Source organism: Populus alba, chromosome 19 (genome assembly GCF_005239225.2).
Source record: "Populus alba chromosome 19, ASM523922v2, whole genome shotgun sequence".
NCBI lineage: Eukaryota > Viridiplantae > Streptophyta > Magnoliopsida > Malpighiales > Salicaceae > Populus > Populus alba.
The window spans coordinates 9,295,828-9,367,916 of NC_133302.1; the positions used below are offsets into that span (position 1 = coordinate 9,295,828).

General features: G+C 32.1%; 4 protein-coding genes, 1 long non-coding RNA gene and 1 pseudogene across 11 annotated transcripts in view; 4 read left to right on the plus strand and 2 right to left on the minus strand.

Moving 5' to 3' along the window:
• The first annotated feature begins 16,779 nt into the window (after nt 1-16,779).
• Nucleotides 16,780-22,043, plus strand: LOC118056716 (uncharacterized). Of its 3 annotated transcripts, none has more exons than XM_035069027.2 (4): nt 16,780-17,007; nt 17,886-18,589; nt 20,689-20,729; nt 20,822-22,043. In XM_035069027.2, the coding sequence occupies exons 2-4, from the start codon at nt 18,364-18,366 to the stop codon at nt 21,812-21,814; spliced, it is 1,260 nt and encodes a 419-aa protein (XP_034924918.1). In that variant the 5' UTR covers nt 16,780-17,007; nt 17,886-18,363; the 3' UTR covers nt 21,815-22,043. The 3 variants fall into 3 exon arrangements, with proteins under 3 accessions (XP_034924918.1, XP_034924917.1, XP_034924916.1); XM_035069026.2 differs by having other exon boundaries at nt 16,781-17,007; nt 17,855-18,616; XM_035069025.2 differs by having other exon boundaries at nt 16,781-17,007; nt 17,886-18,616.
• A 5,962-nt stretch (nt 22,044-28,005) lies between these two features.
• LOC118056717 (uncharacterized) lies at nt 28,006-29,171 on the minus strand. Its single transcript, XR_004688841.2, has 2 exons — nt 28,578-29,171; nt 28,006-28,458 (listed from the first exon to the last, which is right to left on the minus strand). It is a non-coding gene; the product is annotated as an uncharacterized lncRNA (long non-coding RNA).
• A 3,136-nt stretch (nt 29,172-32,307) lies between these two features.
• Nucleotides 32,308-34,771, plus strand: LOC118056719 (E3 ubiquitin-protein ligase SIRP1-like; annotated as a pseudogene).
• A 566-nt stretch (nt 34,772-35,337) lies between these two features.
• LOC118056718 (pyruvate kinase, cytosolic isozyme) lies at nt 35,338-38,314 on the minus strand. Its single transcript, XM_035069028.2, has 3 exons — nt 37,771-38,314; nt 36,573-37,034; nt 35,338-36,321 (listed from the first exon to the last, which is right to left on the minus strand). Exons 1-3 carry the CDS (start codon nt 38,023-38,025, stop codon nt 35,509-35,511), a joined length of 1,530 nt encoding a protein of 509 aa, XP_034924919.1. The 5' UTR covers nt 38,026-38,314; the 3' UTR covers nt 35,338-35,508.
• A 15,817-nt stretch (nt 38,315-54,131) lies between these two features.
• On the plus strand, nt 54,132-56,778 carry LOC118056720 (myb-related protein 2). Of its 4 annotated transcripts, none has more exons than XM_035069030.2 (7): nt 54,132-54,285; nt 54,355-54,574; nt 54,660-54,736; nt 55,177-55,234; nt 55,346-55,430; nt 55,525-55,591; nt 55,826-56,778. In XM_035069030.2, the coding sequence occupies exons 2-7, from the start codon at nt 54,364-54,366 to the stop codon at nt 56,585-56,587; spliced, it is 1,260 nt and encodes a 419-aa protein (XP_034924921.1). In that variant the 5' UTR covers nt 54,132-54,285; nt 54,355-54,363; the 3' UTR covers nt 56,588-56,778. The 4 variants fall into 4 exon arrangements, with proteins under 4 accessions (XP_034924921.1, XP_034924922.1, XP_034924920.1 ...); XM_035069031.2 differs by having other exon boundaries at nt 55,180-55,234; nt 55,522-55,591; XM_035069029.2 differs by having other exon boundaries at nt 54,133-54,285; nt 55,522-55,591.
• A 9,425-nt stretch (nt 56,779-66,203) lies between these two features.
• LOC118056722 (uncharacterized) overlaps nt 66,204-72,089 on the plus strand; it is a 13,279-nt gene continuing 7,393 nt past the window's right edge. Inside the window, exons 1-9 of one of the 2 annotated variants that reach the window (XM_035069035.2) lie at nt 66,204-66,465; nt 67,021-67,152; nt 67,385-67,522; nt 69,571-69,621; nt 70,099-70,188; nt 70,273-70,419; nt 70,603-70,713; nt 70,959-71,024; nt 71,819-72,089. The exon at nt 71,819-72,089 is cut by the window's right edge and continues 470 nt beyond it. In XM_035069035.2, coding sequence (XP_034924926.1) covers nt 66,373-66,465; nt 67,021-67,152; nt 67,385-67,522; nt 69,571-69,621; nt 70,099-70,188; nt 70,273-70,419; nt 70,603-70,713; nt 70,959-71,024; nt 71,819-72,089 — 1,099 coding nt within the window. In that variant the 5' untranslated portion in view covers nt 66,204-66,372. The remainder of the gene's footprint in view (nt 66,466-67,020; nt 67,153-67,384; nt 67,523-69,570; nt 69,622-70,098; nt 70,189-70,272; nt 70,420-70,602; nt 70,714-70,958; nt 71,025-71,818) is intronic. The other variant, XM_035069034.2, reaches the window with a different exon arrangement.

Sequence of the window (72,089 nt, forward strand, 5' to 3'; positions counted from 1 at the left end):
AGAATCTTGGAGAGTAAGACCAAATTGATAGAATCTAGAATTACAGCTATTGAGAATGAGGTTGAAAGTAAGAGTCTGATGGATGTTGAATATGCAAAGTTGATGTGTTTGAACTCTAAGATTAGAAAATTGAGCAAGCATCTTGAATCTTTCTAGAGGAAAAAAAAAAGAAGAAAGAAATAATTGGTGCAAGTTGGGTGATAGAAATATTAGATTCTTTTAGCTCTCGGCTTCTTTAACCAACCAAAAAAACTTTATTGATACAAAAGTTACTGGTGGGAATGGTATTTCTAGCCCTTCAGAGATCAAATTTCAGGCTACGACTTTCATTTCCAACTAGTACAAAAAGTATTATTATTGATATATCATATGTAAAAGGGTATAAGGTTTAAGACATTAAGTAATGATTCTTCAACTTGGTTATATAAAGAGATCACTTTGAAGGAGGTGAAGGATGCAATATGGAGTTGTGATAGGTCTAAAGCTCTAAGACCTGATGGTCTTAATTTCAATTTTTTTATATATAAAAAAAAAACATGATTTGGAAAGGAGATCTTTTATTATATTATAGGAAATTGCATAATATAGGTTGTTATATAATTAGGAAAGGTTGATAGACTTACTCTTGTGTTTAGATCTTTGAAGGGCTTATGCTATAACAAGATAGGTTCACTCTTGTGTTTCAATTCAGCCTTGCTTCACCAATTGATACAATTGTTAAGCTCTGATTTCAAACTTCAGGATTTAAGCATTGTTCATTATTTTTTAAGGATTGAGGTCCATCCTACTAGTATGGGACTCATGTTATGACAAGTGTATACTTGACATCCTTCATCAAGCAGGTTAACGACACTATAGAGGTTCTCTGGCTTTAATATTTATTGCATGATCTACATATTACACTTACTTTTGTGCCTAAAATTTATGAGTGATAATTTGAGTATTACTTATTTGTTTGTAAATTCTATCTTTCATGCTTGTACTTAATATGTTGAGGTTGATTATCATTTTGTATGTGACAAAGTTGCTAAAAAAGATATTCAGATTCATTTTATCTCTTTCAAGGATTAGCTTGTCGATGTTCTTACTAAGCAATTTCCTACTACTACTTCTTTTACTAGTCTTCGGTTTAAGTTTCGTGTTGACCCTCCACTTACAGCTTAAAGGGATGTATTATAGAAAATTGCATAATATAGGTTGTATATAATTAGGAAAGGTTGATAGGCTCACTCTTGTGTTTAGATCTTTATAATAAATATTGTACATTGCCCTATATATATAAATAGAAAATGTTGGCTAATTAATTGGTTAAACCTCTTATTATTCTTAACTTACTGATTTTAGAATTTTTCAAGACTAATCAAAGCCGGGAATGATAATGCTTATATTACTTTATTTTCTAAGATCAAAAGTGCTTATATATTCATAGAGTTTAGGCCTATCAGTCTCATGAATGGTGTATTTAATATCATGGACAAGCTTTTATCTTTGAGGTTACTTTCATCTTAGAGAAACAAATTCTTGATTCTTCTCTTTTTAAATAACCGTTATGATTAGAAAATTTAAAACTATTGAGTAAGGTTATGAGAATGGTTTCATATGAATTCAATAATTCTTCAGATTTGGATTATGTATGCTTGCAATAGGGAGCGGGGAGAGCTTTAAACTTAAAGAAGAACGATTGATTTGAAATGTTGCATTGCTGGAAGAAAGTTAGAGAATAAGGATTAAAGAACACCACCACATGAGTAGCGGTGGCGGCGGCAGTGTGGCACCGCAAAACAGTTCATTATCGGGAATTGAAGGACTCGTGAATCAAGGCACTTTTAGCACTCAATACAAAATGGCAGGAGCTTGGGATGCCTTCGTCCACCAAGGTTTCCTTGGTTTGCCAAAAAGAGTACTGTGTCTCCCTTTTATTTTCAGATCCCTCTCTTTCTTATGTCACAGATAAGATGTATGGAGGCTGAACCGATGATTTAAAGCGGATTATAAGTATATTTATATGCAATAACTCGGTGTAGTTCATTGTAGACGATGCAAGAACAAGGAAATTGTTCCCTAGTTTTCTATAATTTGTTTTTATTATCTCTACTGACTAGCTAGCTCTTCTAGGAGGCCGTGTAGTTTAAAATTTATTGGATTTTGTTCTTGTTGTTCTCGGTCAGACCATTACAGACTTGTGATTTAGTGTTCTATGAATTTGCCTGGCTATTGCCCGAGAGTCAAGACAGCCTATGTTAACAGTTGCAATCATGCATGAAACAATCATCTCTTAATGATATAGCATTATCCTACAGTGGGTCTCGCAGCTTTTAGCATGAGATTTGTATTTTATTTTTATTATTAACAATGTCGGTGTACGAACCAGTTTACACGTATCTTAATTAATTTTAAAGATTCTAGAATTAACAACCATATAAATATGTGATATGTATTATTATTAACGAGTATCATATAGTAGAGCTTGCAAGAGCTCTACTAATATAGCAATACCAAGTTGAATTTTAGAAGATGAAGAAACAGTGAGGAACAAGCCAAGCTGTCAAAGAACCATTTCAATATAAAAACTTAAACTGTTAAGTGAAGTTTTAAAAAATAATTTATATTATTCTCTAACACATCTCATCAAGTGAAAGTCTTTTGGGTTTAAAATTTGCACAGACCTACATTACCTTGTGCTTAATTTTTATCAAATAAATGAGAATGGTGAGATTCGAACTCGTAACCGATTAGTCATTAAGGCTCTGATACCATGTTAAAGAAATATCTTAATCTAAAAGCTTCAACCATTAGGTAAGATCCTAAAAAATAATTTATACTATTTTTTAATACAAGCAGTCAAGTGAAAAAAAAAAAAAAAAAAAAAGGAGGAGATTTGTGAAAGAGAAACATGCATGCACATTGAAGCCAGGCACTGAACATGTTCTAGACAAACAAAACTTCTGGCTGTATTAAATTTGGACAAGAAGCCAAGGATCACCACCAGGCAAAGTTCAATGTTCGAACAAAACCTTTTGTTTAATTTATGATGTCGTAATATGTTATCAATTTAAGTGTTAGTTTGGTAATGTAATGCATAATGTTTTTTTTTTAAATAATTTAAAATACATCAAAATAATATTTTTTTAAAATTTTTTATTTTTTATATTAATATGTTAAAATTATTAAAAATATATATTAATTTGACACTAAAGTTGGGTTTGTTTATCTCATACATTTTATCTTATCTTAGTGGATTGTATTGCTTCTTTCGGTCTGTTTAGATAAAATTTGAGAACCCCACACCCAATCACCACTCATGATTGGAGCAAAAAGGTGGTTCCTCTTTTATGGATTTTGATTTTTAAATTATCACAATTTACCTAAGAATTTGATAAATTAGCGTGAGTAAAAAAAAAAACTAGAAAATAAATATAATTTTAACAAATATGTGATTAGGAATGGTAACTTTAACATAGACATGATTTGGAGCAATAACTTTAGTAAAAAAATCAAATTGAAAATTAACCCTAACTTTAACCCCAAATTGATCTCAAGTATAAATCTCAAATACCCTAACTCTAAACTATAATCCTAAATTTGAAAAAACAAATCTAAACAGTAACATTAATAATTGGCTTTACAGAAACACTAATTAGGAACCCTAAAAACAAAACTTAACTAAATATAATAAAATCTTTTGTTTTTTTTTTATTTTTTATCTTTTATTTTTTTTATTTTATCATTTAGTATGAAGTTTTTATTAAATCTTATCCTTTAATAATGGGTTGATAGCACACCTTAAACAAACCAAAAGATAAAAAAAAAAAAATGTTATAAAAGACAAAAAATCTTATTATATTTATTTTATTTTTTGGATTATTAATTAGTGCTTGCTTTTAGGATTAGTGATTAATGTTAGATTTTAGGGTTTGTTTTTTAGATTTAGGGTTAGGATATTGTTAGGGGTGATTATTTTTGGTTGGTTCGGTTTTTATAAAAAAAAAAAATAACCAAATCAAATTAAAAAAAAAAAACTGAAAACCGGTTCAAACCGACCAATTTCAGTTCGGTTTTTTTAGGAAAAAACCAGTTCAAACCGATTTGGCTCGGTTTTTTCCTGTTTTGCTCGGTTTTTTCGATTTAGCTTGGTTTTGGCTTGGTTTTTTTGTTTTAGGCTTATTAAATCGAAACCAAACCAAACTGGTCGGTTTTTTTAAAATTTTAATCAATTTAATCGATTTTTTTTCACGATTCGATTTTTTCTGTTGATATATATTATAATTGACGAGTATCGTATGGTAGAGCAACAGCTCTACTGATATAGCAATACCAAGTTGAATTTTGGAAGATGAAGAAGCGGTGAGGAACAGGCCAAGCAGACAAGCAAAAAAGGAGGAGATTTGTGAAAGGGAAACATGCATGCACATTGAAAGCCAGGCACTGAACATGTTCTAGACAAACAAAACTTCTGGATGTATTAAATTTGGACAAGGAGCCAAGAATCACCACCAGGCAAAGTTCAATGTTCGAACAAAACCTTTTGTTTAATTTATGATGTCATAATATGTTATTAATTTAAGTGTTTGTTTGGTAATGCATAATGTTTTTTTTTAAAAAAAAATTAATTTAAAACACATCAAAATAATATTTTTTTTTAGAATTTTTTATTTTTTATATTAACAATGTTAAAATTATTAAAAATATATATTAATTTGACACTAAAATTGGGTTTGTTTATCTCATACATTTTATCTTATCTTAGTGGATTGTATTGCTTAATTCTTTCGGTCCGTTTAGATAAAATTTGAGAACCCCATACCCAATCACCACTCATGATTGGAGCAAAATGGTGGTGCCTCTTTTATGGATTTGGATTTTTAAATTATCACAATTTACCTAAAAAATTGGTAAATTATCACGAGTATAAAAAATAAATAGAAAATAAATATAATTTTAACAAAATATATTATTAGGAATGGTAACTTTAACATATACGTGACTTGGAACAATAACTTTAGTAAAAAAAAATTAAATCGCAAACTAACCCTAACTTTAACCCCAAATTAACTATAAATCTCAAATACAATAACCCTAAACTATAATTATAAATTTCAAAAACAAATCTAAACAGTAACATTAATCATCAACATGTAAAGAAACACTAATTAGGAACCCTAAAAAACAAAACTTAACTAAATATAATAAAATCTTTTTTTTCTTTTTTCTATTTTTTCTTTTTTGTTTTTTTTCTTATTCTATCATTTAGTATGGAGCTTTTATTGAATCTTATCCTTTAATATTGAAATTGATAGCACACCCTAAACAAACCAAAAGATAAAAGAAAATGTTAAAAAAAATACAAAAGATCTTATTATATTTTATTTTATTTTTAGAATTATTAATTAGTGCTTTTAGGATTAGTGATTAATGTTAGACTTTAGGGTTTGTTTTTTAGATTTAGGGTTAGGATATTGTTTAGAGTTTGTATTTGAGGTTACAATTATAATTAGTTTGTAATTTGATTTTTTATTTATCAAAATTGCTATTTCCAATCATATCTTTGTTAAAATTATATTACTTTTCAAATATGTTTTTGGCCGTTTTATTTTGCAAAAATACTTTTAGGCATGTGTGATAAAAAGGAAACAAATGCCCTTTTATGTTCTTTTCATGAAAAAGGTCATGTGATTCACTTTCGTGACAAAATAGTAGTGGTCCCTCAAAACATTATGGGTGTGTTTGGTATTGTGGTTGCTGTTGTGGTTGTGGTTTTAAAAAAGTACTTTTATAAAAAGTACTTTAGTTGAGGTTGATTTGAAAAAATATATGTTTGGGTTAAAACTGTGGTTGAAATTGAGGTTGAACAAAAAGTAGTTTAATGTGTTTGGTTAAAAAAATGCTTTTTCAAATTGAGGTTATAAAATAATTAAAAAAATACTTTTAATTTAAATATTGTAGATTTAACTACTATTATTACATCATGAAATAAATAATATTAATATCAAATATTTTTTATTATTCTATTAAACTATATGCAATGTCATCACATATGAAATCTATCCAACAATAACTATATTTTTCATGGTTTCTTAAACACGCAACAACAAAAACTAAATTTTTTTGTTACGTCATCAAGTGATCTCCTTCTAATTTTTTGAATAAAACACAATTAAAATACAAATAAAAATTGATTTTTTTTAATTGGGTCGGACATGGCAAGAACATAATTGGAATTGTGATCAAATTTCACGAATGCTACGTCATCATGCTATATCCTTCTAATTTATGTAGTGTTATTAAATAATATTAAATACTAGCTTTTCAACTAAAACTCATTTTTAAAAAAAAAAAAATTACAATTTTATTATGTACAAAATTCATTCGACAAAAACTACAGTTTTCATGATTTAAAAAAAAAAACAAAAAAAATATTATTCACGTTCACATGAATAATACAAGTGAAATCACTTAATTTTTTTTGGTTTTTCAAAAAACAAAAAACCTAAACTCAACTTTTTTGTTTTTCGAAATTTAAAAAAAAAAAAAAAAAAAAAAAAAAAAAAAAAAAAAACACTGATTCACTTACACTGTACAGTGGAGCCATGCTCCACTGTTCCAGCTTTCTTCCATCAGGAGAAGCAGCATTTTTGCTGCTTCTCGTGAACCTCAGTTTTGTTTCAAATTTTCGTGGGCCCTGCCAATGAAAAGCAGGATTGTTTACTTACCAAACAGAATTCATGTGTGGCTGCGGGTGAACCTCACCCGCAGCCACATTACCAAACGGCGCCTATGTATGATAATTTCTGTAATGGACCTGAAGCTTATTTTGAACATGGACGGTGGACAATTGCATAACAACTTTTGAAGTTTAAAATAATAACTAAATTTTAAATTAAATTAAATGCAAATCCTTTCTACTTTATTTTAAAATTTAAATTCCTAGTTATTAGTGAAAACCGAATAATATAGGATTGTTTTAGATCAGATAAAAATCTTTAATTAAATTAATGTAGATTTTGGTTTGTCCGAGTTTTCTCGAATCTGCTCAAAAAATTTTAAAAAAAAAAATTCAACTAGATTTTGTTATTCTTATAATTCAATATTTTCCCATTCAATAAAATTTTCTTAATTTCATACTTTAATTTCCAAGTTTGTAACAATTTCATGGCATCAATTTTCATTTTGAGATATGAAAAAAAAAAACTTACATAAAAACACCTATGAATTTGATGTCATGAATTTCTTTTCTTTAGCAAGCCAATAGACCATAATATTAAAACACCAATTTGGAAGCGAAAATGGAGAGGAAGGATTAGTACACAAAATTAAGCTGATGAATGATGAGGAATTCTTATATAAATCTTCTTTTTTTCTCATTGTTTTTCAAAATGGGCTAGTTGGATTTTGAGATTAGTAAAAGATGTAATTAATTAAGAGCCCGTTTGGGGCTGAGGTCGAACCTGCTTTTGGACAAATTTTGAAATTTTTTTTTTTTTTTTTTTTGCTAAAATTGAGTACGGTTTGTACTTTTTGGATCGTTTTGATGTGCTGATATCAAAAATGATTTTTAAAAAATGAAAAAACATTATTGACATGCTTTTTGGCACGAAAAGCTATTTGAAAAGCAACAGCTACCACACTCCCAAACACCCAATAAGTCGTCAGTGTTGGGGAAAGTAAAGAAAAGGGAATAATGAAAATTTACTCCTAATTTAAGTATTAACTTGAACATGGTGCAATTGTATTTTTTAAAAAATTTAATTTTTTTATGTTTTATTAAAAATTAATATTTTTTATGTTTTAAATTGTTTTAATAAGTTAATCTATAAAATAATTTTAAAAATTAAAAAAATATTATTTTAATATAAAATATACTTTAAAAAATAACGCTCCACTCTTGGAAAAAAAAATCACATGTGAATGTCATTTCCCGTACCAAACCAAGTCCTCTCTGGCACAAAGATGATGCTTTGCCTTTTATCGATTTCTCTTGCACTCGATGGTAACATTCTTGTAATTTGCAATTTCAGGTTTTTTTTTTTTTTTTTCTTTGCACATGCCGAAGGAAGAGACAAAGATCACACCGTTCACCTTTCACTTTGTATCATATTAAAATATGGGGAAAAAAAAAATACTCAGCTTTATATATATTATCTGTTCGCTGAACTGAGAAATATATGTTATCTGTTCACTGAACTGAGAATTAATTAATATTTGAAAATGCAGTTTATTTTTCATTTAAAAATATATTAAAATAAGGTTTTTTTATATTTTTAATATCAATACATTAAAAAAATAAAAATAAAAACATTACTAAATAATAAAGAATTATCCTTTTTTTCTCTCTAGAATACACTAAGATGTTTTGTTGATTTAAGGTAAATCTTGATAATTAATCTCTTATTACACAAACCACGTAAAACAAAAAAATTCATGTTAAAAAAAAGTTCTATAGAAAATTACCTTGATCCAAAATATCTTTAATTGAGATTTAAAAAAATATGTAAATTAAAGACTTATAAAATTAAAGAAATAACATAATAAAATGAACACGATTACTTTTTTGTATTTGAATAATATTAACTTCATCAACTGTGCTCCCGGTCTTCAATTTAAATAGTTAATAAAAACCCTATCCATGTTTGAAAAATATTAAAGAAGCCTCCACTTTTACCCAAAATGTCATTAATTGTAATTCAGAAAAGATAATTAAGTTTAAAACTTATATAATTAGAGATAAAACATAAAACAAAATGGACATAATTACCTTCAGTACTTGAACTAGTTAGATGGTTTGCGCTACACCAGGCTCACCTTTAACTTCCAAAAACAATTAGGAGTAGAACTCAAGCCTAGGTCTTGGTAAGTTAGGTCCCAAACCTATTTGTGTCTTATTGTGGCCAAGACTCAAGGCTATTTTGAATTATATCCAACCTGACCCAAGTCTAGTCTTGAACCAGGCTGTGCAAAACCCAAAGTTATTTGGGTCGTGTACATAGCAGGACACCCAAGTTTATTTTTTGGTCCTACAACTAATAATTTTTATGTAATTTGTAATGAAAGTAAATGTAAAAATAAGTGTAATTTGATAAAATTATTATTACAATACATTTGGTAAAATTAGTAAATGATATAATATTTTCTTTCAAATTCATCAATTATTTTATTAATAATATTAATTACAATAAAAGATACTCTATAAATTTTACTGAAAATAATAATATTTATAATGCAAAGCATAATATTTTTAGCATTAATACTATTAATTATTATAAAAATAATATTATTTATAACTCCAAAAATAATAATATTTTTGAGATTAATACTATTAATTATACTAAAACAATATATTAAGAAAAAATATAATATTAATTATACCAAAAAAATAATATTAAGAGAACAAATAATAATAGTTTTGAGATCAACACTATTAATTAGACTAAAAAAATAATAATATTGTTAAAACCAATACTATCAATTATACCAAAAAAAATATATGAAGAAAAAATAGAATAATTCTTTTAATATTAATTATACTAAAAAAATAATATCAACAAAACAAACAATAATATTTTTACTATTATTACTCTAAAAATTAATTATACTAATAATAATATTTTTAATACTAATACTTGTAATTATACTAAAAGTGTAGGCAGCCCAAGCATTACATGGCGCTTGAGTTGCACCAAAAAGGAAGCAGACCAAGTGTCGGTGGTGTTGTGCTGCTTAAGCACCATATGGCGTTTCATGTGCCCACGGCCAGGACCTAATGCTATTTTGGGTCCTCCCCTGCCAAGTCCAAGGCTAGCCTTGGACCATGCCTGGCGGTGCCCAAGTCAAAGCGTCATCTGGCGCTTGAATTGTTATGCAGAGAAAGCATGCCAAGCACCACGTGGCACTTGGGTTGTCCGCCCTCATGAGGGAACCCAAGCACCACATGTCCCAGTGTGGTTTTTTTCATGGCCTACTTCCAAGTAGGATAGTTGTCACCATTAAGAAGGATGAAGACTAGGATGACACCTGGTGATCAGTGAAATAAAGGAAATACAGAGAGGATACATCTAGCATTGATTAAGATGTTAAAAAAAAGGCTTCTAGAGATGAGGTATTGGACATGGCTACAAGAAGAAACAAGTGATGTTGAAGAACACATACAGAGAAGTAAGCTCTGATACCATGAAAAGCAAAAGATTATGTTTTGTGTGTTTTGCATTCATGGTTACAACATGAATATAATACAAGGGAAATGAGACAAGATCCCAAGAATAAAGCCTAAAAATTTGCTAACTAAGAATAAAGCCTAAACATTTGTTTATAATAATTGGACAATGATTAATTTATAGAATGTGAATATATGGTGATAATAGTATGAATATCAAGAAATCCAACGCAAGGATACCCCTTGCCACTCTTATTTGTAATGACCAGTATCATCAATATCAGATTTAATTCTTTATTTTCCCTTAAGTTTTATTATGAATGCGCCACAACTTTATTAAAATTAAAAAAAAAAATAACAATTGTAAAGAATGGATTTCATTAATATACATATCTTTAACTCTTTTAAATCTATACTTGTTAGTATTAGGAAGATAAAAATCTCATCTTAGTTATTGATCAAATTAGACACTATATGGCTCTATTTGTTTGCTGGAAAGTAGTTTTCTTTTGGAAAGTGAATTCCGGGAAAAATAAATTTTGAGAAAGTATTTTCCGATGTTTAGTGTCGCACCCGACATCGCGGCGGCCCTAAAAAATAATTCTCTTGAATTATTGAAAAAAAGAACAGATTCTGGCATCCAGTTCTTTTAAGGAAAAATGTCTCGTTTGAGGAGTCACCACCTAGTATTATGGTCACTAGGAACCCTAACTGGTCAACAGAGATTCTATGGTTCGGGATTGGTTACGTAAAAGGGAAGATATTATCACCCCTTAAACGTTCTGCCTAAGGCAAACTGCATTGCTGGTTTTGTCTTAAATTGCTAAATATTTATTAATTTATGCTGTAATGATTTGTTTATAATATTCCTGACTCTGGCGGCAGTGAATATTTAACTACGGATATTTCCAACTCTGGCGTTGGTAAATATCACGTAGATATAAAATAAATTAGATTTAAATCAATATTTTTTTTATTCCCGACTCCGGCGCCAGTGAATAAACAAATACAATAAATTTATTTTCATGCGTGCACAATATCTTTTTTATTATTTTTCTAGCTAAATAAAATAAAATACAATAAAAGAACAGGTATAAATTTAAACCAGTATTTTTATTTCTGACTCTGGCGTTAGTGAATAAACCAATAAATTTATATTATTATTTTTATTTTATTCATGCATACATATTTTTATTTTTTATTTTTTTAAACCCTTTTTTTATTTTTTAAAATTTTTATGTTTTGGGCTGGGCCCGGCCCAGCCCAACACAATTTTTTTAGGCTGGGCCCAGCCGGTCCAGCCTGGTCACTGGCCCAAGCCAGTGACCCGGCTGGGCAAAGGCACGCACCACGCGTGCGTGCACTTGGGGAAAGCTAATTAATTTCACGGCCAGTCAAAGGATAATGCAAAGCGGGAAGAGATGAAGAAAACTTACCTGTGGTCTGCTGCTCCTGAAGGTGAAGACGAAGTCGAGGGCTGTTGGTGCTTGAACCACGCTTGGCAGGGCAGCCTTCTTCCCTTCCTTGCGCTCTCCTGGCCCTATTCCTGCTGCTAATGACCCGAGGTTGAAAGTGAAGGGCGGATGACCGAAACTGATCCAATGCGTGCGCCTTCTCTTTTTTATTTGCTTGTGTTTTGAGACCAAGGCAGTGCTAGAAACACTGATCACTGTTTTCTTCGATCTCCTTTTCTTCCTCCTTGCTTTCTTGTTTCTGATTTGCAGGGGACGATCGAGAAGACGGTGATGTCAATCGTTGGTTTTCTGGATTTTACGTTTACATTAGTCTCTGTTTTTGCTCTGGGTATTTTTCCTCTGTTTTCTGGGTTTCGTTTTCGGGTTCCCCTTTTTGTTCTTGACTCTGTATTTTTTTTTTTTTGGGTTGATTTCTGCCTTGGTTCCCCTGTTTTGCCCCCCCTTGGTGCTGGGTTTTCCTTCTGTTTTTCTGGGTTTATTACTTTGTTCAATCCCCCTGGGTATTTTGTTTTCGCCTCTTTTCTGGGTTCTTTTTTTCTTCCCTCCCGGTTCTGTGTTTCTCCCCCCTTTTCTTCGTTGTTTTCTCTGGTTTTATAGCCACAGAATTCCACCGTTACCAGGTAATTAATCGACTGTTATTGCAGGAGTAATGGTGGCGGCCGGCAGCTGAAACGTTGAAGAAGATGAACAGTGCTGTGTTCAATGGCCATTTGCATTTTGGTCCTTGGAATTCTGAAATCGTGCAATCAAGCCCCTGGATAAAATTTAAATTTGGACCCCTTTATTTCGGCGCTTTTCCAATGTAGTCCTTGGGTTTTAATTTCGAAATTTGAACCCCAAACCTTAATAGTTCTTCAATTAAGCCCCTGAATAAGTTAATTTAATTAAATCCAAAGTCCAATTAAGTCTAAAACTTATCCATTCTCTAATTAAACCCCTGATTGAATTCATAAAATTAATTACAAGCTTAATTAAGTCTCCAAACTTATCAATTCTTCAAATTAAACCCTTAACTGGATTAATTAAATTAATTCCAAGCTTAATTAAGTCTCAAAACTTATTAATTCTCCAATTAAATCCTTGATTGGATGAATTAACTTAATTTCAAGCTTAATTAAGTCTAAAAATTTATCAATTCTCCAGTTAAACCCTTAATTAGATTAAATAAATTAATTCCAAGCTTAATTAGATTAATTCTAAAGTTTAATTAAACTCCAAAAACTTCCAATCATATTGCCCTTAACCCAAATTTTAATTCATTCTTCATTTATTTCATTTTACTTCTTTTTTCATCATCATTATTATTTTTTCCTTAATTTTTTATCCTTTTCAATAAATAAAATAATAATCATAATAAAAATAAAAATAAATAAAAATGATCAAAAATTGGGTTATGACATTTGGTAATATAATGGAAAATAAGTTGGAAAACACTTTCCAGTGTTTGGTTATGCCATGGAAAATGAGCTGAAAAATAAAGTTATTAATATTTTATTTTTCTCAAGTTTATTAAAATAATGAGGAACAAATCTTACAAATTAAAAAGTTGAATGAGAATGAAATTGAAAAAAAATATAATTTCATAAATTATCTCAAATAAAATAAATAATAATCAAAAATAATAGAGATCAAATCTAAAAAAATTTTAAAAAAATGAAAGATGAAGAAATTAAAATAACAATAATCAATATTTCATAAATTATTTCAAATAAAATAAGTAACAATCAAAAGAATGAGGACCAAATTTGATAGATAAAAAATTTTCAATAAAAATATGATAAGGAAAAAGCAAATAACAATTATAAAAAATAATGACCAAAGTTAATATAAAAATAAAATTTTAAGAGATGAAATTGAAAAATAAATATTCAAAAACAAAATATATATAACAATCAAAAGTTTGAGGATCAAATTTGATATAATCAGCAAATAATGACATTTCTAAATTTTTCACAACTTCCGGAAAGTGTTTTCCCCCCAAATTTTTCAGGAAAACACTTTCTTGAAAACCAAGCTAAATTTTTCTTTTACTGGAAAGTGTTTTCCATTGATCAACTTTCCTACTGGCAAACAAACACAAGAAAGTTTGGAAAGTGATTTTCCGGAAACCACTTTCCGGAAAACAAACACAGCTAAAGGGAAAACACTTTCCTGAAAACCAAGTCAAATTTTTCTTTAACTGAAATTGACTGAAAAGTGTTTTCCATTGACCAACTTTTCTAATGACAAACAAACACAAGAAAATTTGGAAAATGGTTTCCCGGAAACTACTTTCCGGGAAACAAACATGGCCTAGGTTATCTCATTTTACTTTTCAATCAAATATTTAAGATATCTTCCAATTATATATATAGTCTTCTTAATTAATTTTCCCTCTTTATTTCAATTTCAATATTAAACACGATTGCGAACTTAACATTTTTTCTCAACCTTTGTATTTTTTTTTTAAGAATCCTTAAGGTTCTGACTAATATATCATATTAAGTTTCTAATTTATTCTTATATTTTTAATTGAACCAATTTTATCCTTAAACATATATTAAGTTTCTAATCTATATTTTTGGTATGATTTTTAGGCTAGTCCACTAAAATAACTCACATGATTTACACATGAAAAACACATGGTTTGGAATCTTCCTAGTTTGTTAGCTAGAGTTAGCATGGCGCTACTAACATGTTTTCTAGTATAAAAAAAAAATGTGTGGAGGTTTAACCTAATATGACTCAGTTAATTCGATAAGTTAAAAAAAACTTGGATGATCAAAAAAAAAAAAACTAAAAATAATAGATGTACATATAATCAAACACCAATAAAATAACAAGATATTTATTTGAGACTGTAATGAACTATATAAAGCAAATACAAAATAAAAATTAGGAAGACTGACTAAAAATAACCAAATATTTTCGAGATAAAATTAAAAAAAAAACTCAATTATTTTTTTTTAAAAAAAACTTTGACTAATGAAATTGAAAAAAAAATCTAAAGTACAAAAATAAAAAAGCTTGGGTGGTCTTAACAAAAAAGGCCAGGTGCATGGGCCCTCCATCCCAAGCCCACGCACCTGAGCCTTTTGTTTTTCTTTTTTAAAGAGGTGGATGGCACGTTGCTTGTTTTGCCCAGATCTCAACTACCTCTAGTCACCAAAAAGTCAAGCCAAAGGTATTTTACACCTACAAATCTATTTTTCAACAACAATTTGACTCTAAAATACCTAAAAACACTCTAAAGACTTAAACAAGCCTGTATATGCGTTTATCAAATAACTCCAAACATGATCTAAGAATAAAAAATCAACTCAAAATCCAAAAGCTTATTGAGGTCAACTCTAATTTGAAGGTGAAATATGTAAACCCCAAGATAAAAATATATATATATGAAATTAATGAGGGAAAAACTTATCACAACTAATTAAGAAAATATTTACCTTAGGGGGAGATAATAGATGGGAGAAAATAAAATAAAAGGTTTGTGTATGGGTTTTTAAAAATTGAATTATGAAAAATACCTGAAAAATAAAAAACATAAAAACACAAATTAAAACTAGATGAAATGAATAAATAGTGAAAGGATTATGGTGAAATGTAGTGTCATGAAATTCGATATACCCTAGTTCAAATTTAATGAAATAGGTATCACGATTAGATAAAAAAAAAAATATCCGAGAACATGAAATGCTTAAAGTCAAAACGTAGATGGGATACAACTAATTTGTTATCTTCAATATTTTATTGTTGGAGATATTACAAAATAACACTTCATTAAAACTCTTCTCATCAAATTGAACCCATTACACCAAGAACAACCATTTTGGTGATCGGAGGTGGTGTCAATCAATAACTTTCTCTCTCGTCTCTCAAACTAGGAATTAGAAAATAATGAAAATAAAGTTTGTACTGAAATTGAATTTTCTAAAACTAAAGGGATCAAAGATTTTTTAATTGGAAAGAAAGAGGACTAATTTAATTTTTTTTTCTTGCCAAGTATGAAATTACCACCTAATTTCTCTATTTTTTCACTTTAATCCTTGGTTTTTTAATAGTGTCATTTCTTAACAAATTGGAAGGAATTGGCCATCAATTTGGCTTAAAAGGACTCAATTGGGATAAAAAAATAGTTTGAGGACCAAAAGGAGAAAAAAATACACTACTCTAGTTCACTGTAAAATGCGAGAGAGTGAACATTGAATTACCTACACAAGTTAATATTTTGTTAATATTTAGGTATAAACTTATTATAACGTGCAATTCAGGTAATTAATTTCTATAAATTAGCCTGAAGATGAATAATAGACTATAAATTTAATGTATATTTTAATATAAAATTTGCTTAATTAAATATATAATGATAGATTAGAGAAATACTATATTATATAAACACAAATTAAACAATTAACCTTTATTTTTAGAAAGAAAATAGATTATATATGATATTATATGCATACACGTATAATTAGCTTTGCAGTTTTTTAAGATTAATTTAGTTGGCAATGATTTTACCTTTTTTATACTACACAATCACATACAAATCCAAGTTGTAAGGAGACAAATTCTAAGAGGTAGTTTAATTGATCAGATTTTAGGTTTGTTCTCTAATAGTTACGAGTTTAAGTCCTCTCAAGGCTACTAGAGGCTTATATGATCATTAACTTTAAGGTTTGTGAAATTAATCGAGACGCGTATAAGTTGTTTGGATATCTACGTTAATAAAAAAATAAAATTACAAGGAGACAACAAGAAATAATTTGTTATGAAGACATAAATTCAAATGCAAAGCCCTTTTTTATGCTTAATAATTTTTGTATTGAATAAAAAAGAGAGAGAGAGAGAGAGAGAGAGAGAAAAGAAGAAGAAGGAATGAGAGTCTGGCCAAATTAATAATAGGAGTTCAATAGTTTACTCATACGAAATGATACCAAAGGAATTTATGTGTCTGAGACAGTACAGAGATTCTTCTGATTCAACTCCTTTAGTCTTCCAACTGTATAAATTATATACACTCCATGACATCACGTGTCCGAAATCCAACCTTGTAATAGACAAGAATTTACAGGCGCTATTTTCTCAAAAAAAAAAAAAAAACCCACCCCACCAATATTAATTAATAATTATCATTAGTAAATAATCTTATGTACAAAGTATTTATATTTTATTTTATATAGTAGTAATCAACGAAGAAAAAAGATAGCATAGAAAGAGTGTTATGCCTATCCATTTCAAAGCTCCAACCTTTTGCTTTCCCTTTTGTCTCATTTCACCACAAAGTGAATATTTTATACGAACAACCTCATTGCTCTCCTATTATCAAAGACTCAAAACCCTTAGGGTTTCGTTTTTGTTTCTTCATTTCTTTCATCAAATTTTGTTTCTTTTCGGCATTTTGAGGTACTTTGTTTCTTGACCCTTGTTTTATTATATGTAAATGGTGTTCTTTTGTTTTGTTTTTTTTATTTTTTTTTCTTTTTCATTTTTGTTGGAAATTTGAAAAGGGTTGGTGGGCTTAATTTTTTTCTGGGTGTGCATTACTTATTTTCATGTTAATTGGGTTGTTTTAATTAATGCTTGATTTTGCGCTACTTTTTAAGCGTACAAATATCTTTTGGGGGGGGTCAAGTTTAGTTTTGGTTAGAATTAAATGCTTGGAAGATTTGATTTGATTTGTGCGAGGCTGTTATGGTGTCAGCTTCTCTATTATTATTACTTTTGCTGCAAATAGAAGGTAATTATTTAGGCACTATTTGTTAAGTGTGGTTGATGTAAAGCAATATCATTTTTGCTTATAAGCTGAAAATATGATTTTGTATTTTGGATTTAGTTATCATGGAATGGTTGTCATGGTGTCTTGTATTTTACTATGATTTTGTTTAGTGGCCTTTACAATGCATTATTTATAGATCAGGTTTTGTAGTCATTTACCCCTCTGAAGAGTATTTGAATGAAACCTGGAAAAACTAAAAAAATGTTTGCATGGCGTGAAAAGTTGAATTGACAAAAAATAAATTCAATATGAGGTGAAGTTTTTCGATGGGACTTTCAAATTAAGTTTGCATTTAAGTTAGTTCCAGAAATAAAGAAACCCAAGTCGTTCTTTGTTGATGTCATTGACTGTGTGCTACCAGTGGTTTTCTCTGGCTCAAGTAATATGCTTTTTATGATTCATTATTTTTTGATGATTATTTTGTAGAATATGTGTGATAATTATTTTGTTCTTGAACCTATTATATTGGTTCAGATGTTAAACTGGTGCAATTGGATAAATGCAGTGGAGAAGGGCAGGCTTCAGGTGGAGCTTGGTTTTGGAAAGGATCATATTTGTTCAGCAATTTGCTAAGCATGCTGAAGTTTTGAAGAATCGCCCTTGTATAATAAGTCGATTTAGAATGGAAATTTGATATGCCTCCTATGAAGGGTTCAGTATACTGGGTGGCTGCTGCCTTCAATGATTTCTGTCTTCATCGTATACTGTGATCCTTTTTTGCAACATTTAGAGATAGTTTTGCCATTATATCCAACTTAGTATCTAACTTTGGCCATGTGGACCTTCATTCGCCCATAAGTATATTTAACTGGATCACAAACAACCTTACTGTGCCAATAGAAATAGCTAACACGGGTGCGCTTTGTTGTGTGGCCGCTAGGCCACAGGGAGCGAAGTCACCTGCCACTGGTAGGGACTCTTCCAATAATCATGGCGAACCACATTGGCAAATTAACTCTAGTTTCTCGCCTCCTCCATTGAGGATGTGGGATTGCAGGTTACGGTCAGATGGTTTATCACATGGCTCTCGTGCAGTTCATGGTTCTTCAATGTCCTCAAATAGTAGGGGAAGCAGAAGCTGGGTAGGAAGTGAACAGTATACCAACCATCATCATTCTGTGTCTGATGGTGCACTCCCTTATTCTGACAGCCCACCTGATATTGTTCAGGAGCCTCGATGGACATCACCTATGCGAAAATTTAATCTTGGTGAGCGTGCTGCCTCTATTGCTGGAGGTAATCTTAATATAATCATTCTCTAATATTAGATTCATGGTGATCTGATTTTTTGTCTATTAATATACCTGTCATGACAAGGGCAAGTCCTGTTTAGAGGTTCTGTATATTGATGGAACTGTGTGATATGAGGTTTTTCTCTTGTTCCTTTTCATATATTTGTGTATGTGGTCAAGCTGTTTCTCACCTTTTCCATCATTTAAGGGATTCTTAAAATCACAATTGAAAGATTTTCTGACAGCTAAGAATAGGTAATTGTAATTTTAATTATTATATTTGGTGAATCAGGTATAAACTAACAGAATATCCTAATTACATAAAAGATCTGCATTGATTAGGTCATTTCTCATTTGAATGCCATTTGTTCTCGCGTGCTGAAAATGTGCTGAATGTTTTGTTTGTTTTCTGGAAAATTTATCAGAGGCTGTGTCCTGTCCAATTCTGTTTTTAGGTTACCTATCTTTTTCTGCAGGGTTTCCATTCTCTTGTTTGTCTTATTACTCATATTCTAAATCTAATATTCATCTCTATACATTGTCTTATTACACCATTTTGCATTTCTAATTTTATGTCCACAGCCTTATGAGTGACCGGCAACATGAGCTGCATATTAAAAATGTTTATGGATAATGGTGTCATTGTAATTTGATAGTTTGAACTGTAGTAGTTTCTAAAACTATTACTGCTCTGTGGGCTTTTTTTTATTATTATTCATGGGACAAAAAACTTAATAAAAAATGCCCATTTGATACTCCCATTTTGGAGAGGCAATGCTGAGAAAGGGCATAGTCAGGTTCTCAGCAAAGATTGACTATACTTCATATGACTTTTTCATAGTCAATTGACCATGTATGAGGTGACTTGGCAGCATGCCGGTCTGGACAGTTATACTTGTAATGATGGAGAAAAATCAACAATGTCTCTGAATGTCAAGGAGATTGCTGAGATCTAGAATGAATATTGGGTTGGAAACTATGTTGAGTAAGATGTTAGCATCCTGGACATGTTGCTGAAAATAATGCAAGATTATACAGAAAATGCACCTTAGAGTGGAAACCAGCAAAATATTGCAATCAGCATAATGAGAAATTGTTAATATCTATAAATCCACCAGCTTTGCAGTTTTCGTCCTCCTTGCAGTTCCTTTTCAAGCTAGTCATTGGTTAATGAATATTAAATATGCTTTTGAGCTTCATATGAACTCTCTTGCAATCTTTATGGTTCCCATCTTCCTTTTCTTTTGAGTATATTTTACTTTTTTCTCTTCTGATCATGATTTACAGTCAAGTAAATTATCACTTTTACTCAACTGAAAGAAAGAAGTGAAAAAAGAGGAACTCGAAATTTGTAGACAAGTTAATTAGCTCATGTACTAATTATACTTTACATAGAATGAAACAAGGCCTTCCTATCACCCTCCATTCTTTATGCTCAATATGGCAATCACAGTTGGTTGATAACTATCTCTAGTGCTTCATATATATTAAATATGTGCCTTTGCATAAGCCAAAAATGATGGACTGGAAATTTAGAATATTATGTAGTATTTTCATGAAAACAAAAACTTAAAGAAGCAAAATCCAAGATTATATTTTGCTGGTGGATTTAGATCACACAAGAGAATTTTCCTAAGGCTTCTTTTGTATGTAGTATCAGGCGATTGAAAATAATTAGGGGAAATTGTATATTAACTTCATTGATGGTGGATTTAGATCACACAAGAGAATTGTCATATAATACTTATTTTGCCTGTAAAATTAGGAATATGAAAAGTCTTCTTTTGTATGTAAAATCAGTAATTCATCTCTTCTTGGTGGATTTAAGATTGCACAAGATAAATGTTTCATTTAAGGCTTCTTTGGTATGTAAATCATCTATGCATGCATGTCTGCAAGCGCATGTTTTGTATTACTTGTAGCTTTTTGGTAGTTGTTTTTCAGTCCTATGTCACTCCAATTCTTAATAAAATCCAGCAGTATTGCATAACCTACTGGTTCTGTGCTAGATATCTGGATGAGTTTATTATTTACTGCTTTACGTGGTTGTCGTTTTAACATATTTTCAATTGCCAGGATCAAGATCCCAGCCCACTTGCCTTCCATGCTCCACTGAGGTGACTTTTATTGCTAGTCTTTGGGTTTCTTAGCACTGGCTGAAAAGGTTCTATTAAGTGACATTTCCTTCTCTGTTTTTTTCATGTTTCAGAGAAGATTTGCTGTTAGAGCAAGTGTGACATCCCCTGATTTTGGGTCTCCATCCTCACTTTCAGACTCCAGCCATTGGGAATCAACTAGCAAGCGGCCATATGCTTTCTCCAATCGCAACATTTCAACCCGACGCTTGTATATGTCAAAAACTGTCTACCCGCTAGTATTCCGCAACCCTGTGTCAGATTGTGAAACCTTTGGGGATGCAGATAACAGCAGTATTGGTAGGTTAACATCGCGTGAGGAACGGATATCACCATCTCATTGGCCCGATAACAGTTCAAGTGTTGAGTATAAGTTCCATAAAACCCTCACTGAACTTCAAAAGTTGGAGATTTCACCAGACCCCAGTGCAAGCTCTAGAAGAGAGGGTTTTAGATGGAGCAGTGCAAGCAGTTATGATCTGGGAATTGATGGAGAAAGGTTTGACATAGCAGAGCACATGGATATGGAGAGTCTGAGGTCACCTTGTGGTCCCATAGTGGAACAAAAGTGTGGAGTCTGTGGAAAACTTATGTGGCAAAAGTCCCCCTGGAGTTCACATCGAATCATGAGAGGTGGTGACATGCCAACTGCTGGGGTATTACCCTGTAGCCATGTTTTCCATGCTGAATGTTTGGAACAAGTCACTCCGAAGACCCAGATTCATGACCCTCCTTGCCCCTTGTGCTTGAAAACTATAGGATCAATTGAAGAGTCCCCACCAGTTTCAGAGCCCTTGCAGATGGCCCTAAGATCCGTACGGAGAAGCAGGGGGGTGGTGATATCTGAGGTCCAGGGTAGTCACAGTAATACGGAAGCCTCTCATCATATCAAGGACAGATTGAGGAGAAATTGGCCTCAGGCAGTGTTGCGACAGAATGACAATGGCTCTTCAATAACAAGTCGTCTTAGAAGGCACTTTATGTTCAAGGGGAAGTCTGGTAAAGAACTTCTCAACACCAAGGTGCTCCAGGGGATTGGTTCATCTTCTAGCCAAAAACCAGCTTGACACAAAAGGTCCATCGAGTAGCTTGTGTACTTAATTTACTTGCAATTAGATTTGAAGATTTAGATGTTTGATGAGTTATTCATGATGCCTTCTCAACGTGCTTGGGTTCATTTTTCATGACATTGGTAAGAACCCCTGCATGTTTTTGTTATTTATACATATGCCGTGGCAAATTGAAATATTGGGCCATCTCTTATCAGTTATGGCTATCCATGGAGGTCCTTTTATACCTTGATTTTCATTTTTCAAGTTATTATTAAGCAATGTTGCATACTGTTTTAGAGACTAGAGCATTTTAATTAGCATGGCCCCCCTACTGATGGAAGTCTCAAGTGTCATGGATCGCATTAGCATGCAATGATTTCGACAATCAAAATGAGCCGAGGACGGAGTCCGCTTGCATGGCTATGTTGGTGCTGAACTGGAGTGAAGTGCGAGCATCGGACACGGTAGCTCGTTGGTTGCTGCCTTGGGAATGTGCATGCAAGAGGTAAAAATCATTTAAATTGATCAATATTTGTGCCAAGGTTGCCAGTTACATCTATGGACAAATTTTTCCTTCAAGCAGGTGGGCTTGAACATATGGTGATGGTGCACATCTACTTCTTTTTTTCCCTTTTCTTCGTTTCTTCTTTTGTGTTGAGTGCTTATCTATTTCAATGCATGCCCCTTCAAAAGTATAGGAGCAAGCTGTCTTCAACTCTGAGTGGCTAATGCTACCAGTCTACAGGGAAACTCAGTGGGCTGTCCATGATTTGGACTAGTGGTTACTTTCTGGCTTCATGTAATCACGTGGTTCATAGGCGTCCTTGGAAGAACATATTTTGTAAACCATGATGAGAAGAGAATGCGTTTTGGGTAAAATGTGGGACAAATTCACGTCACAGCTATCATGGTGTCTCAAATGAGGTCCCTAGGCTTGCTTTACATCTTATTGTAGAGCTTGAATCAGGGACCATGAGAACCCTGACAATGTCCAAAAAATTCAAGTAACCTAGTATCTAAGTAGTCTAGAAATGGGATTCTCTTATTGGATAATTAGTTAATTAATTGGTTCAAAAAATATCATTCATTATTTTTAGCCAAGCTGATTGATAGCTTGTACTTGGTATTTGATAGGTTAAGGTAGCGTGTGACTAGTACTTGCAAAAAATCCTTTTTAATATAGATGAGGACTCTAATATTTAAGTATTTTTTTAAAGAGAGAAAATACAATAATATTCTAAAGAGAGATGCTCTAAAAATATATGTAATAGAGAATGAAGATTATGAACTTTTCTGTCTTGAAAGATTCATGGTGTTTTTATAGCCAATGAGTTTTGTTCTTTTGTGAAGATAAAAGGCTGGAATGTAACTTTATATTTATGACATTTTGAGTTGTATTCCACTCACTTTATCTAGCTAAAAGATGGAAAGACGAGCTATGATAGACTTTAACACATCTAATAGTGTTGATGGAGTATAAACTTGTTTAATTAATCATATTTGTTGAGAAATAATTCCTCTATTATTTTATGTAAAAAACTATAGAATTAGTGGTGTTAGACCCAATCATATCTTAGGTATAACTAGCATCAGACCAAGCACGTCTTCGCTAGGCGTGTTTGGTGTTGGCATATGTCAACCCAATGCTTTTGAGAATTTTAAAAAAATTATACCTACATGTTTTTCTTGATTAGTTTTTTTTTTTTTTTTTTATGTAAAGATATATAAAAAAAACAGAGAGTAAAAATCATCACTAAAACATTGTGACCCAAGACATTACATTGTCAATAAAACAATGTAATTATGCTTTTGCCTTCCTTTAAAAATAAAAATAAAAAACTTGTAATTGGGGTAAAATATTTTTTTAGTAAATTTATTAAGCATTAAAAAAATTAATTGAAGACAAATTGGTCCACATAATTTTTTGTTCTTTTTTTGCATGGGGAAATGACTTTGTTGATTTTAAAAGCAAAACAATGTATAACTTTGGTTTATGTTTTAAAATTATTTGTATAGTAAAATTACATAGATACCCTTAAAAGTAAAAAGTAAAAAAAAAACCCATTAAATAGCACAAGAGGGCTTTTTCATCTTTTTCTATTTTTAAAATAGTGAATTAATGGAATTGCCTTTAAAATAAAATAAAATATATAATTTTGGTTCCAAGGGCTTTTTTTTTTTCTTTTTCCTTAAGTTTTTTTTTTTTTTTTTTGTTATTTTTAGGTTTCCTTAGAGGTTGTTTGATGATTTAAAAAATTTTAATATTACTAGAAAAAGTTGTTGACGCGTGCACATGTTAGTGCATGATGACCCCCACGCCCTTCAGACAAAGCATGCGAGACCAACCAGTGACCAAAATCACCCACCTACGATAATGTTTGGAGTAGCGTGGTATCCTATTTGTATTGGTGAGGCGTAAGTTCATGGCAGATGTGTAGTTTGGCTCCAATGATCTTTTTTCTTGTCCTTTCTATTTTGTCTCTCCTGCCCTGAAATATCATGTCAGCTCTTCTAAGAATTGACTGTGTTCTCCAGTTTCTATTTCTATCAATTTTTGTCCTCTTGCTTTTGATTATTATTTATTTTGTTTTTACTATTTTATGAAATTTTTTTTTTTTTTTTTGCTTTCAATTTCATCTTTAGACATTTCATTTCATTTAGTTTTTATATCTAATTTGATCCTTATTTTTTTTATTGCTTTTTTTTTTGGTGTTTTATCCTTTCCTTGATTTTTTTTTTAATTTCATCCCTCATCATTTATGCTTGTAATTTTTTTTCAATTTTGGTTCTTGTTCCTTTTGATTGCTGTTTTTTTTTTTTTTTTTTTTTTTTTTATCATTTTCTTGATTTTTTTTCAATTTTATCCTTAAACATTTAATTTCATTTAATCTTTTTATCAAATTTTTATCCTCATTCTTTTAAATTTATTTTTATTTTTGTTAATTTATTTTGTTTTTAAATTTAATCCCTAATTATTTTCTTTCATATGATTTTTATACCAAATTTGGTTATTATTATTTTGATTACTATTTGTTTTGTTTTAAATTTCTTTTATAATTGAAAATTTTACTTCGTAATTTTTTCTATGTTTACCTTTTTATAAGGTAATTCTGATCTTATGACTTGGGATGCTGATTTTGAATATTATCTTGATTTCAGTTATGTCTTTTTTTAGGTCTTTTATTAATTGTTTTTGAATACCATCATTTGACATTAAGTTATTAGACCTTGAGTTTCATTATTTGTTCTACTTTTTTTTTTTTAATTAGTTTATCTCAATCTTATATCTTAAGTAGCGAGTTAATCGAGTTAAATTAAGTTGACTTGAATATTTTTTTTCTTGAATTTTTTTATAAGTTAATTTTTTTCCAACCTCATTCTTTGACATTAAATTATTCACCATTGAGCTTTGTGAATTTTTTTTTTTTTTTGTAAGGTTATCCCCAAATGAGGTTAGTCAAGTTAACCTTGGTTAAACTGTGTTTTTTTATATAACTTTAGTCTGTTTTACTACGATGATTTTTTTAAATATATATGTTTTTTTAATCCCAATCTTATGTTACATGGCATGTTGCTTTTTTCTTCAATGTTACTTCTTTTAAAATTGAATTTTTTTTAATTTTATAATTTGACATTAAATTATTGAGCCTTAAGATTTGTAGATGTTGATCTCATATCCTGGATCACATGTTAATAAAATTAACTTATATTATTTCAAAATATTATTATCTAAACACTTTTTTTATGTTATGAAAAAGCTAACCTAGCTTACAACATAGCATGAGCCATCAATCTAATCTTAAAACTAATGACAATGAAGGAATACTTAGAATTCATCATCCACAATTCTATCCTGACACCCATTTCCTATCCTTGTAGCCAAAGCATGTAATTTTCTTGTATATCAATTAAGCGGTGGATCAATAGAAATGCGGTAACATGATTAGGTAAAGAACATGAATTAGGTAAAAGGAGCAACTAAAAAAATTGATATCACTATCCATTTGTTTTCCTTTGTTTGATACTGATGTTTTGGTATGTTTCTCATGTAAATTATCATGCTTGTAGCATTTGGAAAGAGTGTCTTTAGAGGGAATGTAAACAAAGCAGGCAAATCAACTAGCTAAATTGCAGTGACACATTTCATGTATCTAAAAATATAGTTTATTTTTCAAAATGTTTTTTATTAAAAAAAATAACAATAATTTTTATTTTATTTTTAAAAAATTATTTTTAAAATTAACATATCAAAGTAAAAAAAAAAATTAAAAAAAATACTTTTAAAACACTGTGTCAAACATGCTTATCATAAAAAAAAAAAAAAAAAAAAATTGTATTTCAAACACACTTACAAGTCACTCATCAACTGACCTATACATAAATGATTTAAAACGGGATCAATAAAATTCAAAAGATTAAAAAAAAAAAAAAAAAAAACCTTTTATGGACTCTACACAAATCAATGTGAAGAAAATGAGTTTTTTGGCTTATTTAAAAATTATTTTAAAACAATTACGAATATAACATAATCTTTTTTTAAATAGTAAAATAATATAATTTATACAGATTAAAAATTATAATATTTAAAGTTGTTGCTGACAACAAAACATGACTTTTTAAAAATAATTTAGTAAGTAGATTGTACTAAGTTACCAAAAGAAACAAGGATTATAATCATACCAAAACTTTAATAATAACACTACTACTCTAATTATAACACTATTTGTATCATTCAAAAGGTATTAATAAGACAAATCTAATAATATTAATCCAACAATATTAAAAAAGACCATCAATAGTGATCACTGATCAGAGCTGGTCACTCTCTTCATCCAAAAACAAGTTACCTGCTGCATGCGACTCTCTAATTATTGTGTTCATCTCATTTGATAACAGTAATGATGTCATTAGAGTTTTTATTTTTTTATCTCTCTCCTTAATCCTCATTTTAATTTGTGCTTTCCATTTAATAATTTTTTAAAACGTTATTTTTCTCATCATCAACAACTTTAAATATTGTATTTTTTAATAGACATATACCAAAATTTATTTATCAACAAGCAACAACAGTAAGCAAATCTTCACATTCATCTTAGACAAATGCCCTCCACTTCATCGGTGAACATTGGATAATGAAGATAATTGATTTTTCACCAATCAACCACATAAAGCATGCCCTCAGAGATGTTGTAAAGTCACATCAGCAAGTCTATTTCATACCAATGTAATGCTTAACAAGACAACATATCATTAGCCACATAAATAGATGTGTTGACATGACAAGTTCATATGTTCATCCACTAACTACCATTTTAACATATCCGATGCCTATTTTTCAATATTACTTGCAATGCCTTCAAAGGTTGTCTAATGGAACCAAAACATATAATCTTTTTACAAAAATCTTTATATACCACAACATGTTGAGCTAGGATCGGTATAGTGTCAATGCAAGGGTCAATGTTTGTAGTTTTACGAACATTGAGTTCAACAAGACAACATGTTGCTTACCAACATCAAATATGTTGACATGACAAATTCATATGTTTACATACTTCCATGTCAGCATATTTATCAATATGACAATCAACATGTTGACTTATTGACGCCATGTTAGCATACCTCCTGAAATGTACAATTTGATATATTCTATATCAACACTATAACACTACAGGCCAACAGGAATTCATCATAGTCAATATTTAAGAAATATGAATAGTGAAAATGACACCTCAACTTAATGCCATTTCCAAATGTATAGGTTTACTTGATGCCTTTTTCTATGCCTTTATAAGGAACTAAAAGGCATGTATAGTTCAAAACTTCTGAAATTTTTTCAGTGCCATTAAAACATTAGAGAGATAAGAGACTCAGATTTCTTTTACCCATTTTTAGTAGCCAACATTAATCAAATGAGTTGTCATAATCTTTTTATAACTCAATATAACACATGCAAGATCTAAACAAGTCAATCTCAATAAATACAACAATTACCTTATTATCACCAACTACTTGAGGTCAAGTTATGAGTTCATAACACTTAAAAATTATTGTATAAGCTTAATCTACTAATTAATCCATAAACCAAACTAATAAAAAGCATGAAGACAAAAAACATGTCACTCCCAATCACCAGCTAAGAAGATTGAAATTGTTACATGTCTTATCTTTATTGACCAAGACTATTAATAAATCGATACATCAAATCCACATAAAAATTATCTTCATAAGTAATATATTAACATCGTAAATGTATAATCTCATATCCAATTACAAGATATAGCAACATCATACAGGCACAATCTAAAAGTCCTCGTCACAACTAACCTAAGACTTAGAGCTAGCAAAGTCAATTAATCAATTCATCCATAGTGATTTATTAACAAATACAATCTGCCTTCTAATATTCCATTATTAATATCCTAATCTTCTTGCTTAGATGATTTTAATAGTTTGAAAAACATGTCATAATATAAAAGGTCGATGATTTCATTCCTCAATTGCTACATAATTGCAACTACGCAGGTTTTCACATTCCATCATAGCCATGTATTCTCCCCTCCCAACTTTAACAGACATGGCTTGCCAGTTAGCTAAGGAAATTTGTTTTTCACCAATAGAACACACCTACATACCACGGGAATGCTGAGCTTCAATGTCTGTAGGAACGTGGCAGCATTAGTTAATCACTCTTTAAACCCACGATTTTTTTCACAGCCCAGTATAGAAAAAAATAGGTCTCCGATATGTGAACATAGAGAGTCAATGAAACAACTACCTGCAAATGATGTTGAGCAACGAGCAGCAGAGCTACACTGTTTTGGACAAAAACAAACACAATAGATTACAGGACTCCAAAATGAATTGAATTCCAATACATACATGCTTGAATTTGCAAAAAAAAAAAAAAAAGAATCAATAACAAAGGGCAGCAAAAGCGAAAAAAAAAACCCTTTAATTTTAAATAACTTTGTTTCTATATTTTATACATAATATAACACGTAGAGCAACAGTGTAAAAAAAGGGGGAAAAGGAAAAAAGATCAATCAAGATTTGATATATAAGAAAAGGCATAAAAACAAACTTTTGATGGTTGGGGGTTAGCCGCCGAGGCCATCACTGCCCGATCGAAGAACAAAGATCGGGCTCTGACCGCAGGCAGTCTTCATCGCAGAAGTCGAACCTCGAAATGACCAAAGACCAAATCTCTCCCCCTCTTTGCTCAATGGCGGAGCCGCCAGCAGACATGGCGACATGGAGGGTGGCTCTAAGAAGAGAGAGAGAGGGTTTTGGCTTGATTGAGAGTTCAGATCCCTGCTCAGATAAGATCAAGTAGTTAAGATTTAGTGTTAGGGTTTTAGTTTGGTTTTATAGTGTCTCTTTTTAGCTAGATAACCTAGCTTGTCTTCTTTTTTGTGAGTTCTTAAATACCCTTGCGTTTGGTTAGTATCTGCCTCAGTCTAATGCATGTTCCGTCTTAATGGAAAGGGTATTTATGGGAAGTAGGATTGTGGGCAGACTATTAATCAGATCAGTGCATGACATGTCGTGTGCTAAAACTACGCACCACATGTCTCCTTTGCATCAAATCATCACAAAGACTTTGGTTACTATTATTATAGAATATAGATGGAAACATGCTCTTATACATATTGATATTTTGCTAATTTGCTTACAGTGCTTTTTAGTGGTAATTAATGGAAAGTTTATACATAATCAAAGTTGATTAACAAGAACTAATTGAGGAGGGGAAATCATTATTCCTCTCCTCGTAAAGTATTGTTTAATTAATTTTTTTAACTTGGTTCTAAAGGTATTTTCATATTTTTTACTGTTTAAAGAATAATTAAAAGACATACCTTATCAACCAGGACAAAGTTTTATATCATGAGAGGGAAAATCAAATCCTTCATAGTAAATCCAAGTTTAGTGTTAATGCGATAGATAATTATACCTAGAATTATATTTAATTATATCGTTTCAATACTATATATTATTTTCTCATATTTCTTTTCCTACTAGCCCAAGTAATCTAGCTCTTTACAATGTTCTCCAAATTTTGCAGCCTTGCCATGAAAGATGCTTCAGATCAGCCACTTTCTGACCCAAAAAAGCATTGAAAACAAAGGAGGCCATCACAGATGTAGAAAATCTGTGCCCTTTTGAGTTCTGTGACCTTCGCATAAATGAATCCCTGCTTATATGCTCCAAAAATAACAAGGTGTTTCTAGACTCTAAACAATTGTCAAAAGCTTCTGATCCGAAGGGTTTTTTTTTTTTTTTTTTTTTTAAATAATAAATTGTTAGCATGTCATTTGCTTAGCTGCAGAGCTTATCTCATTACAAAACTTTCCTCGAACTATTTGGGCCTGCTGGAATTATAATTGAAACAATATATTAGCACTTGACAATGGCAGAAACTCCACCATTCAATTCTATTTCTCTTTATTATGTTTGTGATAAGATAATTATTTTAGCATAACTTTTTAAAATTTAAGAGGGTCTAGATATGCCAACTCCAAAACAATTGAGTTGGACAACCAACCAAACTCAAAAAAAAAAAAAATATATTTAAGTTTAACCATTAGCTGAATATCTAAATTGAAAGTGCAGTGAGTTAGATAAATCTTCACACTTTTTAACGTAGGTCAAGTTATTTAGTTGAATCTAAGAAAACAAGACCCTAACAAGATATCAAACCTAATATACTTGGGATTAGTTGTCAATTGAACCCAAGAAAACATGAGCCTAGAAAAATGTTAATCCCAACATACTTGATTTCAGTTGTTATCTGAACCTAAGATGACATGAACCTAGATGAACATCAAATTAAAAGTATAACAAGTTGGATAAATCATCATGCCTTTTGTCATGTTACATTTTATGTCTTGAGTATCCAAGACTATGGAGTCTTGCTTCTAGAACGATTATAATAATCATTCGTATATGAGATAATGAATTTTTTACATGTATAAATGTACAAAAGATTTTTTTAAGAGACTTACCATACTTACTATCTCATTAATAGTATGTTTGAGATATTTGTTTTTCATTAATATCATCGAAAATAAAATACTTTTCAGTCTTTACCTTCTCTAAAAATAACAAGATTTAGGGGTATAAATATTCCGTTAACTATCTAAGTAAGGGATTAGAATCTTTTTATTTTTTCAATTACTTACATATATTTCAAAGTATTAATCATCATAAAATACAAGAACAAATATAATTTCTTTTTAAAATTTAAAGCTTTTTAAAGATTTTTGTAGTTTTTCCTATAAAATTACTAATTTTATTATCGAAGGATCTTTAAGTCCCCGATTAAGATTGTTAAATAAATATTTAAGGTTTTACCATTAATTGGATGTTTAGTGAGCTAAAAAGAAAAAATTATTCACCTAAATATCTTGATTAACCATACCCAAAACTAAATAACTTGTTATATAAATATTCTGGTTTTCAGATCATCTGTGGCGCTATACAATGTGTCAATTGATGCCCCATAAATGGTGAGCAAATCACAAGACAAGCAGCTTACATTCCCGATGTTCTGTTAAAAAATACAATGGCTGCACATCTTTCCGAGTGCTCCAGAACATCCACTCTCTTATTACGCTTTCCCTTGAATAATAATCTGTGGCGCCTGCAGCGTAGCGCGGGCATTATGCAAGTGTTATCTATAATTAAGAAGAATTTTAGTTAAATTTAGGGGACTCTGGAAACTTCAATGATCTACCAGCCTTTGGAACAGGCATCAGGATGGAAGTCACAATTAGGAAGATTCACTTCAAGAATCAATAACGAATCCCTGATTTCCGTTTTGAATGTAATCATTTCTCTGTCTGACATTGAAGTGATGCTGTAAACCTGCAGATATAGCTTGGTTGGACAATGGATGGTTTTCTTCAATAATCTTGCAGCTAATCTTCTGTCATCTTATCACCGGTTGTTGCACAGATGCACTGGCCTTGTTCTGGAATGAGTTTCTTATCCTAGCCTGGAGAATTGCAAGTCTTGATCTCCAATGCCTACACAAGGGTGTTCTTCAAGTGGAGGCCTGCATATTAGGGCTCTGCACTGCTATAAGCTCCACACTTTGGCCTGTATTGTTTTACTATTTTATTTTCTGGGGCGCTAGCACAGTCCCACTGTTTTGCCCTTCTTACCATCAACATCATGTCATGGTTTATCATGTAGGATATTTCTATAAAAAATACATATACGTGAAGTAAACAAAACTGGGAATCTTGAAGCCTTTGACTTTTGAAATGAGCCATTTAGCATGGCAGATTTTGACGGGCTAAATGACCAAGCATTTGAAATTTCATAGGGTGGCCTAATTTCAAATGTTGGGATTTATCTGTCCTTAGTCAAATCTCAATAGATCAAGGTGTTGATTGATTTCCACCAATCCACCATATTAGAGGTGTTAAGCTCTCTCATGAGAAAACGAGCTGACACCACCCAATGGACCACACACTTAGAAGAAAAGAAAACAGCAGCAAAACTTGACATAAGAAAATAACAAGTTGCTGTTAATTTAGCCACCATGATCCATTACAAAATAAAAAGACAAAATCATGAAGTTGAGAGATAAAAAAGAGAGAACATCATTGCTTTTCTTTCTTCTTTCTCTCTACCAACCAGCTAGCTTCACTATTTTCCAACAAACAGCAGATCAAGAAGATAAACATCATCACCACCCACTTCCTCTATCCACAAGGTGATAAAAAGCAATCTTCCTTTTATCTGTCTTCTTTTGTTTCTGTTGTTTTGTTGGTAAGTTGCTAGTCTTGAAAGTGAATTGAAGGATGGTTTTATGTATACAAAATTAACCAATCTGCATTGCTACCTCAAAGATGATTGTAACAGATGGAAACTACTGAAGGATTAATAAATAATCTGTTGCCATTTGCTTGTAGCAATGCTTGTTAGTGTGTAAAGAACTTCCATATTTCTTCATCCATAAGGTACAGAACATTTCTTCTTCTTCTTTTTTTTCCTGTGAATTATATATGGTGCTGGTTGAGAACACCATATACAGAGTGTGAACAATCTAAGCTTGGTGCAGTTTAAAGGCTCTTAGTTTGAACTTTAAAGGTTCATGTTTCTTTTTTTTTTTTTTTTTTTTGCCCACCTCTGATAATCCGTTTAATCTAGCCCCTTCTTTTCTACTGTTCTGTTATCTTTTTCAATCTTTGGTAATGTTCAATGGAGTTCCGGATTTGATTTATTGTCTTAAATCTTTGGCAGTGTACTTTCTAGTTCTTTTCATGCGTGTATTTGAGAGGATCTTTGCAGTAAGATTTTCTTTAGTCTTGAGGAAAAATAATCTGTCTCACTTTCTTGACATATGAAAGAATAGCAAGTTGTTTCTCTGCATGTTTTATTCTGCTAAATATTTGTACGAAGTGAAGAGGGCGTTAGGGGAAAAAATCATCCTTATCATTTCATATATAGATGTCATCTTAAATAATAGAGGTAGATTCTAATTTTGGCAGTGTCCCAAGGGGTCAATCTGTTAATTTTATCAAGAGTTATACCCCTTTTCTTGGATCATCGTGATTGAACATGTTCTACTTTTTAGATATGTATCCATGATAGGATAAACAAACAAGTGCTCTTGATGTGAATATAGGATTTTACCTCCTGGAGATTCTAACAAGTTGTTTTGAGAAGGATGCTCTGTTTTCTTTTGTTGCTTGATTCTTGTCCTCATTTCTTTTGATTCATTGTTTAGTTTACTTGGATGCTGTGCAGAGAAAGGGAGATGGAGGCTGAAATGGTGGATCAGTACTGGTGTCACATGTGTTCTCAGATGGTGAACCCGGCAACGGAAGCTCATATTAAATGCCCGTTTTTGTGACAGTGGTTTTCTGGAAGAGATGGGCAGCACGAGAGAAGTCAATAACAGTGGCTTTGCTTTAGGATCGGAACATGTGTTCTCTCTTTGGGATACAATCTTACTGGACCTTACGGATGGCTTAGGCACTTCTGGTTTGAGAAGTACAGCTCAAGAACATATTAGCAGTCCCAGTTCACCATACGAAGATGATGAACTAGACTTTGAGTCTTTACCTCGGAGAAGGGGTAGAAGAAGCTCATCTTCAGTCCAGAGCTTACTTCAAGATCTTAATCTGGGAGCAGAGAATTATGAAAATGACAGAGAGAGCACTGGCAGCAGCAGCAGCATTTTGATTTTGGTTAATCCTTCTAATGAAGAGGCAATAATTCTTCAGAGTCCCGAGGATATGAACCAAGCTGAAAACCCAAGTCAAAACGTGTCAAGTTCTTTCCGGGAATACCTTATAGGACCTGGTGTGGATTTACTGCTACATCATTTGGCTGAGAGTGGTCCTAACCGTTACGGGACTCCTCCAGCAAATAAAGAAGCAGTTAAAGCAATGCCAACAGTTTCCATTAATCAGAATTTGCAGTGTTCAATATGCTTGGAAGAGTTTGAGATTGGATCTGAAGCAAAGGAGATGCCATGCAAACACAAATTCCATGGAGAGTGTATTGCTCCATGGCTGGAACTTCATAGTTCCTGCCCAGTTTGCAGGTTCCTAATGCCCTCAGATGATTCCAAGACTGAAGTAAGTCAGTCGAGAAGTGACGCAGACACAATGGAGAACAACGATGCTAGAAACACTTGGGTCCCTATCTCATGGCCTTTTGATGGTTTGTTTCCTTTATCAGGATCTCAAATTGGTGGGAGTTCTATATCATCACCCTCGTCGACCACCATGCCTGGAAGTACTTCCTACACCGATGAAACTTGAACACTTGGTTTTTTGTTCCTTTCTCTGTTTCCTTGGCTTTCTTCTGTATATTGCCATCTTATCTTAGCAAAATGGTACCCTCTCCATATGTAAATGAAGTAATGATATTGGTGCCTTTTTTGTATTGTGTAAGCAATTTTGACACTTGATGATGAGATTCCATATAACTAGATTTCTGGAATTGGATTTAGGCAATCTGGTTGACTAGTAGCACAGAAGAGAATTGCTAATAAATAATATCTTGTCTTGTTTGGTTGCGGTTAGAACAGTAAAGGGGAAACAATCACATAGAACGCAAGAATGTAATTTGTTTCCCTAGCTAGTTCTAAATCCTAGATTTTAAATCTGAGCTGATGATCTGCTTGACCGAATGACAGAGACCTTACAAGTCCCTTTTCCTTCGCCGTCTTCGTCTTCGTCTTTGTTCGTTAGATAAAAAGACAGATTAGGCTCGCAAGAAAAGTTGATGTTGCTCATTTCAGGTTGCAAATTCTTTCACCTGATACCAGGACTGCAGGCTCAGAAATCTACTGAATTTTGGGCCTTGGAGCTTGAGGAAATGAGAGAAGGAGTTCTCAGAATTCCGCAGGTTTTGATGCTGCTTCTTCACTTCTTGAAAGATCTGTCCAGAAGAATGAGATGCTACTGCAGACAACACTTTTTTAAAAAAGTTGATTGCTTGAGTAGCTGTGCTTCATTTAATAATATTTTTTAAAGGTGAAGAAAAACTAATGAAACATGGAAAAACAGAACTCATAATGCATCTACGTAGAGCACAAAATAAATTGCCAAAATTGTGAAGATGCTCTCTTCAATATTCAGTTACTTATCATTGTTCCAACATCACTTAAACTGACGATAAACTATTAAAAAATTAGATGCCTCATCATCTGTAAAATCTTTCAACCCAATCTGTCCACAATATGATCATTGCACTCGCAAGATCTTGATAACAGAAGCAGTACCAATCTTGTGCAATGCTACAACCGAGTCTCCTGGCTTGCACAGTCCCTTCATCTTCGCATATTGGAAGGCCATCTCAATTGTTTCTTCAGTGGACTCACTATGATGAACCTTTCCTGATACTGAGGTCAAAACAGGCATCAGACCCCGGTAAATAAGGCTATGCCTTGCTGGAGCTTCATCACTGCATGACCCCTCAAAGGAATCAGTTCTAATCTCTGGAACGATCATTGACAAAATTGGCATGCTTGGTCGGTACTTAGACACCAACTTTGCCGTGGTTCCACCCTTGGTTAGGACTAACATAAATGCTGCTTTGATGGTGTTTGCTGTCTTGACTGCTGAAGAAGCCATACTTTCTAATGGGGTCATAGGCATAGGAGCTGTTGCCATAATTGTCTTGAAAAGATGCCCATAATCTATGAAGTTCTCAGCCTCCAGGCATATTCTAGACATGGTTTGAACAGTAAGCTCAGGGTAGGCTCCAGCAGCAGTTTCTCCACTGAGCATCACACAATCAGTACCATCAAGAACTGCATTGGCAACATCCGTAGCCTCAGCTCTAGTGGGCCTTGGAGACTTGATCATGGACTCCAACATCTGAGTAGCAGTCACTACAGGCTTTCCTTTTATGTTGGCCTTGTTTATCATCACTTTCTGAGCTAGGAATATTTTCTCAATTGGAATTTCCATTCCCAGGTCACCTCGTGCAACCATAAATGCATCAGAATTTGCAAGAATGTCATCAAAATTAGCAACCCCTTCTTGATTTTCAACCTGCCAAAATATAGAACAAAAAGGTCAATTTGATGATAGTTTTGCTTCAAGACTGTAACTCAGCAGCATATAGTTTGGTGTTAGCCAATCATCATGGAGTCACTCTGTAGGCATTTCTATGTTATTTGTGTCAATTAAAAATTGTAAATCCTAAGAAGTCACCCTTTAGTTCCAACAGAGAAAATTAAGGCCCATATTGAAAGTTAACTCAAGAGGCAAATTGGCATAAGATTCAGATATTATCAACTTACCTTCGACATGAGAAGGATGTTCTTTCCATCATTCCCTAGCAGCTTTCTGACCTCCAAGAGATCTGAACCTTTTCGAACAAAGGACAGTGCGATCATGTCAATCTTATTAGGGACACCCCACTCCAGGATATCCTCCTTATCCTTCTCTGTTAAGGTAGGGAGATCGACGACAACTCCAGGAAGATTGACATTCTTCTTCTCACCCAAAACAGCAGAATTTTCACAGCGACAACGGACCAATCCCAAGTCCTTGTCACAAGCCAAAACTGTTAGTGAAATTGTGCCATCAGAACACAAAATTACACTTCCTGGCTGAACATCTTCAGCCAACTTCGTGTAGCTCATACAGATCATATTCTCATCACCCTTTAAGCTATAATCAGTAGTGATAAGTATCTCCATGCCCTGCTTGAGCTGCACAGGCTTCCCATCCTTCAAGAATCCAGTCCGAATTTCCGGTCCCTGTACTCATCACAATTTGAGAATATTCATAGTCAGTCAAGTTCCAAGTATTGCACTAGAATTCAGAAATAGCTGGCAAAATTCAGTATGATCTTTAAATCATCTCATGGCAAAATAAAGACATTTCACTCATTATTGAGAAAAAAAAAATAGGGCAGCATCCAAAGTAGAAGATATGTTTGCAAACCAAATCCAATAACCATAAAAGAACATTGATTCCCTATGCAGCCTATCCCCCCATATGCAATTATGCAAAGCTTCACACATAATCGACAAGTTTTTATTCTTTTAAAAGCAGAGAACATATTCTGTAGAACTTAACAAGCATTCCATTGTCTCTTTCCATATGCATTGATTGTACTAAAACAATGGCTAAAGGAAGTTTATACTGAGAATAACGATATGGGACAGGGTTGGCTTAAAGAAAAAATTAGTAATTCCCACAGAGAGAAGCACATCAAATTGATGATATCGGGCACAGAAAAAATATGGCTATTAATAATCTAATGTAAATTTCACATGGGAATCTCAAGAGAATTAACATCAAATTAGCAGAAATATTATCATGGAAAATTAAGGAACAAAGTAACAGAATTCAAAGAAAAAATAAATAAAAAAACTCTAATCCCCTAAAACAAGAAACATTAAGAAATAATAAAAAAGAAATCTATAAACAAACGCTAATGCATTAAATGGAGAAAACAAAAAAGACAGGAGTTAAGAAAGATATTGACACCTTGGTGTCCAACATGACAGCGCAGAGAATGCCAGTATTGTTCATGGCAGTCCTAAGATTATCAAGGGTTTCTTGGTGATAAGCATGAGTTCCATGCGAAAAGTTGAAGCGAGCAACGTTCATGCCAGCCCTTAAAAGCCTCTCAACCATCTCAACAGACCTTGACTGTGGCCCTAACGTGCATACTATCTTCGTCTTTCTCGTCCTCGTGTCCTCCCCTACCAACAAGCTTTGACCACCCAAAACATTCTCCATTGTCGCTAATTAAAAACTTGAAGAGAAAACGAAAACAGAGACTTTTATGTTGCTACAAAAGTAGGGGAAGTCTGAAAGGGTTTTTGGAGGGTTTTTTAGTTGGAGAAATGGTAAGGACAAGGGCTAAGGGCTGTGTGTGTGTCTATATAAGGTTAGGATTTTACATTTTTACTTGCTGGTTAGTCCCATTATTCATGGTATTAATAAAAGTTTAACAATTTAAAAACTCTTTGTGAACAAAGGAGAAAAAGAAATATTCCCTTTTTTAAAAAGATGAAGAAGAAGAAGAAGAAGAAGAAGAATTAGTATGCCTTATGACTCAAGGAAACAAAAGGAGAGAACTTCTAAAATTTTGTTTTGTTTGTTTAGGAAAACAATTTCTCAAGGGACAAACAAATATATATTAACTATTGTTTAAAATACTTTTTACTCTCTCATATTTTATTATAATAGTGTAATTTTAAAAAATCTTTAATTTGATCATTGAATATTGTTTTTTGTACAATTGAGCTACTTTGAGACCAAATTAAAGCCTAATTGCATTTATTTTTTGTAAGGGATAGTTGAATTGAAAGAAAAGGGACTAAAATGAAAAAAATAGGTAACATAGATAGCAAATTGATCAAAAATTCATTTAACTCCTTCATTTATTTTAGCTATTAGGTGCCGCTCCTTGAATTTTACAAAATTTAATTTTGATACCAAATTTCATTTTACTCATTTTCAGTTCTTTGTTTAGTTGGAGGAAAGATATGAGATCAATGAATTCTAACTTAAAGAGAGAGAGTGTCCGTTGGTGAGTAATTTGACCATCAATATGGTTTTTTTTTTTTAATCAAATGATTCCATATAATGAGGGGAGTTAAGATTATCCCCCTTTTTTCAGGTGGATTTTAGGTTTTAGGGCAGTTTTTTACATTTTTAGTGACCATGGATTTTTTTTTTACCACCACAATGACTAGATTATAAGGATTAATAGATGACGTGTTGTCTACTGATACAAACAATATGTCCTTTGTTATTTTTTCTAATGCATGGGTTGGATGATGCATCGTCCACCTCATTAAACTAAAAAAAATATAAGCCCATGCATGAGCCATTGCTTGATTGGGCCAAGCACTAAGCCTGGCACATTAGGGCCCAACAATGCCTGGCCTGAATGTTTTTTTATTTTGATTTTTTAAAATAAATAATGAATTAGTTGATTTTTTTTCAAATAAATTTTGGGTTTATGTTTTAATGAGTTTGTGATGATTTTCTTAATCATACTAAGTGTTCTTAGTTTTTAAAGAGTTGGGTATGATTTATCTATGATTTTTTCTTAATTTTATATAAATTGTATTTTTTTAATATTGATTTTTTTTATAAGATTTTTTATGTGTTTAGCCTTGCATTGTTTTTTGTTTTTATTCAATAAATTTTATGTGCGTTTTGTTTTCTATTATAAATTTTATGTGTTTTTTTATTACAAATTTATTTTGATAGAAAAATTCATTAAACACAACAAGGTAAATTACCCGTGTTGTGATATTAAATATTTTGATTTTCATTTGTTGCTTAATTTTTTACAACATCCTAGTATTAGGTTGATGTTTTATTTTATGATTGTATATTTTTTTTTAACATGTAATTGAATAAAAAATAGTTTTGAAAAAAAATTTATAATCTCACTGAAGTCCATAACTTGGTTTACAGGCTTGGTGTGCTAGCTCGGGTTACCCGGTTAATAGATTTGATAAGTTCACCTGTAAGCCGAATATATTTTTTGGGTTTTTGGTTTTTTTTTATATATATTTTAAAAAATCTATCCAACCCACGAGAGAACAAATTCCAAAGAACTAGTGCCAGCTATGCCCCGTTTATGCATATAAAAATATAAAAAGTAGGAAAAGAATCTTGAAAGAAACAATTACTTTTTTTTTTCGTGTACAAAGAGAAAATTCCTCTCAGTTTTTTTTATATAAAGAGAAAATTAACTTGTGAGGCATTAATTCATCTTTCCCAAACTTAAAATAATAAGAAAAAGAAAAGCTGAAGTATATTTTATCCTTGGATTCCTCTTTCCCAAAATTAAATTAATAATTAAATATGCTAAAATATATATCAAATAAAAATAAAATAAAATTTATGGAATTAATGATTAATTCTTTTACGTTACTAACTTAATTACTTACTAATATCAATTGATAAGCACTCTAGATAAAATAAATTTATCTCTTTATTTTTCTGTATATAACATGGAAATTCTGAGGGTGATATTAGAGCATATATTCTGCATAATATTTTTAAATTTGGATAAACTACAATAACCTTTCTTAAATATTATAGTGAAATGTGAAATTAGGGGTGATTATTTTCGGTTCGATTGGATTTTTATAAAAAAATAACCAAATTAAAATTTAGAAAAAAAAAAACCGAACCAAAGCTGGTTCAAACTAACCAATTCCAGTTTGGTTTTTTTATAACAAAAACCGGTTCAAACCGGTTTGACTTAATTTTTTTCCGGTTTTTTTTGTTTGGATTCGGTTTGATTTTTTTGGTTTCAAGCTTAAAACAAAAATCGAATCGAACCAATTGGGTTTTTAAAATTCTAATCGGTTTAATCAGTTTTTTTCACGGTTCGGTTTTCTCAGTTTAATTAGTTTTTCAATTTTTTTGCTTACCTCTAATCGGTTCGATTTAAAAAAAAAACTGAATCAAAATGGTTTGACTTGGTTTTTTTTTTTTTCCAGTTTGACTCGGTTTTTTTCGGTTTCAGATTTATAAAACAAAAACCGAACCAAACTAGTTAATATTTTCAAAATTCTAACCAGTTTAATTAGTTCTTTTTTATAATTTGGTCTTTTCAGTTATTTTTTGTCCAGTTTTCTCAGTTTATTCAGTTTTTTTGTTTACCTCTATGTGAAATTATAAATGCTGTCTAATTAAAATCTTGAATATTTAACAAGAATTCCTTCACATTAAAAAAATTATTAAAAAAAATCCCTTTTAATTATATCTAAAACTCATTCGATAATATTAAATTCATTCCCAAGAGGAATTTTAAAATGCAAAGGACATTTCACGTACAAGAGAAAATGGAGGAAGAGAGGAAAAGATGAGAAACCAATATTCTTTCCTAGATGTCTGGATGGCAAAAAAAGAGGAAATTCAAAGAATATAATCAAACACTGAAAGCTTCTCTTCTTCCCCAAAAAAAATTAAAAAAAAAACCCAGAAAGCTTCTCCTTCACAGACTCATGTCCATTGATCTTTCATGTAATAATAATTAATGATTGGTGGAATCGAGTGCTGCACCGCCCTAAAGAAGCATAAGGTATAATCCTCTGTCGGTGGCTTGTATCAACTTGGACCATTGATTTTCATAGCCATTATCAAAATAAAAGCTTGGTAATACTGAGCTGAAGAACAATGGTAGTCTGGCTAAAACTAAACAGCTATGATTTAACCCGTGTTAAATCATAACCTAACCACAAAGGCTTGAAATACCAGCAAAGAGTTAATACCCTAGTTGTAAATCATAACCTAACCACAAAGGCTTGAAATACCAGCAAAGAGTTAATACCCTAGTTGTAAGACCCAGCTGAGTCGGGCTGGCATGCCGACCCGGGCCTAATCCAGTTCATAGAATTGAAAACCTCGGCTTTCTTTTAATGATGTCTTTTCAAGCTTAAAAAATTATTTGGGTGGATCTGTTTCACTTGTGATTTGAGTCTCGAACAGATTTCAAATAAAAAAATTAAGAGATCTTAAGAGTGTGTATATCAAGAAATTATTTGGAAACACGGTTTAAATTGTGTTTTTTAAAAAATTTAATTTTTTTTATTAAAATTTAATATGATTTATATGTTTTTGATTGTTTTGATGTGCTGATGTAAAAAATAATTTTTAAAAAATAAAAAAAATACCATTAACATATATTTTGATAAAAAAAATTATTTGAAAAGCAACTGCTACTATACTGTAAAACACATCCTAAAAATAATGCATTGTTGTCTGATACCGAGGATGCCAATTATGCAGTAAGCAAACAAAACTGAATAAAAAACCAAGCAATGATAGAAGAACGTAGTGTTGTCGAGGATTCATTAAGAACAAAATTTTGGTCGGCCATCCATTCTAAGAATCCAACAAAGTTACTGGTGCGAAGTGAGCAGAACAGCAGAGGAAAATGGAAGCGAAGATGACCAGATAAAAAAGGCAACAAACAAAACAGCTGCTAAGGAAAAAGAAAATGGAGCGAAGAGGGCATTAATCTCAAAAGAAAAAGGATTTTAAAAATCTATTAATCATGTTGGCATGCTCAACAACAAATTAATCGAAGATGACGTAGTCTACATATGCAACTAAACCCACACTGATCTCCCCAATCTTGCTAAAGTTTCCTTTCTGGTGGTAAAGTCTTTGGCTCAGCAAATACAGACTGAAATTCTTTCAATAATGATGTCACTTCTGCATTTACTGTCTTCTTATTGGATTCTTCTGAGACTGTTAAAGAAAACAGTTGACCAACAAAACCAGATATAGCCTCCTTAGGATTCTTGTGGACCTTTGTCGCAACCATCATATGTAGTTTAGCTTCTTCAACCCTTTAACTCCATGGTTCTTCCTTCCTTCTTAAAAGAAACCTTCATCTTGATGAAGTCAACTCTTAATACCATATCACATCTGCTGTTTGCTCACCTTCTCCCTATGCAAGTGGCTATGGCTTTGGCTAGCCTACCCTCCTTCCAACGTGACTGATAGTGACGAAGTCTGTTGGCTTAATTCCCCTAGTGGGATTTGTAATGTGAAATCTGCTTATAATGGACACGATTCTTCAATGAACAGCCAGCGTTCTTGAGAGCCTATTTGGATATTGATTTGGAGGTGGAAGGGACCAGAAAGAATGAAGACCTTCCTTTGGTTAACAGTTCATGGCAATCTGATGATCAATGGCAACAGAGCACGCAGACGGGTTTCGGTGTTAATACAGGACTCTTCTTCGGTCGAAGCAGAATTATAGGCAGTGATTGCGAACAGGCATGGATGCTGGGATTTCGGAAATTAATCCTGGAGTCCGACTCCAACGAGAATATGGTGAACTAGACGCAAATTTCTCTTTGATCATCAAAGCAAAGGAACTTCTGGCGCGTGAGTGGGTGGTGAAAGTTCAACATGCCTTTCGTGAAGCTTTTACTGCAGCATTTTGGCTAGCTAGTTTAGGCTTATCCACGAATCCTCTAAATTATAGATTCGATAACAGTTTTGGTTCAAGGTTTGGGTTTCGAGTTTTAATTGAGTTATCCGGTTGTTGAAGTTAATTTTTTTTAAAAAAATTAAAATGACATCATTTTAGTAAAATAAAAAAAAATCAATAGGTTACAACTGAGTTTTTTATCGGGTCTTGCCGAGTCAACTGGGTCACCGGGTCACATCGGGTTTTTCCTTCCTCTATTTTTCTTTAACCCAGTCCGGTTCTAGTCTCAGATCGTCCTGTCGGGCCAGGTCAAGTTTCAAAACTATGCTCTATATAGAAATAATTGGATTATAAATGACCCTCATATGGGTTTGTATTTGATCTTACTCTACTCTACCCTAATAAAATTTTCTTGGGATTTGCGCCCTGATTTTTTTTAAAATGTATTTGATATTATGGTAATTTTTGTTATTATGATTTTTAAAAATATATATTTAAAAAAATATGTTTGGTTAAAATTACTGTTAGATGAATTTTTGCATGAAAAATGAAAGAAAAACAAGTCTTCATGAATAAAAAACAAATTATTTTAGCTTTTATAAAATCAATGTTTGAAACAAAATCAAATTGCTTGATTGAATTTAATAATATTAAAAAAAAATCTTTGTACTCAATATTTTTTTAAATTAAATTTTTTTTTTATTATAGCATAGCATGAGTAAATATATTAGTTAACTAATACTCTAAAACGTGTGGGGAAAATATTATAGCTTTTTCTAAATGTTTTTTTTTGTTTTTTCATTTATTTTTTGTGTTTTGTGTTTTGTTTTTTTTTTTCCCACATTTGTTTTTTGTTTTTTCCCTTTTTTGTGTTTTACTTTTTTTTTTCTTTTTTTTCCTAAGATTGTCTTTTTTTTGTTTTTTTTATTCTTTTTTATTTTTGTTTTTTTTAAAAAAGAAAATTTATAATTTTTTTTAATATTAAACTAGTTAAAAATTTAATTATATAATCTTTTTCTTTAAAACATTATTAGAAATATTAACACGAAAAGAATCGCCTGGAAGGGCGACTTTTACAAAGCAAGCCCCCCATTGTCTCAAGTATACATGCCAAAGTGATCCAGATTGAAGGATTCATGGTACTGGTTCGATTATTAATTTCAGAAACTCCATTGTTAATAATTGTGCAACGTTTTGCTGGCTAGTAGTATGTTCTTATAGGAAAGAGTTTTTTTTTTTTTTTTATGAATTATTTTTTTTAAATAATTTTTATTGATTTTATTTTTTTCATATTGAACTGGCTGAGAATTTTACTTCGTAATTTTTCTTTAAAACACTGTGGATTATTACAATGTTTCCCATGATTTTTGTTTTGCTACAGTGTTTCTCCACATATTTTTTTTCAAAATTATCTTTTTAAAATATTTTTTTGATATTAAGCTGGTTAAAAATTTAGCTTTAACTTTCTTCACATGTTTCTTTTCCATTACTTTTCATTTTTTTTTGTTTTTTCCAAAATTGTCTTCTTTTTTTTTTTTTTTTTCAATTTTTGTGTTGTTTTTTCAAAATTGTTTTTGTTGATTTTATTTTTTTAATATGGAGCTGGTTGAGAATTTAGTTTTGTAGTTTTTTTTTCTTTAAAACACTGTAGATTACTACAGTGTTTCCCCACATAGTTTTTTTAGTTTTTTTTTTCTTTTTATGATTTTTTTTCAAAATTATCTTTGTCAATTTTTTTTTCATATTGAGCTGGTTAAGAATTTAGTTTCATAGTTTAAAAAAAAACATTGTGGATTGCTACATGTTCCCCTACATTATTTTTTTTAAAATTGTCTTTATCAATTTTATTATTTTTAATATTAAGCTGGTTAATAATTACAATTTACAGTGTTTCCCTGCATGGTTTTTTTTTTCCTTTTGTTTTTTTTTTTGTTATGATTTTTTCCAAAATTTTATTTGTTGATTTTTTTTAATATTAAGTTGGTTAAGAATTTAGCTTTGTAGTTTTTTCCATATAATTTTTTTTTTTATTTTTTCCATAAACTCATAACAACGCACAAACATATCACAAGCCTGCAACATCGAGCAGGCATGACGTCTAGTAACAGCTAAAACATGTGGTGTCGATTTTCAAAGGTCAGTTGAGGGGAAGCTAAGAGGCCGTTTGGGAGTACTTTTCAAAAGCGTTTCCGAAAAAAAAATTGATTTTTTTTTACTTTGAATTAATATATTTTCAAATCATTTTGATGTACTGATCTCAAAAATAATTTTTTAAAAATAAAAAAAATTATTGGCATGCTTTTCTAAATAAAAAGTACTTTGAAAAGTAACAGTAACCACACTTCCAAACACGCACTAAGTCTTAATAGTTACAAACCTCTAAATTCAAATTAATGAAGGGGTAAGTATGATACGGATGAACAAGTTACTTAACTAATGATGGACAAGGAAAAAGTCCAAACTCACTCTTTTCCATGTGTTGTTGGGCCTCATAATGGGATGAATTTCAATGTCATACAATTGAAATTGTTGGGCCTCATAATAAAATGTTTAGAGTATAATATTTTTACAGTACTTTTTTTAATATATTAAAATAATAATTTTATTTTATTTTATTTTAAAATTTATTTTTGATATTAACATATTAAAATGATTCAAAAATATTAAATTGAAATGTTCTGCAACCTTTAAATTTGCTTCAAAAAGTTATGCAAACCTTTTAATCATTCCTTTTGCTTTCTTTAATTAATAAAGTATAAAAAAATAGTGTGGTAAAACTTGAGATAAATATTTCATAAGGAAGGTCTTAAAATATGTATAGAGATATAAGATATACTAAGTGAAATAGGAAAGTGTTTTTAAGAACTTTTTATTGTGAGAATTATATACTTATCATCCTAAGCACATGCTATATGTATATACTCATCCAAGATATGAGTTGCCCAATTTATTTAAAATAATTAAATATAGTAAATTAATTTAATTAGCTCACTAAAAAAATTAAATATTAATTATATTAATGCTAATCATTTAAATTTTGTACAACACCATTAAAGTTTTAAACAACAAGATCAATAAAATTTATTAATTATTAAACATGACTATCATTAATTATAATTTTACATCAACATCCTAGCATTTATGGTGTCACAATGTTCCATTATTAATCTATGAAGATGATCAAATGCCATTAATACATAGTATAATTTTATATATAAAAGAAAATCGGTGGCCATCGTGACTTACATATTGCTAGCTCCCTGGATATTCTTGCATGGCAAGGCAACAATTTTTTTTAAATAAAAAAATAGGTAAACAAACCAATGATTTTGATTCTGCTTACATTTTCACTTTATTAACTGAAATGGAATTGAAACTTTATATATGCTCATATCATTTTAAACTGAGAGGAATTGGAGGGGCAGATCTGTAAAAAGACATGCAGCTGAACGAGAACCCTAGGGTTCAGTCAGTGTCCACAAGTTGGCTAGCCCACAAGCGAAAGTGTCTCAGAATATATGCTCAGTTTCATGACATTGACTCCTCCTTGACTCTTGAAGAAAGCAAGGGGGGAGGAGAGTGAGTGTCTAGTGCTTGCCATGGGAATTATATTACGAATATTAACACGAAAAGGATGGCCTGGGAAGGGCGACTTTTATAAAGCAAGCCCTCCATTGTCTCAAGTATACATGCCAAAGTGATCCAGATTGAAGGATTCATGGTACTGGTTCGATTATTAATTTCAGAAACTCCATTGTTAATAATTATGCAATGTTTTGCTGGCTAGTAGTATGTTCTTATAGGAAAGAGTTGTCTTTTTTTATTTTTATTTTCCGTGGAATCTGCTTTCTGCTCAAAGCACAGTGCACAAAAGAGTTTGTGCCTCTCTTATGTTAGTGGCAGCTAGTTGCCTTCTTAATCCGGGTCGGCTCAGAGGACTCGACTCGATTCGAAACGTGAATCAATCTGTGTTGAAGAATATATATATATATGTGTGTGTGTGTGTGTTATAAAATAATATAAATCATATCCTAGAATCTTACCAAATAATTTAAACTATTGGGTTGAGATGGTTCTTTGATATGGTGTCAGAGCCTTAATGGGGGTAACGTGAGTCTATACAAGTTTCAAGCCCAAAATTTTTTTACTTGAGAGGGTGTGTTAGAAAATAATATAAATTATATCATGAGATCTCACCTAACAGTTTAAGCTATTAAGTTGAGATGATTTTTTGACAATATATAAAACCTAGTTAACTAGTAGAAAACTCAAGTTATCTGTTGATTAATATCTGACCTAGAAAAAAGTACAAGAGAAAACAATTTCTGTCTCTGTTTCTGAAAATCTGAAAAAATAAGAAGCAAATAATACCAAACAATCCCTCAATAATTAGTTTATAAACATTCCCATTAGCATGCAATAAGGAAATATATGTTTTGTGGCTCTATCAAGGACCGCTAAAATCACTGGTCTTTTATGTGATTATTAAATTAACTATGAGATTCATCAAATATTTCCTCGAGTTCATGATTTGTTTTTGAAGAATATTCCTGAAAAAGGATGAGAAAAGAGAGCCCATTTGGCCTTTCAAACATGTGGAATATTGAACCTGAGTTCCGAGCATCCTCAAAGTACCCTTTCAATTGGTTAGGATAAGCTACAAACTGTACTTAATTGAATAATATAATTATATTCCCTGTGATATTGGGTATAATTTGCAACTTATCTTAAATTCTAACGCAATTATATTCCTTCATCATGGTTTATGTTGATTTTAATTCCTTTTTGATGATTTATCAACAGCATTGGAAACTGGGTTGATGCTGTGAGTCTATGGCCGGCATTGCAGTTCATAAGATTTTTAAACTCTTGAGATCTTACAAACATGATTTAGAGCATTATCAAGAACAGAAAAGGAAAAGCATTAAAGTACTAATGAAATTCGACCCTCCTTTTAGTGATGAGATCTCCTTGATAAAAATAAAAAATAAAAAAAATTGTAGCTTATTTATTTTTATGTTTCAAAAATATTTTAAAAAAAAATTGGATTTTTTTTCTTTAAATTAATTTTTTTTGGTAATTTCTGATCATTTTGATGTGTTGATGTAAAACAAATTAATTTGATGCATTTCTAAGTCAATTTTTTTTTTTGAAAAACAAGCTTTACCATAATTTTAAACAGACTCTTAAATCAACTCGACAACCCGATGGTTAAAATTTAAAACTATTATTAGATAAATGTTGGGTCAAGATTCTAAATACGAGGAGAAAGGCCATAATTTAGGGGTAATAGAAAGTTGAAAATTGCATGCAATTGCTTAAGATTAAATAGTATTGGAATTGCAATCATCACTAATCACTACCATACTATTTAAGATTAAATAGTATTGGAATTACAATCATCACTAACCACTACCAAATTTAATAGTTTTATTGACGGGAATTTAGGTTGGTATTTACACTAACATTCTGTGTATGATTATTTTATTGATGGAATCATGAATGGAAACCATTCATAAAAAAAAAGCTCATTGGTAAGTCTGTCATTAATAAATTTACTGATGGCTTTATAGAGCGCGTCAACAAAAAATTACCCACTTCAATCCATCGGTAATTCCCCCAATGAGTTGTAGTAACTCGTTTTCAACTATCTAGAATATACCGACGGAATAATTTTATCGGTGATTTAACAGCTGTAGGGGTGTTTGTTGTAATTCATTTTCAACTCTCTAGAATATATCGACGAAATTATTCTATTGGTAACCTCGTCAATAATAATTTAAAAATATATTTTTTTAAAAAATCTATTGAACAAAAATAGAAAATAATTTTAAAAAATTAAATTTATACAAAATTCAAGTATTTAAAAATCAATTATCTTAATACAAAAACCAAATATTTATTACAAATTTATATGTTCAAATACAACGAAACTATAATAGAGACGACGCTGGAAGGAGAATGAGGAGACTAGTCATCCCCAGGACCATGGGGCCAATAAAGGGATGCACATGTACAATCCATCTGTGATCTCATATCCATGATCATTCGGCGGACTTCTTCATAATCTGCAGAGAGTTCATATTTTTCATTGAAATTGGTTGTGCGTTCTTGCACTCATTGATCTAACAAGGCCACGAACTTCGAAGACTTAGTGCTCATGACCAATTGTAAGCACCCAACGATTGAAACATTACGGGTCATCCACAAGCTATCAGTCGTAGTGTTAAAGAGTCTGTACACCCGATTTTCTAGCTGGAAAAGTTGTGGGATATTTAGTTGTGTTGAGATTGAGAGGGGAGGTTGTTTTGTTGCAGAGAACAATTTTACAAGGAAAAAGTAGAAATGAAGAAGGGGGAGAGGAGGGTCAAGTGTCAGGTTATAAATTAAATGTTACCGACGGATTGACTGGAAAAATTATTTTGATGGTAACTCCATCGACAATTCTGTTTGTATCAATGTCACATCATTATATGATTTGCCTTATTAAATCCCATTGTAATACTGTTCATAAGGTTATTGGTATATTCACAGATGAATTGTACCGTTAGTAATTGCATTTGTAAAAACTTACATGTCATCGCACTATTTGGTTTTTGTTTATTCTTTTTATTTCTACTATGATTCTCTTGGTATATACCGACTACATTTTCTCATCAGTGGTTACCAACAGATTTATCAATATAAAAATTCGATTAGTAAATGTTACCATAATGTACCGATGAAAAAAATCTGTTTGTATTTGTATTTGTATTTGTTAATTTTTTTAGTAGTTAATTTTACTCTCTTTTTTAGGATTCTAGATTGACTTTGGTCTTCGTTTAAGCAAGGAAAAGAGGAACTTGAACAAGTATGTCAATAAATTCTAAGAACAAGGTCACAATCTTTTGAAAAAGCTATGCTTTGATGCGAGAATACAATATTCATTGGCACTTAATCACAATTACATGCAGCAGCATTTTTACAAGAGGACGGGGTGAGCAAATGTGATGAGGCGGCTATAGGAGCAGGCAACCTCACCCCACCAAGAGGCGCCTAGCTAGCTAGCTAGGATCCATCACATGCCTTCGATTAGGATCATTTTCCTTGCAAATCTGTTGATTAGTCTCATATTTTATGCATCAATCACGTTATATATATATATATATATATCTTCTTTTCTTTTTCTAATTAAAAAAACTATAATTAAGAATTTAATCTCAAACAAATTGAGTATGAGTGTCTATATTCTAATAACAAAGAAAGGTCCATTGTTCCAACATTTGCCAAATAAAGAGCATCCATGGAATCCTAACATAATTTAAACTTCTCCCAACTAACCATAATAACTCTAAATAGTCTGGGGTGATTAGAAGCATGATTATAATTGTTTTTTAAAATATTTTTTTTAAAAAAGCATCAAAATAATTTTTTTATTTTTTAAAAACCATTTTTGATATCAGCATTTTAAAATGATCTGAAAATATCAAAAACAAATATTAATTTGAAATAAATAAATAAATTTTAAAAATTTTATATTTTTTTAAAATCGCTTTTAAAACTAAAAAACAAACAAAACCATATATTTTCTTTATGAACTCTTTTTGGTTACGCATGCAAACTCAAACTCTTATAGCCGATTTTTTTTTTCTTGATCAATCCTGACTCTAGATGAATTGGTCGGCTTTCTTCTAACTCCCACGGTTAATTAGTACTTTAAGCTTAGTCATTTACATTGTTCATAATTAATTTTAACTTTCTTCCCCATTTGATTGCGAACAATTAGTGTTCTTGCATATTGAATGTGTATATGAATGTTTATTTTTAGTATAAATAAAATCACAATTTCCAAATAACATGAAAAATTATGGTTTTCAAACTATAATACTAGGTGATAATCATGGTAATCGCATCTTTGATCCTTTTAGACAATCTTATCAAGAAACAAAATCAAACAACACACATTGAAGCATGTACGAGAAAGAAAGAAAAAATCATAGGACTTGGACTCCCAAACCAGAATATGCTCCTTTAGTTGAATAATAGAAAACAACACAGAACATGGCATGTAAGCTAGTTGTTCCTGTCAGTCTAGCAGTACTGAAAACAATAGTTACAAAACGTTGCTCATGCAGGGCATATCTCAGATAAACCCTAAGCAAATCTCTAAACAAGACATTAGTCCTAGCTTGCAAGGACACAACACTAATCATGAAGGCAGAGAGGCATCTTACTAAAAACTAGCTAAAGCGGGGAACCCATTTTTTGTGGCTTTGGGCAGAAAGGAATAGAAAAATTCTTGAGTTGAGAATATGACTCAGTGGTTTAGTTTGAGTTAAGGTTCTAACGTTTCCATTCTTAGAATCTTTGACAGCTTTATCTTCCTCGCCCTCCTTTTTCCACAAGGAATACATTCCGTGGCCATTTCTCACTTTCAAGCTCTTCCAACGCATGCAGGAGCACTTGTGGTCAACAAAATGCAACCAGTCGACATCGATCTTGCACATATAACTCGCTCATGATTGCCTAGTCCTTGAATTTGATTCTAATCAGTACTGGTGTTTTTTCCTCCCTCCCTCCCTCCCTTTCTTTTCTAAGCTTCTTCCTGTCCTCAAAAGTAAAATTATAGGTTAATTTAGTATCCATAAAGGGCAATGCAAGTACAAGAAAGGACAAAAAAAATCTAAAAATCCAAGTCCTCTCTTGTGCCCTAGGAAAGTAACCTAAAGTAAAAGTTAGGTATTCTCTTGTGCCCTAGGAAAACCAGAGAAGAGGGAGGGAGGGAGGGAGGGAGGGAGGATTGCCATAGAGCATTAGCAAAATGGCATTTTGGCAACATCAACCCGCAGAGGTAAGCAAGTACATCACATTTACCTTTATGGGAAAGGTCTGTGTCTCTGGACGAGAAGTGAAAGTTAAAACACCATGTTTATTCCATTTAGAGCCAGGCATTAACACTTTGGAATATGATCAAGCATATTCCTTACTTAGAATTAGAACACACTCCATTTACAGCCAGGATTTGTATATTTTCAGCTCATTAGCTATCAAGGAAAAAGATAAAATCAGCAGCTTCTTTCTTGTTAATTATGTTACATGTTAGTCATTGTTGTTACAGAAAGATGATCATCAATGATGCGCAACTAATTCACACACAATGATTCAGTGATGCACATACCATTTATTGCGTGGACGATCTCTGCTAGAAATTCATAATATCATCATAATCCTAGCAAGATTCAGAGTTGATGACACTGATTTCGTTTAGTGAAAGCAACTTAATTTTGTAACTTGCAAGGTACACTATCACGCAATAAATTCCAATCCACATGCCAGCAAACTATTTAGGAATTCTACGTTAGTACTTTACCTCAAGGTTTTTCCGCAGATTCTCTCCACACTGCATAAAGCACCCCCACAAATCAGAATCAAGTAATCTTCCTAAAAAGGCCAATTGGAACTAATGTGAAGATTTTGTTCAAGGAATACGAATTTTATTTACGTTTTTATTAACTAACGTCTTATAATTTCCATCATTGGCAATCGTTGTTTTATGCATCTCTTGAGCACTCAGAAATGCTCATATTCATTGATAAATCTTATGTGTGTATCAAGTGGGTTTAACATATGTTGGTGGATCTGTTCTCCATAACTTAATACTCGAATTTATTCTGCATTAGCTGTTGATCATGTAGATAATATTCTTCCTTTTTTTTTAAATAGGTATGGTATAATTCCTGATAATAATCTCCAGAACAGATCCTTCATTGCAATTCAATAAAACAGCATAAGCATAAGGAACATGTAGTTGACACATGCACTGCTTTCAGAAATGCAAATCCAGAAACAAATCAGATTATTTTACTCGAGTCTAAAATAGCAGTTTGACATTTGACAATCTATGTTGTATGCAGATATCTCTTTTCTTCAAGCAGCTAATTAAGATATATGAGAAGCATATTTTCAAGTTAAATCAAAAAACTCTCGTGTCTCATATTAAAGAATCAAACAAAAGATATCAGAAAATAATCGAACAAAAATAAAAATAATATAAAAGAGAGCAATTTGAGAGTGTATAGATTCATACAGAGAATCTGGCAAATGAAGGCGGAGTCAAGGGCAAGCTGTCATCTCCGGGCAAGAACTGTCATGTCCTTCATCAAATGCAAGGAAGTAAGTACAAGTCCCAGGTGCTTAGTATTCGTCGGTGCGGGGCCAACTGTCTTGTGCCAATTGAAGAATGAAAAGAACTGGGGCCCTTTTCAATTTTTTTTCTCTGATGGTTGAATCAGTACCAAACTTACTGAAGGAGACAAGAGAGAATGTATTCCTTATTCCATTCCTTGCCTTCAAACAATGTCCAAGGACAAGCATCTTTCCACCATTTTCTTTTTCTTTTTCTTGTTTGTATCTAATTACTAAGTTTCCAGGCGCCTCAGTCAAAAGAATCTACTCCTACGTTCTTCATATAAACCACAATAAAACAAGGGTTTGTGTCTCCATCTACTCCCTCACAGCATAGATAACATCCAGTTAGACCTCGTTTATATATGATTAGTTTCAATACATCCATTGACAGCTGAAAAAGACCCGGAAATGAGAGGGCGAAGAAGGTCTCAAGACAAGAGAGATGGATTCCCCTAATCCAAGTCAGAAAAATTCTTCTCATATTCGGGAATAAGATTCTTGCTTTTGACAGACAGACGAATGCGAATGCGCACACCTGAAAAAACTCTGGTGGGATCAATTCTGGTATCTAATGCAAGGCTTTTACATTTTTCGGACAGTTAAATGTGCTTAGGAATTCAAACTGTCTTAGAATTGAAAGTGGAGCTAGAGGAGAGGTCCCACATTTAATAAAGTAGCAAGGACAAATCTCTTTCCAAGTCACTGTGAATAATGGATTCCATGCCTCTCTTAGCACCCCCACCCCCCAACTAGTGTTATAAAAGCATGCTTGAGCAGACCTTTGGTTTGTGAGCATTGGCTGAAGGAGATAACCAAGAGAAGTTGCAGAAAATCCTACTTCAAGATATCCTGATGTGGAATTGTACATGAAGAATATCGCATAATCGAGTTCAAACACAGAGAGAAGATATCAGGTAAATACGCTACTGATCTTGTCCACAATAGTTACACTATCAGCAAGCTAAACTTGATTGGATTTTTAGGAGATAGAAATGTACCATCATCACCAGCATCAAGGAAAGAATATGCACTCTTCTTCAAGAAATTCAATCCCTCCTGAGAGGCATCTGTTCCTGCAAGTTGGGAATGGCCCTGGGGACTCTGGACTTGTCCTCTCAACTGATGCAAAGCCTAGACTAAAGTGGACACCTGATCTTCACGAGCGGTTCATAGAAGCAGTAAATCAGCTTGGAGGAGCAGACAGTGAGTATACAAAAAAGGTTAAAAAATCCAACAACAAATAGAATAGTGAATTCAGCATACTCAAACATTGTTGTTTACATTTCAGAGGCCACTCCAAAAACAGTTATGAAACTTATGGGAATTCCTGGACTTACCTTGTATCACCTAAAGAGTCATCTTCAGGTAAACCATTTGACATTATCTATCTAATCATCAAGGGAATATATCTGCCACCAACCAGTAGCTGCTTTTATAAGTTGCTAAATAGAATCAAGACCCTCTAAGATATAGCTCTCCAGCCAATCTCGGAGAAAATCGAAAGAATGCCAGCCCTTTTATTGTTAGAATTGATTGTGGCAATCTGGTGGTTCCACTGTTTCGCCAATTTTCTTCATTTGCTAAATTTTGTAAGAGAAAAACTCCATGCCTTGATGCTTCCTTTCTGTTTACAGATAAAGAAGTAGAGAAATTAATATTGTGCTTAGGAGTGTCAACAGTAATTAGTGGAAACTACACTGTATTATGCAGAGCTTGAGAATAATGCCAAACGTCTGAATGCTTTAGTCTTGAATTTGCTTAGACCCACGCAATGAAATAGCACTAACTCCACCTTTTCTTGTCAGAAGTACAGACTCAGCAAGAACCTCCATGGACAAGCTAATAGTGGGAGCAACAAGAGTGGTATGAAGAACAATGCCATAAAGTTCTCTCCATATGTTTTCAACTATTGATGAGGAATTAAAGATAGTTGCTCTTTTCTAATGGAAGGAAGAAATATGTAACTTGATGCAGGTACTGTTGCTGTGGTGGGAGATAGAATGCCTGAAGTAAATGCAACCCACATTAACAATCTAAGCATCGGATCGCAAACAAATAAGTATGATGAATTCATTTGCTCTATGTTCATTAGTCATTTTTCTTGTATTGCAAAGCATTATTTTTCACTAAGACACAATTCTTAAATCCAGAAGCTTACATTTCAGTGAAGCACTACAGGTGCAAATTGAAGTACAAAGAAGACTACATGAACAGCTTGAGGTACTGTTTCACTATCAATCTGTGTAACTACATTTCAGCTTTTCTTATTTGTTTGTGAAGATAAGAATTTTGTCTATTTCCTTATTTCAAGTTGACCAACTTCGTATTTCAGATACAGAACTAAAGTATTGTCTTTCAAATTGCTATCATTAATTTATCTCTTACAAACACAAAGGTTGTAGAGGAGTAAAAGGTTTTAGCTAAATTCTGGTAATTTTTTCTGAAATCAAACAGGTTCAGAGACATTTACAGCTACGCATAGAAGCACAAGGAAAATACCTGCAGTCAGTGCTAGAGAAAGCCCAGGAAACACTTGGAAGGCAAAATTTAGGTACGGTGGGACTTGAAGCTGCCAAAGTTCAACTCTCTGAACTGGTGTCCAAAGTGTCCTCTAAATGCTTGAATTCTGCATTTTCGGAGCTGAAAGATCTGCAGGGTCTGTGCCCACCGCTAACGCAACCGACCCATCCCAATGATTGTTCAATTGACAGCTGCCTGACCTCCATTGAAGGGTCACAAAAGGAGCAAGAAATACACAACACTGGAATGGTGTTGAGGCCCTATAATGGTAATGCTCTCTTGGAGCCAAAAGTGATTGCAGGAGAGCACGCGCTACAACAAACTGAACTCAAGTGGGGTGAAGACATAAGAGACAACAAAATGTTCCTCAGCTCAGTGAGAAATGATACAGAAAGGAGAACCTTTTCTGCAGAAAGAAGCTGCAGCAATCTATCCATCGGTGTCGGACTCCAAGGAGAAAGGGGGAATGTGAGCAGTAGCTTCGCTGAGGCAAGATTCAAGGGAAGGAGTGAGGATGACAGCTTCCAAGATAAGACTAACAAAAGGATAGATGCAATTAAACTAGAGAACGAGAAAATGTCCCCGGGGTATAGGTTATCTTACTATGCTACTAAGCTGGATCTGAATTCCCACGGTGAAATTGATGCTGCTTCAGGTTGCAGGCAACTCGACTTGAATGGTTTCAGCTGGAACTGAGAAGGTTCACATAGGGTAAAAGTCAACAAGAAAACATTTTGCTTTCTCCTTCGGGCCAAGAGGCTAGGAAACAATCACGTAAATCTCATCAGTTGAATAAGTTGCACCAGCAGATGTAGGTTGCACTATAATGTAAATCAATCCAACAAGTGTAGCCTTTCTATCTTATATATCATTTGAGAGTTAATGAATTACAGGTCCAGAAATGGAAACATTTAACTAAGCTGTCAAATGCTTATTTCCTATTAAAGAACGAGATAATAAAATCTACGAGTAATTAATAGGATACTATTAGTTAATCTTTAATCGTCATAAAATTACTTGCTTTTTTTTTCATTCATATTACATAGATCAAGAACGATGACCCATTGCCATGGTTCCTAATTCAGTATTAACACTGAGGATTTCAGAGCAAGCAACATGGCATTTCGATGTGATTTTCTATTTCATATTGTGTTTAATGGACTCATAGAGTAACCACTATTTATCACCGGAGTAATATATATATAAAATTTGTCTTCCTCGTATATTTTGGATTGATGATATATTTGTTACTTAAATTCATGTGATTTCTATAAATTTATCCCTCTATTTTTTCTAGTCTTAATCTCTTTAGCCTTGGAGATTCTAAATGCGAGCTTGCTTTATGGTTGCTGGCTAATATGTCAGACATTGCTGCCTGGTGAAGATGACGAGTGGTTGCAATTAGGTAACCAAATATTAAATAAGGTGGAAGGAGTGGCTGCTATAATTAACTAAAATGAAAAGAATTGTTTCTCATATCAACTATAAATAAATGGTACTAATAAGAGTTAATAGATACACGAAACATAAAAAAACAAAGAGAGAGAGAGTTAAGTTGAGTATAGAAGAATTTTCTCCTCCTCATCCTCCTTGTTTTATTGTTTGTATTGTTTCTAAGTTTAATTAATAGAAATCAGTAGCTCTATGGAGTAGGTAAGTTGCCGAACCATGTAAATTGTGTGTGTTTGATTTTTGAAATTTTCTAACAATTGGTATAAGAGCTTGTTTTTTTTTAAAAAAGGTGTTTGATCCAAACCCAAAAATAAAAGTTTTCAAAACATGTTTTTAAAAATACCATCTTGTAAGGGAGGAAGATAGGAATCCATTGGTGAAACTTTGGCGAAGAACCGACGTGTTGCTTGATCGAATGCGCCATCTCGCGCCGACAAGATGTTTGCCCATGTACACAGACATGCTGCACGCATGCCATACTCCTTCTTCACCCATTCACCCTTTTCTGACATGGGCTAGCCCACCATATCATCAGACATGTCATTGAATCTGCACAATCGTTTACCACATCACATGTGCAATCAGCAGTACACGTCAGTGTTTGCCATGTCTGATTTTGGAGCCACTTTGCTTACATGCCTGCCATGTTATCCGAGCCACATCAACATTGAGGTTTTGATTCAGTATGACAGAGTCATTGTTTTACCTTAAACGTGGCTTGATTTGCACCGCTCATTGGTCCAAAAGTTTGACTAATCAAATCTAAGCCATCGAGTCCAATTTGGGTAATTTTGGAGGCGTTTCCAATATTTTTTACCATTTCAGACACAACCGTGAAGTCGGATTTAGAAAATTCAAATTAAAAGATTGGTGAAAATGGTGGATGAAATAAAGGCTGCTGGAATTGAAAAATTTAATAGGATAAATTTTGGATATTGAAAAATACAAATTGAAGACTATCTATATAAGCAGAAACTTAATCTTCCTCTATTAGGGAGAAAACTAGAGAATATGGAAGAAGAAGAATGGTTAATTCTTGATAGACACGTTTTGGGCATTATCCAGTTATCCTTGTCAAGAAAAGTTGCTCATAACGTTACAAAAGAAAAATCCACTACAAGATTAATGGAAGCCTTGTCTTGGATGTATGAGAAACCATCTGCAAATAATAAAGTACATTTGATGAAAAAGTTGTTCAACTTAAAAATTACAGAAAGCATCTCTATCACACATCTTAACAACTTTAATACCATCACAAATCAATTATCATCTATTGAGATTGAGTTTGATGATGAGATTTATGCACTGATTTTGCTAGCTTCATTTCCAAGCAGTTGGGAAGGTATGAGAATAGCCGTGAGTAACTCAACCGGAAAATCCAAACTAAAATAGATGACATCTGAGATTTGATTTTGGCTGAAGAAATACATAGGAAAGACTCAAGTGAAAGATCAAGTTTAGTTCTCAACATCAACACTCGAAGAAGAAGACAAGATAGAGGCTTATCCTAAGATAGATCAAAATCCAGCTACAGGAGTAAAAGCAAGTCTGGACCTAGAAAGCAGGTTGAATGTTGGAATTATGGCAAACCTGGTCATTACATGAAGAGCTATACAAAACCTAAAAAAAACATGAGGTTGACTCTGCAAATGTTATAACTTATGAGGTACAAGATGCTTTTATTCTTGATGTTTAAAGTCCAATTAATGATTGGATTTTTTTTATTTTGGTGCTTCATTTCATTGTATACCACACCACGAAATGATGCAAAACTATGTTGTTGGAGATCACGGTGTATTTTATATGGGTGATGGACAACTAATGGATATTATAGGTATATGAGATGTGCAATTCAAGACAATGAATATATCTATATGGAACTTACAAAATGTAAGACATGTTCTTGAATTAAAGAAGAAACTGATCTTTATTGGACAATTTGACGATAGTGGTCATTCAATCTTTTTGTTCTAAAGGTATGTGGAAAGTATCGAAGGGAGTAATGGTTTTGGCTCGTGAAAATAAAATTGACACCTTGTATATGACCGCAAGATTTACAAACATTATTGCCTCTACTGAAGCAGAAAATCAGGCACAATTTTGACACTATAGACTCAACCATATGAGTCAAAAGGGGATGAAGATACTTCAATCGAAGGGAAGCTGCCATAGTTAAAAATAAATGTTGATCTAGACATTTATGAAAGTTGTATTCTTGAAAAATAGAAGAAACTCAGTTTCTTAAAGGTTGGCAAGACCTTAAGACCAAGAAAGCTAGAACTGGTAGTCACAAATTTATAGGGACCTTCTTTAGTGGCATCTCTTAGAGGTTCTCGGTATTATGTTACTTTCATTAATGACTTTAGTAGAAAGGTATGGGTCTACTTTCTAAAAAACAAGTCTAACGTGTTTGAAACATTTAAGAAATGGAAGGCCATGGCTGAGACTAAACCAGATTTGAAGTTGAAATGCTTGAGAACTGATAATGAAGGAGAATACATTGATAAAGGTTTCAAAGAGTATTGAAATGTCAATGGTATCAGACTGGAAAAGATTTTTCTAGGCACACCACAACATAATGGCATTGCTGAACGAATGAACATGACCATTAATGAATGAACTAGAAATATGAGGTTGCATTCACGATTACCTCAAACATTTTAGGTTGATGCAATTATACTACAATTTACTTAATCTATCGTGGACCATCAGTTCCTTTGGAATTCAGATTGCCTAATAAAGTATGGAGAGGAAAAGAGGTACAACTCTCTCTCATCTAAAGGTCTTTGGATGTGTTTTCTATGTTTACATAGATTTTAATACTTGTAACAAGCTAGATGCCAAATCTAAAAAATATTTCTTCATTAGCTATGGAGATGAAGAATTTGGGTTTCGATTTTGGGATGATTAGAATAGAAAGATAATCAGTGATCTTTAATGAAAAAGTTTTGCATAAAGACAGATCAAGTGTAGAAACAAACATAGTTGATTCAAATACAAGCCCATAAAAAATTGAATTTATAAGATTAGAAAGGCTTCCTAATGTTACCACGCAGAACAAAAATCAAGAGCCTTTACAAGAATTTTCAAGCATATTTGTACCCATTACTACTACACAAGAAGATACAAAACCATGGAACCTATTGTTTACGTTCGCAGATCTTAAGGACTGTAAACCCCCACACCGATTCACACTTTTTCTAAACTATATTTTATTGACAGATGATGGTTAATCATAAACTTATAAAAAAATCAATACAGGATGAAAACTCAAGCAAGTGAGAGTTAGCCATGAAGGATGAGATGGATTCTTTGTTGAAAAATAAGACTTGGGAGCTAACCACACTACCTGAAGGAAATAAGGCTTTGGAAAACAAGTGGGTTTATAAGGTAGAGATTGATCATGATGTAAGCAAACGGTTCAAGGCAAGACTTGTTGTAAAAGGGTTTCAACAAAAGAAAGGGATTGACTACTCTAAGTTGTTCTAGGGATAATAGCTGCATAAAATTCACATCTTGAACAACAAAATGTAAAAACATCATTTTTTTATGGTAACTTGGAGGAAGACATTTATATGCAACAACCAGAAAGGTTTGCAATATAAGGAAAATTAGAACCAAGTCTGCAAGCTAAAGGAAAGCCTATACGATTTGAAGCAAGCTCCAAGACAATGGTACAAAAAGTTTGACAACTTTATATGCAGTTTAGGGTATACAAGATGTCAAACTGATCATTGTTGTTAAGTCAAGCATTTTGACAACTCTTACATCATTCTACTGTTATATATGGATGATATGTTGATTGTAGGATCTAGTATTAAAGAGATAACAAGTTAAAACAACAACTGTCAAAATAGTTTAAAATGAAAGATTTAATTATGAGTTGCTAAACAAATCCTTGGCATAAGAACAATCAGAGATAAAGATAAAGGCATCCTAAAGCTTTCACAAACCGAGTATGTCAAAAAGATTCTCAGCAGGTTTAGTATGAATAATGCTAAACATGTAAACACACTTCTAAGAAATCATTTTAAGCTCGGAAAAGACCAATCACCAAAAATCAAGCAAGAATGTGGATACATAGATAAAATTCCCTATGCCTCAGCAATCAGCTCTCTGATGTATGTTATGGTCTGTACTAGACCAGACATTACCCATGAAATTAGAATTGTAAACTGATATATGAGTAATCCTGAAAAGTAATGTTGGGATGTGGTAAAATGGATCATGAGGTACTTAAAAGGTTCCTCAGATACTTGTCTTAGTTTCACAGCTAGTAGTTTGAAACTTGAAGGTTTTGTAGACGCTGATCTAGTAAGAGATATTGATAACAAAAAGAGCATTACATGATATGTATATACTCTAGGAGGTATTGTTGTTTCTTGGAGTTTTACCTTGCAAACGATCATTGCTTTTTCAACAACAAAAGTTAAATATGTTGCAGTTTCAAAATCTGAAAAAAAAAAAAAAGAAAAAAAAAAATAGTATAGCTATATAGTTTCCTGAAAGAATTAGGCAAGATAAATGAAAATGATATTCTTTATAACGACAGTTAAAATGCAATCTTCCTTGCCGAAAATCCAGCATTTCATTTCAGGACTAAGCATATTCAGATCAAATATCACTTCATTTGATAATTGCTTGATGATGAGCAATTAATGCTAGAGAAGGTCTGTGGAAGCAAGAATCGAGCTAACATGTTAACCAAAGGAGTTACTTTTGATAAACTAAAGTTGTATAAAACTTCAATTGGTCTTTAGGAATAAAAGATGGATATAGCGCCATTTGTGTCCAAGTGGAAGATTGTTATGTATGGACACAAAATGGTTGTTGGCTGCCATGTCAAACATAGCTGCATGGTAAAGGTCAAAAGTGATTGCAATTACGTAACCGAATATTAAATACAGTAGCAGGAGTGGCTGATATAATTAAATAAAATGAAACGGATTGTCTCTCATATGAACTATAAATAGAGGGTACTAATAAGAGTTGATAGAAACATGAAAACAGAGAGAAACACAGAGAGAAAAGAGAGAGAGAACAAAAGAAAGTTAAATTGAGTATAGAAGAATTTTCTCCTCCTTCTTATTTTATTGTTTGTATTATTTCTAAGCTTGATTGATACAAACTAGTAGCTCCATGGAGTAGGCAAGTTGTCAAACCACGTAAACTGTATATGTTTGATTTCTAAAATTTTCGAACAACCCACCCCCTGAATGATATGTAATTAATTAACCTCTTTTGATCTCCAAATTTGTTCCTTTTTTGGGTTTGAGAAGAGATTGAAAATGACCACGTAATAATTAATGATAACTAAAAGAGATCAGCGTTTTACTATAGCGTGAATTACTGTGAACTATGAGTGCTTTCACTATGGATTGCATTGTTTGGGTTTGCTCTTTGTTGGGCTCTTTCAAAACGCGAGGGAGTGGACTAGACACATTGCACTGTGGACAACACTATATAAATAGATTGTTTTCACTATAGACAGCAATGTAGTGCCCTGGGGGCATTCCTATACTGTGTTTTTAGTCAAGAATTGCAACTGGAGGTGTTGCCTTCTCTACCAAAAACTGTTAGGTCTGGCCGCCAAGCCACACCTAGAACACTTCCAAAAGGTGTCAATAGCGTTGAGTCATGTTGCATAGCAAAACTCAATAGTGTTAGATCTGGCTGACCCAAACCAAAAACACTTTAAAAGGGGGCTGGGTCTCGCTGTCTAGCCAGACCCATTGGTCTTGGGTCTGGCTAGCAGTGGGACCTAATATCTTTGGGTCTCACTACACAGCCATATCTAAGGATATTATTATTTGTATTATTAATATTAAGAATATTTTAAATATTAATATTATTATTTGTCTTATATATATATATAAAAGCAATAAGTTTTATTTGAAGGGATTAAAAATTATCAAAACTTAGGCCAGATAAGTTTCATATTATTATTAATATCATAAATATTATTAAATTTAAAATAAATTTTATTACTATAAAAAAAAAACATAAATTTGATTTGAAGGGTAAAATCTATTATTATTATTATTATTATTACTATTACTATTACTATTACTATTACTATTATTAACTTGGGTCTGACATACCCTTCTAGACTCAAGAAACTTGGGGCTGGAAATGACACTGACCCAAGTTTCTTGGGAGAGGCAGAGACGCAAACCTAAGTCTCTTGGGTCTTGCAGTCCTCCCTAGTCTTAGACGCTTGGGTCAGGCGTTCAAACCCTAGGCTAATGGGTCCATGTTAGGACCCAATGCTCTTTGCCCCTGTATCCTCACCTAACTCTAAAGGATTTGGATTGTAGCTAGACCCAAGGCTTTTAAGTCTGGCATTTAAGAGGAGCCCAAAGCGATTGAACCTAGTGTTGCAATCAAGCCCATTGAAACTTAGGTAAATTTAATGTTATTATTAATATTAAAAATATTATTATTTGTTTATAAATGTTATTATTTGTGTTATAATTAATATTATTAATATAATAATTAAGAAATTTGAAGGAAAAAAAACAACCATATAGATTTAAAGGGTAAACTTAAAAATTCTCTTCGGTCCTGCAGTAGCACTCAAGCCTAATGAATTCTGTGTCAAGACCCAATTCTTTTAGGTCCTGCAGCAAGACCCTGGCCTAATGGATCCAGTGTCAAAACCCAGATATAATGGGTCTTGCATCATGATCCAATTCTTTTGGGTTTGCAGTAGGACTTAATTATCTTAGGTATTAGATTTTTATGATATTTTTTATGAAAATAAAAGGTGAGCTCGAGACGTAACACAGGTCACTTAACTAGTATATATTATAGCATGTCATAGGGTTCGACTACGAAGATTTTCCTATGATGCATGCAATCATTGAATGTTAGATTTAAGCTCTAGACGAACTAGTTCCTTTGAAGCAATCTTATGCTTAACATGTTTTGTCTGTGTAAGTTGGCCTAATTCTACCGTCAAACATTGGTCTATCAATTTTCTTTTCAAGTTTTTAGGATTATCAGATGAAAATAGCCAACCAAAAAGCTTCTCTCAAAGCCAAAGACTCAACTACCTTAGCATCCAAATCTTGTATATGCCTTTAAAAGTCACAACATCGAGTTCTATTTTTGCCGCATGAGAGACTAGATTAAATGCACCACTAAAATTAAGGGTGTGTTTGGGAATGTGATGCAAACCACGTTCCCTCAAATTTTGAATTTATTTTTTGGCTTAAAATAAAAAAAAAATTATGTTTTCAAATCGTTTTAAAGTGCTGATCAAAAATGATTTTTTTAAAAAAAAAATTATGTTTTCAAATCGTTTTAAAGTGCTAATAAAAAATGATTTTTTTTTAAAAAAATAAAAACTTCATTTTGTTGCATTTCTAAGTGAAAAACACTTTAAATCATCACTACTACCACAATCTCAAACACACACCGAGTTTAAGCGTATCACATGGGGGAGGTTGCGCGCATGACTAGTGGCTGGAACTTCTAAAGAGGGAGGTTGCTGCCACTGATGTAACAAGAGGCTACAGTGCTTAGATTCACGTGACTAATCCAAGGCTTTGTCAATAATCTAGGATGGCTCCTTATCAACGGGGTTAAAAAAAAAAATCATTCCCTACCTTCTGAAGTATCCAACAAAGAAAGTATGCCAAAATTATAGGATTCTCAACTAAGGGTGAACAACCTTCAAGTATGTTTTTCTAAAAGTTTTTACATTATATTATTTATGACATAAATCTTTTATGTCAATTTTGTTTGTGATGCATACAAGAGATTACATACCTATATGGAATCTCAATCATCATTCATTTCCTTAGTTTTTTCTCCAAACTAACACATAATCTAATGAAGTGATCAAGTTGAAAAACCTCCAAACTTTAGAGACCAAACCATGAAAAAGGAAAAAATACATGTTTTTTTTTGTTTTGTTAATGTTAATAGTTATAAATGGAATTGTAATTATGATGTATGTAGTGTTTGTTTTTCGGAAAATCACTTTTTAAATTTTTCTGTGTTTGTTTGCCATTAGAAAAGTTGGTCAACAGAAAATACTTTCTGGTTAATGAAAAACACTTTTCAGTCAAATAAAAATTTGGCTTGTCTTCCGGAAAAGTGTTTTCCTTTTATTTTGGGTGTAAAACACTTTCCGGAAGTTGTGAAAAATTTAGAAATATCATATTATTTGTTGATTATATCAAATTTGGTCTCCAAACTTTTGATTGTTATATATATATTTTGTTTTGAATATTTGCTTTTCAATTCCATCCCTTGGAATTTAATTTTTATATTAATTTTGGTCTTTATTTTTATAATTTTTATTTGCTTTTCCCTAATTATTTTTCAATTGAAATTTTTTATTTATCAAATTTGATTCTTATTGTTTTGATTGTTACTTATTTTATTTTAAATAATTTATGAAATGTTTATTATTATTTTAATTTTTTCATCTTTCATTTTTTTTATTTTTTAGATTTGATCTCTATTATTTTGATTATTATTTATTTTATTTGAGATAATTTATGTAATTATATTTTTTTTTCAATTTCATTCACATTCAACCTTTTGATTTATAAGATTTTTTTGTTATTATTTTAATAAATTTTAAAAAATAAAAAATTAATAAGTTATTTTTCAGCTCATTTTCTATGACATAACTAAATATAAAAAAATATTTTTTATTTATTTTTTATTACACTATCAAATATAAAAAAATAATTCACTTAAAAAAAAATTATTTTCTAGCAAACAAACGGTTCATAATGTAACATGTAATGATAACGGCCATAAAAATCCAAGAAAGCCCAGCCCAAAAAATAGGAAATCACAGCCCATGGCTAAAATCCATCTTCCTCGTAGCTCTCCATTTTCCCGTCCCCTCCGTATTTCAACCACCACGGCACAGCAGAAGAAAAAAAAAAAAAACCCTAAAAATCAAGCACGCGAACAGATACTCTATTTCTCAATTTCGAAATAAAATTGAATGATAGTAAAAGCAAAGACAACAGCAACTGACCCGAAAGTGATCAGATTGCAGTAGAATGGGAGCAAGTCGCAAGCTACAAGGCGAGATCGATCGCGTTCTCAAGAAAGTTCAAGAAGGCGTCGACGTTTTTGACAGTATCTGGAACAAGGTCACTAGCTACTACCCTCCTCTTCCGTCCTTTGTATCTATTTTTACAATTTTTTGTTTTTTACTTTTTTGGTGTTTTAGTTGCCGAGAAGTGGAAATCAATTTGGGAAGTAATTTTTCAGTTTGTTTTGTTTTTTTTCTGGGTGTGTTTGTTTGCTGAGAAAAGGAAGGAAAGTGATTGCTGGCGGAATTTCATTTTTTTCTTAAATGGGTAATTTTTATTTTATTTTATTGTGCGGACTGTTAGTTTGTTAATGCTGTGATTTCATTTGTGAAAGTTTTTTTCTCCAGTTTCTCTAATGATAATGAATTAGAATAAAAAAAATCCCTAATTCTGCATATCGTTGAGAAAATGGTAAATTTTTCAAGTGTTTTTGTTATTTTTATTTGATTTCAAAAATTGATTTCTTGATGCAATTTAGTGATATATAACTCTTTGCTTGATTGATTTTTCTTGCACCCGCAGCTGTATTTTAATTTTATAGTATTTTATTTTGGTTTGTTTATTTATTTGGTCAAATTCAGTTGCTTATGAATGGGTTATTTTTGTTTCCAGGTTTATGATACAGATAATGCGAATCAAAAGGAGAAGTTTGAGGCAGACTTGAAGAAGGAAATCAAGAAACTGCAGAGATATAGGGACCAAATCAAGACATGGATTCAATCCAGTGAGATCAAGGATAAGAAGGTCATTCCTCTTCATTCTTTATTTCTGGTTATTGTGTTTGAATCATTTAGGCTTTGTGTTGCTATCTTATCTATAGTTTTGAGGATATTAAGCCAGCAATGCAGTTATTTTCCATGATAAAATGGTTATTTGTTTCTGTAACATATGATTGCATCTTCTTCCTTATGATGTCTGATTGACAGTGTTGTTGAAGCTGAGGTTGATCTTGCTTTCCTTTTGATTCGTTTTGTAGGTTAGTGCATCTTACGAGCAGGCTCTGGTGGATGCTCGTAAGACTATTGAGAAAGAAATGGAAAGATTTAAGATATGCGAGAAGGAAACAAAGACAAAAGCATTTTCCAAAGAAGGTTTGGGCCAACAACCCAAAACTGTAAGCATTGCATACTTATACTACCTTATTTTATGCTTAATCCTGAATCAAATCAGTCAAATGAGTGGTAAATTTGAGGCTGAATAAACCATAAGATTGATTCCTTGGGAGCAGTTGATGTGATTACATGGAACCACATTACTCTGTGAGGTAATCCCTATGTATGATGATGATGTAATGTGCCTTGGCTGCTAGTACCTTTTCAATCCGGTGAAGCCTGTTAAAGGGTTCCTTATTCACCTCTCTTGCCTGGCTTACAAATTTGGTGCTTTTTATTGTTTGTTATATGCTTAAATATGTCTTTTTTCCCACTTCAGTTTCGTACAATTACAGACTTGCAGAAGTAGCACAATTTAAAAGTTGTTGAGCTATCAATAGGCATCATTGACAGCATGATTTTTTCTTTTCTCATTTTTCGCTTTCTGAATTTTTTGGTGGAATGCTAATTAGTTGTCACTAGTGTTAAAACCCGTGCTACGCCACGTTTAGAATTCCTAGTTAATTTTTTACATAATAGAAGAATGTGTTAATGTTACATATGTGTTTTATTATATCATGAATGATTAATTTTTAATTAAGAAATGCAAAGATGCTATGTACGCTTAATGAAATAAATTAAAAAATATATGTGAATCGATAAATCGTGAAAGAGTTGTTAATCTAATTAAATACTTAAATGGAAAGCTAATATTTCCCCTAAAGGCAAAAGAAAGGTGAAAATGCAAATATTTACTCCGATTTATTTTTGTTCATTTATGTGTTTTCTTTTCTTAGTGGTTATTTTTTCTTACCTATGATTTTTAGTTTTATAAATACATCATGCAAATAAAATTTATTTAAATCAAATATAAAGGAAAACAATTAAAGATAAATTATAATAATCTCTTTAAAACCTTTAAAAAATAAAATAGTTTTTTTTTAAAAATAAATAATATTTAAAAAGATGAATTAAAAAATTTGAAAATTCAGAGAAATGGTATTAATTGAAATTTAAATAAACAGTTAATGCAAAGTAAAAAATAGGCAGGGTATTAATTAAGTTTTTTTTCAAAAAATAATTGAAGTAAAAAAAAAGGCTAGGCGCTAAGCCTTAAGAAAAAAGCCCTAGCACGTCTAGGCATGGAAGCTCTGGCCCACATGTGTTGTTTTTTCTTAGGAGTTGTTTGCTCCTTTTTTATTTTATTTTTTTTAAGCTAGGTGAGAGGTGACCTGCAGATGTAGGCATTTTGTGATTGAAAAACCAGGGTCTAAGTTTTTGCAACTCATAAACCCATTTTCAAGTCGTTTTTAGTTGAAAACACCTTAAAAGTACCATGAAAACCTCAATTGAACACTTACCAACCTCAAAGCACCCCAAAACTATAAAAACAAAAATCAACCAAATAAAAAAATATATAAACAGATCGCAGTCTACCTTTTCAGGCATGTTTATAGGAAAAAAAACCACCACTATTGTACTCCTCTCGTCAATTAGAGCTTATTGACACCATGATCAACTATTTTTGTTAGTGTAATGTGGCTAACCAACAACTCTTTCTCCTCTGGTATTTTCTAACGACTTTACTGCTTTTCTCTCAAACCTAGGAACTGAAAAATGAACTTTTAAACCAAAATGAAAATTCTTAAAACTTTGATATTGTCCACACATTTGATATTCATTGTGATCCTCAATCTTTTAATTTTGTCTTTCTACTATAATTTGAAACTCTATCTCATTAAATTAGGTCACAAAAGATTAAATGAAAAAACAGTACGAGGATGAAATGAAAAAAAGGACAAAAATGAAAAAAAAGATGGGGAGCTATGAATAGTGAAGCTGCTGGGGAAAATCTCAGTTCTTAGCATGTTTGTTGTTTTGGTTTTAAGGCTTTGTTGTTGTTGTTGTATGTTTCATTTCTTAAAATTGTCTTTTGGGGTTTTGTTTGTATTCCATATTTTTAATGTTTATAACTTCAAAAAACTACTTTAAAAATGTAAAATATTTCTTCTTTCCACAATTGCTTAACTTTTTCGATCAGAATTGCTTAGTATGCTGATCTTTTTTGTAGGATCCAAAGGAGAAAGCTAAATCAGAAACAAGGGATTGGTTGAATAATGTGGTATGTGAGTAAGCTGTTAGATTTGCTTTCTTATTATCTACAATGACTTAGAGTGTATGTAAAATAATACAGTCCTGACCTTTCAAATTTCGTTTCTTAGAGCTGGTATTGTAAAATCTTTCACTGTGACTTTTTATTGACCTGTCCTCCTTGGTCCTACTGCATGGGCATTTGCAGCTCGTTGGTTTTGTGTGCTAATTAATATCCAAAGCCTTATAGCTATCCCAGAAAAAAAAATTTCAATGATTTGGAAGAACTATCTAAGTTATAAATGCTTGATGGCTTATAGATTGATCTAATAGCATTTAAAATAGTAAAACTGCAAAAATCAGTTGTTTTCCTTTCAAGACATTCCTAATTCAGTCCTAAAACATTTTTTTGCCAACTATGTTTGAAAATTGCTGTATTATGTCAGTTTGCTGCTTTATGAATTCTCATTTCATCAGTGGTGTTTTAGCTAGCTTTTTCCTTGAGTAGGTTGGGGAACTGGAATCTCAGATTGATGCCTTTGAAGCTGAGATTGAGGGGCTCACTGTCAAGAAAGGAAAGACAAGGCCACCCAGATTGGTAGGACAGAAAAGGAAATGCGGTTTTTAGAATCAATATATCCTTCCTTTTATAATTTTTATTTTATCCCTTTTTGTCTGGCAGACACATTTAGAGACATCCATCACACGGCACAAACTTCATATAAAGAAATTAGAGTTGATCTTGAGGCTACTAGACAATGATGAATTGAGTCCCGAGCAAGTTAATGATGTTAAAGATTTCCTGGATGACTATGTGGAACGTAATCAGGTTTGTGTGTATGTGTGTGTTTATCACCCTTATTGTAAGAGGCATCATGCGTTGTCTAAGTGGATTTTCCCATCTTAACCTGTATATTTTCATTTCATTCCAGTATTCTTGATGGGATAGTGTGTTCATATGCTTTGTTTTATGTCACCTCAATTATCAATTTGCTTGTTGTCTTCTTTGCAGGAAGATTTTGATGATTTTAGTGATGTTGATGAGTTGTACAACTCATTACCATTAGACAACTTGGAGTCTCTTGAAGACCTGGTTATAATTGGTCCTCCTGGTCTTGTGAAGGTAAAATTTGTTGGCTGCAGACTTTACTTCTAATTATTTTGCCATTTAGAGATGGGAATGCAGTCGTCTTTTGTATCTGTGGGTGTGCTTGCTGTCTTTTTTCTAACATGAGATGGAAAAATAATCTCAGCCTTTTAAAGAAAAATGTTTAGTCAATACATATTTTGTCTTTTTTTTTTTTTTTTTTTGTGGTGGTGTTTCTTTTGGTCAGTTTTATTGTAAATTTATCGTTTTTTTCTCTGCAGGGTGCTCCTGTTCAAGTCTTAAAGACTTCTTTGGCAATAACGGCTCCCCAGGCTCCTCAAACACCTGTATGTTTACACACTATCTGGGACTGTTATTCTGATTTATCTTTTAAAGTCATGATGGATCTTATATATATTAGTGGTGTCATTTAAGCATTCCTTTGAGAGCTCTTTATTTTTAGAGAGGTTGTGTTCTCCTGTTTTGTTGTAGCAAGCTGCAAGACTTGATTTAGTTGTACCTTGCTGATTCAATGACCTGCACAGGACATTGTTGATGCATTTTGACTTTGATTAGTTGCCGAGGGAGTTTTTCACTATATCTCGCTTTAAGATTTAGTAGGACCTATGATGCTAGGGCTTCCACAAATGACATGTTTGATTCCTATTTTATTTTGAAGTGATGAAAGATATGTGAAAGTTGCACGTAATGCACATTACTTTACTTTTCCTTTTGGCTCTTCTAACTCTTTTATTTGACATAATATAGTTAGTTGTTTATATATCTGTTTGGTTTAATAAGTTTTTATATAGTTTGTTTGGTCAAAGCTGTTATTTACCAAGGGTTATTGCTAAATAGTTGCTTTTCTTTCAACATAACTTACTCGTGATTGTTTTGTCTTCTTATTTTTTTTTTAATAATTGTTTTTGGGGGTGGGGTTTATATATACCATGTATCGTCAAGAGCTAACAACAAACCTTTTCTCATGTTGTGGACCACTTTTATTGTATTTGCATTCATAAAAAGACCAGGAATTTACCATTTCTAATATCTGCACTTATTAATTCCTCAAATGCTTTCCAGCTATGTGCTTTGCCCTAACATTGTTGCTACACTTACGGAATGATAATTTTCTTTCCAGGCCACTGCTGCTTCTCCGCCTCATCAAAGTGTTGTTGGTCAAGAGCAAGCCGATGATACTGCTTCACAAGATAGTAATTCTGATATTGTTGCTAGAACTCCTGCCAAAAGTGGTATGGTTGGTTCTTCAGCTGCATCAACACCAACTGGGAACCATGCACCTATTTCTGTGAATGTTCAGGTTCAGACATTGCCTAGTCTGTTAGCAGTTTCTCCAACTCTTCCTGGTTCATCTTCTGTTCGAGGTGTTTTGGAAAATGCTGCTCCTGCTA

Bases quoted from the DNA above. Each gene is read 5' to 3' on its own strand.
- LOC118056716 (XM_035069026.2), top strand. From the start codon at position 18,364: ATGTGGGATTGCAGGTTACGGTCAGATGGTTTATCACATGGCTCTCGT. The intron at 18,617-20,688 runs GTAATCTTAATA...TTCAATTGCCAG, and splicing joins TGCTGCCTCTATTGCTGGAG to GATCAAGATCCCAGCCCACT. The intron at 20,730-20,821 runs GTGACTTTTATT...TTCATGTTTCAG, and splicing joins GCCTTCCATGCTCCACTGAG to AGAAGATTTGCTGTTAGAGC.
- LOC118056718 (XM_035069028.2), bottom strand. From the start codon at position 38,025: ATGGAGAATGTTTTGGGTGGTCAAAGCTTGTTGGTAGGGGAGGACACG. The intron at 37,035-37,770 runs GTGTCAATATCT...TGATGAGTACAG, and splicing joins CTGTCATGTTGGACACCAAG to GGACCGGAAATTCGGACTGG. The intron at 36,322-36,572 runs GTAAGTTGATAA...ATATTTTGGCAG, and splicing joins ACATCCTTCTCATGTCGAAG to GTTGAAAATCAAGAAGGGGT.
- LOC118056720 (XM_035069029.2), top strand. From the start codon at position 54,364: ATGTACCATCATCACCAGCATCAAGGAAAGAATATGCACTCTTCTTCA. The intron at 54,737-55,176 runs GTAAACCATTTG...TTTTCTTGTCAG, and splicing joins ACCTAAAGAGTCATCTTCAG to AAGTACAGACTCAGCAAGAA. The intron at 55,592-55,825 runs GTACTGTTTCAC...GAAATCAAACAG, and splicing joins GACTACATGAACAGCTTGAG to GTTCAGAGACATTTACAGCT.